General features: G+C 43.4%; 2 protein-coding genes across 2 annotated transcripts in view; both read left to right on the top strand.

The window, feature by feature from the left end:
* Nucleotides 1-40,339: 40,339 nt before the first annotated feature.
* Nucleotides 40,340-59,205, top strand: FERMT1 (FERM domain containing kindlin 1). Its single transcript, XM_083856498.1, has 15 exons — nucleotides 40,340-40,405; nucleotides 43,339-43,512; nucleotides 45,051-45,284; nucleotides 46,741-46,887; nucleotides 47,462-47,675; nucleotides 48,112-48,214; nucleotides 49,420-49,527; nucleotides 50,369-50,500; nucleotides 50,639-50,688; nucleotides 52,802-52,926; nucleotides 53,981-54,087; nucleotides 54,660-54,881; nucleotides 55,529-55,653; nucleotides 57,382-57,523; nucleotides 58,631-59,205. The coding sequence occupies exons 2-15, from the start codon at nucleotides 43,362-43,364 to the stop codon at nucleotides 58,802-58,804; spliced, it is 2,034 nt and encodes a 677-aa protein (XP_083712624.1). The 5' UTR covers nucleotides 40,340-40,405; nucleotides 43,339-43,361; the 3' UTR covers nucleotides 58,805-59,205.
* Nucleotides 59,206-64,573: 5,368 nt separating this feature from the next.
* The window catches only part of LRRN4 (leucine rich repeat neuronal 4), an 8,616-nt gene continuing 1,326 nt past the window's right edge, over nucleotides 64,574-71,863 (top strand). The window contains exons 1-5 of the mRNA XM_083858554.1: nucleotides 64,574-64,687; nucleotides 66,151-66,867; nucleotides 67,984-68,188; nucleotides 69,284-69,421; nucleotides 70,480-71,863. The exon at nucleotides 70,480-71,863 is cut by the window's right edge and continues 1,326 nt beyond it. Coding sequence (XP_083714680.1) covers nucleotides 66,189-66,867; nucleotides 67,984-68,188; nucleotides 69,284-69,421; nucleotides 70,480-71,863 — 2,406 coding nt within the window. The 5' untranslated portion in view covers nucleotides 64,574-64,687; nucleotides 66,151-66,188. The remainder of the gene's footprint in view (nucleotides 64,688-66,150; nucleotides 66,868-67,983; nucleotides 68,189-69,283; nucleotides 69,422-70,479) is intronic.

Genomic DNA, 71,863 nt, shown 5'->3' with positions numbered 1-71,863 from the left:
GTCTAAATTATCTTACTGAGATAATCTTAGATCATTGCCTGAGACAACAAAGCAGATGGAATAATTTGATTTTTATTACAGCCAATTGAAACCAGCCATGAGGATTTGTCAGATATAGAGGGAACAGGTATTTCTCAGTCTTGCTGTAACCAAGTAGGACATGCAGTGGCAAGACAGCATGGAAATGTAAGCCATGCTCATAGAAGTCAACTGAAGATGGAGAGAGTGTGACCAGGTACTGCCAAGCAGCCAGGCTGACCCTTCAGCAACCCTGGACAGATCTGTCCCCTCTCAGCATCCCCCACTAAACAGCACCACTGAGGTGCCCCAGGACATGCACAGCAGCATCCAGTGGATTCATGGCCCACTCTTCCTCAGGGTGACACCAGGGAAGTGGCAGCTGAAGAAATTCAGTAACAACAGCTCCACCAGACCCTGCTGCCAAGGAAAATTCAGCTGGACTTTTACCCCAACACCCTTTATGCAATTCTTATCTCTTTCTTTACAGGACCTCCTCATCAAAATCTCCTTGGCACAACCCAAGCTGGTCTTCCATCACCGGGGGCAGAAGGAGCTGAGTGTGGAGGCAATTTGTTTCTCAGAGCATGCATCATTCCTGCAGTCAAGGCCTGCATCTGGCCAGCCCTCCTTGGATTGCTTTACAGAGCAGTGGACGCTGTCCAGACACTCTGCTCAGTGTCCCCAACAAGATGGCCATCAAAGACTGGGTTAGGGGTCAGGCACCCAAAGCCATTAGCACTCCAGAGTGATTGATTATCACCATGTGTGGTCTCAATCAAGAGCCGGTAATGAGCCGCATTCATTAATCCCATTTATATGTTTGCATAGTCCAGTCTTGAATTTCAGGGAATAAAAAGGCTTCATACTGAGATCGGTGCATTGCAGTACCTGGCAAGGAGGAGGATGTCACAGAGGCCAGAAAGGATTTGCAGACAATTCTGCATTTTGGGAATTTCAGCCCAGGTATTTCTAAATGCCAAGCAGAGTGGCTCCACAGCATGGTCTGCACACCTCCCAGCAGCACCAAGCCACAAGCTGGTGTTCCCCACCTCTGTGCTAAAGTTTCATCTGTACTTACTGAATTTTGTCCTCACACTTCTAAAATAACTCTCCATGACCACAGCTCTATCCAGTGTTACACCCACTCCAAGTTTCTGTTCCTGTTTAGACCATTATGAGATCTCTGGCACTTGTGTTTGATAACCTCTTATTTTCTTCTTACCACCTCCACCAAAAACCTCATGTTCTGAATATGCCCCTGCCACCTTTGGCTGTTCTGTCTTCCTCAAGCCATGCCCCTGTGATAACCTTCAGCAGAGAGCCCCATCAGAAGTAACTTGACCCTGTGCCCTACCCTCACATCCCATTTTGAGCAGGCCAAGCTTCTACCCTGTGCTGAGCCCTACACATCAGCCCAAGTTCCTTTCAGTAGCATTAAAGCCATGTTCTCCTGCTTCCCAGAGATTCCCTAAAGGAATTATAAAACTAAAGGGTGAAATTCTGTCTCAGTTGAAGCCAATGGGAATTAAAATATTAAGTTGCCACTGGCTTTAACAAGGCTGAGACTGACCCCAGCACTCGAAGCTCCAGGGCAAGGCTCTGTGCTTCACACAGAATGATGAGGGAGTTTTCAGCTTCACCACTTCTGAAAATACTCCAGAACGTCAGTGAGGACAACTTCGATGTATTTAACTCTGTCAGATGATTTTCACATTGATAAACTCACTGACGAGAACAGCATAAACATGCCAGAACACAAATCCTTTGCAAAATACATTAAATTTGAACCAGCTTGCCCTTAAGTAGAAACCATTTATTTAAAAATATGTTGGAAACTGCACTTACCTTAGATAGCTCAAGGAATCAACTGATTGCATGCTTGGATGTCCAGAAGCTGTCACCACTTTTCCCAGCATAAATTCAGTACACAAAAATATTAAGTTCTTTCAAAAAGTTAAGAGGGGTTTGTTGGGTTTTTTTCAGAAGAGTATTACTTGGTTTAAAACAGATTTTAATAATAAGTTCCTCTAAGTGCTCCCAGGCCCCTTTTTTGTAGGAATGCTTTTAGCATTTCATGCGGAGAAAAAAATATGTACCAGTATAAAGTAATGATTTTTATTCACTCTAATGCAAAAGAACAGCAGGTATGTTAAAGGTAACCAGCACATAATAATGTGTGTAAGCAAGTCAAAAACTTTACAATTATGCACTGAAACCTAAAATAATCAAGGTAAAGATGACACTGACTGCACAGTAAACTTAAACACCTTTATTTTTCTTTTGCAAACCCCTAATGCCCTGTGCACAGGCTCACCTTCCATGTAATGCCACACACTGCCGGTGCTCTCTGCTGCAATGCCCTGCTGGAAATAATCTGGTGGGGTAGGTAAATTCCATGGCCAGCCCTTAACATCTTTCTATCACACCCATAATCCACAACAAAGAATTCTTTATTTCTTCAAAGGAAAGTGTTACCTCTGCTAACATTCCTTGACTCACAGCAGAAAGCCAGGAGATGCCTGGGTCATGTCCCAGGGATGCCAGGATGAAAAAGCACTCAGAGGGCCCTGCAAAACACTGTCCTGGTGGTAGAAGGAGCAAGAGGAGTCCTGGAAATGCTCCTTCCAATGATCTCTAGGAAGTCAGGATCAGGCAGAGAGGTATCATCCCCAAAGTCTCTCAAAGGACAGGAAAGAAATTGAAAGATGCAGAGCTGTGGAATAAAACTACTGATTGGAAATAAAATGAGAGAGCAGGAAAGAGTTTGTATTTGCTCCACAGGGAGACAATGACAAAGGACACAGAACTGGTCTCCTGAGGAAGTTTTTTCACTGGGATTCAGGAAGTCTCTCAGTACAAGGTTTTATAGACCAAGCTACCTACTTCTATGGATACACAGGGATAATTGATCATTCTTTAGGAAAAAACCCAACAGGAGACCAGCAGGTGTCAATGCTGACAAGCAGCTGTTGCCTCCAAACTCATCTTCTCAATGGAAGAGATAAAAACCAAGAGCTGAGCTCAGCCTTGGTTCTCATGAGAGGCCTGACAGGGTGAACACTGCAGTCCCATGTGTGCCATCCCTGGCTCTGTGACTTCAGGTAAGCTCTATTCTCTTCCCTCCTGCTTCTCCTGGGTTAAACTGCACAAACCAGCAGCAGGACTAGCCTTGCTCTCTGGCCACAGCCCTCAAAGCTCAGTTTTAGAGGGTAACTGGGAAAAGAGTGCTGGAGCTGTGTTGACTTTGCTGAGAGAGGGTTTTGCCTTTGTCTTCTCTGACATTTCAGTGTCATGCATGAGTTTAATAGGTACATGTGAGTGTACAAAACCCCAAGTGTTTCTAAACATAAATCCTTATTTCATTAACTCAGAGGGACTAAAGGGAACTGTGCCTTCCCTCTCAGCTCACACAGGAGCTGCTGATTACAATATATGTAGCACATCCCATGGCTCCAGAGCTGTTCACCTTCCCTCACTTGGGAAAGGATCTGCAAGGCCTCAGGATACATCTTTACACAGATTACAGTAAAATTTACTCTGGCTTTTAACAATTAAGAGCTGTAATGGCTTAGTACTTCATTTACTGGCAAGTGAGCAAACAAAGAAAAGGACAAAAATTCATAGACAACCTTCCTTCAGAAACAGGAAAAAGAAAATGTTCTAAAACCCCGTACAGCCAAAAGGTTTTAACAGCAGCACTACAGCAGTTTAATGGGTGAATCCAGGTAAGAACTCACACTCACTGGCTCATGTCTGGAAAAATATCTCTCACATGCACAGCCTAAGTACAATCCTGAAACACTCACATGGAGAGGCTGCACGAGCTCCCAAGTCACTCAGGAGAAGAGCACTTTTTCACTCTCTCAATGAGTTTGGGGTTCATAGAGCTGATTTGAGTTTTAAAAAATCTCAGCTGGCACTTAGAGCAAGGGAGAAGCTCAGTCATACAGCACTCAGGGGTCATAGGGAAGCTTCAGCAAAGGAACAAATTCAGAACAAATTCAGGAAGGTCCAGATCTCCTGTCTGGTTGTTTTCTGTTCCTCTCATCTGGCTCGGTTCCCCACAACTTGCACCTCAGCAATCAGTCAGTAGTTTTTGCAGTAGAAAGGCAGACCATCAGCTTCTAAATTCAAAGAAATTCAGCTGAGAACACCAGAAAAAAAATCAATTCTCAAGTTCTGTAGTTTGAATGTTTCCCTAAACCCACCAGTCTGCAGTTGAAGGGAACCTAATTAATTGCAGAGGTGACTGAAAGGAAGTTTCTTTGTTGTTTCCAACTAATTTGGGTTGGTGCATGCTAAAACTTGAATGCTAATCAGCAAATATCTTCCTGAAAGAAATCTCTCAGTCATCTTCCTTTGCTGTGCTTTGGTTCCCATCACAAAGCAGGCTCAGGGCACAGGATCTGAACTCTCTCCCATCAAACCAAGCTGGAAGATGTGCTCCAGCTGGGTCCACAGTGAAACCCTGTGTCCCAAGGCTGGGACAAGGGTGCTACAACTTAAACACAACACAATCAAAAGGGCAAGAGCCTCCTCCTGATGGAAATTTACTCAGTGATTTTTATAAGCCAAAGTCCTGAGATTCTGTTTGATGCCTCATCCCTGAAAGTGTTCAAGGCCAGGTTGGATGGAGCTCTGAGCAGCCTGGTCTAGTGGGAGGTGTCCATGTCCACAATAGGACCGGTGGAACTATGTGATCTTTAAAGTCCCTTCCAACCCAAACCACTCTGATTCCATGGTTTGGATTTTTCTTCCATAAAAGAGTCTTGTAGCGCAAATTTAAATTCTGCAAAGCTGAGGAGATGGAAATCTATAGATATCATTATTTTGATACACATTCATCTATCTCATCTTCTAAAAAAATAGCTAGGAATCTTCCATTTCTGAAAGCTCATTGACACAAGAAAATTAAACATAAATGAAGGTCCTGAGTTGCAGATCTTATAAAGACATTCCTACAGCTTTTATTGGTGTTCAGGGTTCAAAAAATTCCAGCTGGACACGGGCTAGAAATGAGTCTTATTTCATTACCAGAATTCACTGACTCTACAAAATTTATAATTCTGCAATTAAAAACTGGAAAGAAATTTTTTGGCTAATAATAAAATGATACAAAAGGGCCAGGCTCAGTAGTTAAACATTGATCTTCCAAGTCCTGACCAAAAGATGCTGGAAATTTGTGACATACAGAAATTCTAGATAGACACTGTCAATTGTGCAGAAATTTTCATTCCATAATGGAATTAATTTTTGTTTAAAATATTGCCAAAACAACATTTCCTATAAAAATTATATGTTTATTTAAAATATTTAGTGTCTTTAAAAACATGGAAGGATGTTACTTTTTTGTCCTTTCTTATCATTCAAAATTTTGTCTTATCACTGGTGCTGATTAGATCTTTTCCAGGTTTCTTTTTCAGCTTTTTCTTACTTTGGGGCTTTTTTTGTTGTTGTCCTTTTTTAAAGTTTTCTAGACTTTCTTTCATCCTTTGCAACTCTTTAACACCCTTGTTCTATTGCATCCAGGATAAATAAAGGATAAAGAGGTAAAACAAAAATGTCAAAAGTCCAAAAGATTAACATCTCTATTTTTAATGAAAAAGCAAGGAAAGTGATGTTTATGATCCAGTAAGAAAGTTGTCTTTCATCAGAAACATTTTCAGTGGGAGATGTGAACAAGATATACTGCCAATTTATCTAACTTTACTTAACTATTTTTTTCTAAATTTAGTCAACATAATGTTTGATATATGAGAAGAAAATAGTTTGTACAAGAATTACTGCTATCACTGGAATCAAATTAGAGATAATAATAGTAATAATAATAGTGTTTGTTTATAAAAGGTCCTTCTAGCCTTTTTTTACCAGTTAAGTATTTCACAGGCCTAAAAAATGTAGATTAAATTAAGCTCTTTTTACTCCTCGATGACACATATCCCTGAAGAAACATCTAAACTGAACTGCTAAGAATTTGGAGAAGAAACTTGTAGCAGGGGCATTGACCTCATATGAAAACAGAGAAGTAAAACATAAGGATCATGTTTACTCTGTATGAGTTTCCTGTCGACACTGTTTATTATTGAGCAATAAACACACTTGGACTGTAGAGATATATCTTTAGAAGAGGTATTAAGAATCAAACAGTTTCTGTAAATCTTCTGAGTGGTATTAACATTCAGATTTAAACAAGGTTCCACACATAACACGCATTTGATCATTTAACAGGTCCACTTCCAAAATATTTCTGGCCACAGATGTCCAGTTAGTATCTGATTCTTCCACTTTGCTTGGCCAAAATGCTGAGATTTAGTCTTATTTTAACTAAACACATCCTAAGTTATTTTTACATGTGCCTCCTGGGCCTCAATTTCACTGCAGCAAGTTTCTGCTGTGATGATGGGCTGTAAATGTTCCTTTCTTCCATTTCCCCTCGTTTATCCCAGTTTGTGGCATTATCTGATAAAAAGGCTGAGGACACACTCCCTCCCTCATGTAAAATACAAACAAATGGGACATGAAGAAAAGGCACCCCCGCATCACTGTCCCAGCACCAGCTGGAGTCCTGAGGTGATTTACAGCACCAGGCTGGTGACACTGAGCTAATTAGGATGACAGAAATTTGCATTTTCAGCATAAAGTAAAATCCTCTCCAAACCTCCTCCGTTAGCATCAGCACATATGCATGATGTCCCAGAGCCTGGAGCAGGGATGATCTAAAGAGTATTTCTCCAGGTTACTCATTCTAATTGCTTAGGGTCACTCAAAAACCAAAATGTTTCTGTTTGCTTGTCAAATAGTAAACACGGGATAAAATGCATTTCAGACTGAAAGAAATGTTTCATTACATTTACAAATGGCAAGTGGGTTTTTTTCCATTTGAGGGCACTTCTTTTTTGGTAAGTTTTATTGAACCTGATCATGGAACTCCATTTCAAAATAAAGCCTAAAACTTTAGTGCAAAATGCACTAAAGTTACAGCTCTCACTTCACTTGTTTTTTCCAGGGTGTGAAGGTTAGGCCAAAATGTTTTGCCAAGTTTGACTGCAAACAGTTTCTGTTGAACTGAGTCTGATTTTTCAGCAAATAAACCAGAGGAGTGACTATTTCTTCTACCTATCCATGAAAATAATATTGGTGATTCCACTGTTAACTTTTTTGTCAATGACAGATGCCGACATGAGGGACCAACCCTGCTTTGCCAAGGGCCTTGGCAGTGTGGGTGGGTATTAATGAGAGGCTCAAATGTTAATTAGGCCCTCCATGGTGGTGCGTTTGTGTTTGAACCCACAGCATGTGCCCCAGCCCAGGGCTGGGCAGCCCATCCTGCCCAGCTCTGATTTGTATCCACAGGGAGCCTGGCTCTGGGTCTCAGTGTTTGTGACAACTCTTGGTTACAGTGCCCCAATACCCCCAAAGTGGCCCTTCAAAGCAGCTACACATGTAAGAATAGTATCCAGCAAGTGTGTGAATACAGCCAACCTTCTCCCACTCCTCAGAAAGTCAATGTCCAGAGAAAACCCCTCCTCTGACTTGTCAACACGCGCTGCCTCACCGCTTGGCCTTTCGAGATTCCAGCCTGGATGGAAGGTGATGGGAATTGAACTTCGGCTCTCAAGAGCACCTGGCTTTGTTATCTCTAAGGGCCCAGGAAGATTTCAGGCCATGTCCCATGCCATGTCCTGACACTTGACTCACAAAGTGGCACTGGTGTTGGCTTACCTCCAGGCTGCAGATAGCGACTGTCAGCAGCGAGGCGAAAATGATTAGGAGTGGAACAGAAGCAGAGATCCTGCTGCTTCTTTTGGGAAAACACGGCATCCTACATTTCTGGGGAGTCCTGTCTCTTCTGATTCTCTATGAACATCAAGACCTTTGCTACAGAGAGTCCAGGAGGCTGAGTTCACACAGCCTTTTTTAGTGTATTATCTCCATCTCTGCCGTGGCCATAGGGCAACACTAAAAAACCTGATGGATATCAGACAAAGAATTTGTGGGGATCCAGAAACACAGCTATGACACAGATTCCAAGCATCACTGAAAGCAAGGAAGTTTCTCATTTTCCCTGTGCAATTTGCCTCTTCTTCCAGAAGATAAGTATATTATTATGTGCAGATATACTCTGTATTTCCTATTCAGAACAAAGACACTGAAAGCCCACAGCCCCAGACAACACACAAAGTCTTAACCCACAATTTGATTTGAATACACTTCAGCCAGAAGCTCAAGCGTGATGATAATAACCTGACATCTCTCTGAGAACAGATACCAGGTTGCAAAACTGATCTTCTCCCAGTGTTGAGCTATGCCTGTGTTACGTGCATAAGACAGATGAAGGAATGCCCTAGGAAGGAGGCAGATACTGCTTTCAATGAGAAACCAGATAGCGGTGAAGAAAGCAGCTGCTTTAGAGAAACTTGGGTGCTTCTAAAGCATTCAGAACTGCAGAGGCATTTAGTGTTTGCTCTTTTATCAGTGCAGCTGCAAGTGATAATTCAACCTCCAAGTGGTCCGTGCTTTTGTTCTGTTTGAATTGAAAAAATGCCCAAACAAAAATCCCTGCATTGTTTTGGGATTATATGCTTGAAAGGAACTGAACAAATTGCATTTAGAATGATCAAAATGATCCATTTTCCTTACCGTGTTGCTGGCAGACAAAGGTTGGTGTCTGAAAATCAAATTTTACCACTATCAATGTTACTGCCTGATGTGAGTGCAGTGATGTAGCTTTATCAGGCAAATTCCAAGACAGATTTACCCAAAAGACAGTTATCTTTATTATCCAAACAGCAGTTGCCAGTGTCACACACTGACACTTCACTAGACATCCTAAGCATCTTTATCATCTCAATATCCCAAAATAGAATGACTTCAGTATACTGGTGTCTCCACAAGAATACACTTGCAAATGCTGTTCCTCCTTGTATAAAAACACTATAAAATAATAATAATCACTCTTCCAAATTACTGCACTATGCATATTGCTTCTCTTACAGCCTCCCACATTTGAGAGAGAGAATAAGGCCAGCTTCTTGCATATTTAGAAACCTCATTCCCACTAAAAATCGAACCTTTATCCTGGTTTGAATTAAATCTCACCTTTTGTGAATGAGGTACCACTGTGTCTGCAGACAAGAGCTCTGCTGCTGCTGCAGGCATCTCCAGCACACCATGAGGTTGGTGCTGCACCCTGAGACACAGTGATCTGAGCCCACTGCCCATCCCAAGAAAACAACACTGCCAGTGTTAGGAACCTGTATTTAGACAGGTATCTGAATCCATGGAGAGACTCAGCAGGAAAAACATCCCAACAGATGCACCTACTGGATGCTCCCTGCTTCCCAAACAACAATTTCCCCCAACAGAAATGTTGATTTAAACCATTCATGCTAACATGAGTGCAGGATAAGGTTATGTGATTCTTGGAGCCACCACCCCAGGTCATGAATGATGTAGTAATGAAATGAAAATTCCATGCTCATTGCCCAGCAAATAAAGACAGGATTGTGAAACCTGCTGTGCTGAGCTCTGCTCGGTGTGGGTACAGATTTGCAAGAGAGCCCAGCACAGAGGATGGAGACTTTTGAACATCATCTCCCAGTCATTTCTCTAAAATTTCATAGAGTTGAGCACTGTGAAAAGTTGTTTATGAATGCATGCTCTGATATTTATACCCTAGTCCAAGATCCAGGCACACTACCTGTCCACAGAAACTGATGTCCCATTAAATTCTGCTGTGCCAACCATCCGTGTCCTGGGTCAGAAATTACCAAATCCCATTGGGAATTGCCCCAGAGTGTGATGAAATCCCTTCCCCACAGCCTGGTAAGCTTTAACTCTCCTAACCTCTATACAGAGATGAATGCAAAGAGGTTAAGAGAGAACTTCATCATAACCCCAGGATTTCCCTGCTGAGTTACTGTACTAAAATCTCTCCTGGGGAAGAAGCAGTGACCCCCGGGGAACAAACAAGACTTTCTGGGCCTCAGTTCCAGGGTGCTGCACATTCACAGTTTCCACTGACTTGCTTAGAACTAAAGGTGCTCAATGGTTCCAGAAATCATAATAAAGGGTCACCTCCTATGGAGAGTTCAGATTATTTAGATTCTGCAATTGCTCATATTACCATGTCAAGAGGGATTTTTTTCAGGACATCATTATCTCCAATTTCCTAGGCTTTCAATGTTTTTCCTAGGGATAATCTCCTACAATGTGGGGTTTTTTCAATACATGCACTGAACAAAGTTCACATACATGGAATGTAGAGGTTTTTATATAAACTTTCTGAAAAAAACCTAAAGCCTTCAGTTTCGATTTGGTCTTTAAAGAGGTGCAAAAGCTTTGGTGTATTTTTAAAAGCAAAGCATTAGAAAGGATTTTTTTTCCAGCTTAACTGACCCCAGAGTTCAACCTTAGCCAAGCTGATAGCTGAGAAAGTAAACTAATTACCACGTTATGTCCAGAGCCTGCCCTGCCCCAGCATCACTGACCCAATATTGTCACACTGCACCTTCTTTTCCACACTTCTCAAAATTCATTTCAATGAATCAGAGATGCTCCTGGATCATCTACTACTCTGGCATAGCAACCACCAGAAAAAGGCAGCTGTGCAGTGGTTTTAGAGCATCCACTGCCTCTGCTAAACAAGCATTTTCATGATAAAAGTCAAGAAATAAATAACAATTTCAATAAGTTTCTCAAACCTCTATTTAATGTGCCTTAAGTTGTAAGTTCAAGGAAGGCGATGCCTTTGTGACAGCACAGCTGTCGATTAAAAAGAATCCCAGGGCCTCCTGGTTAGTCTGACTCTTCGTCTTTAGAATTATACGAATATAGGCTTAAGACCACCCAAATTCTTTTTTCTTTTTTTTTTCTTTTTTTTTTTTTTTTTCTCTTTTTGAAGGAGGGAGAGAAAGAGAACATGCACTCAAGCAAGTGAAAGAGACCATTGCCCTGGTGTTGGCCAAGTGTAGTATTACAGTACCAAAGATGTGACAGGCAGCAGTGACCTGTGAGAGAAGCTGTATTTACACAAGAGCCTAATAGGGAAAGCACACTGGAGGGGATGGTACATACACTGCAGGATGCACTGGCCTTTGGCGAGCTGCTTTAACCTACATATGCACAATCCAGCTGCAGGAATTTAACTCCCTGCCAAAGCACCACCGGGGGTAGCTGACTTTTGTCTCTTGCTTAGTGAGTATGTGGCTGATTTTGCACCTAAATCTCACCTCTCTACCGGGAAGCATTCCCACAACAGTGGGGCATGTTCTTCCAGACACAGTCCTGATTATCTCCTATTTTATTAGCATCACCAGGATGAAGGAAACAGGATGACAGCAAACAAGCTAAGCAGCCTCTAGTCTTCAGGACAGGTAGAAAATAGCAGAAAATAAGAGGTTAAAATCTCTAATTCATTAAAAAAAAAAGAACTGAAAAAAATTTAAAGTATCTGTTCTCAGCAGAGAGGAAGGAGGTAGAAATATTTCAACTAGCACAGTTTAGCACCTTATTGAAGCTGATCTCCCTAGGCTCCCTGGCAGTCATGGAGAGAAGAGGGGAGCTCCTCCAAGGATGAGGCAGAGCTGGAGTCCCTAGCTGTCCACTGATGATACAGAGGGGCAGGGACCCAAGACAAGCCCCTGAGAGGCACGGGCTGTGCCCCTTGTAGATCTGGGCTCAAAACAATCCATTTGTCCTGGGTTTCTTCAAACTGAAATTCATTACACAGCCTTTGGACAACATTTCTTTGTTTTCTAATTGATTCAGGTTTTCTTAGGTTTCTTAGGCTGATCTCCCAAGACAGAGTTTAAACAAAGAGAAATAGAATCAAATACTTGCTTTTTTAGCAGGGAAAACTTTTTTTTTTTTTTTTTTTTTTTTTAAGTTTCTCTGTCTTGGGCTGTAGTTTTCCTATGCTGATTTTTATTGTGCTTCCTTCATACCATGAGTTCTTGGATAGCAACGAAAACAGACCATGTCTTCAAGACCAAAGGCTGGAAGGAAAATCAAATTTAAAATGGCAATCACATTTGCAGCAGTACAGGCAGCTAAAATGATCACCTTTGTTATTTATACCACTTCAGGTATCAAGTAGTTCAGAACTCTGTTTTGCCTGCTCCATGTGCATGGAAAGGAAACAGCCATCACCAACACATGGGAAGCATAACTGGCCAGTATCTTCAGGTGCTGAAGTTTAAACATGTTCACATGTCCCATTAATTCCTTTATTACCAGCTGCTTTTAATCCCCTGCCAAAAGCAGGTGCTTTTGTACTTCCCCGAATAACAGATGGAATATGGAGCTTGTGAATCAGAGTGCAAGAGTCAAGACATGAGGGGCAGATGGGACGATTGGTGGGGAAGGGAGCAAGGAAGAGAGGACAAAGTTCAAAGCTGTAGGAAGATTTAGCATAAACTTGTCATGTGAGAGGCCCCAGCAGACAGATCTCAGTAGCAGGAAATCCAAACCACGACATGTTTGGACATAAGTTTTCAGCACGGGAAGTATTCCAATCTGCAGGACCTGAGCAAAGCCACTGGTGCAGGCAGAGCAAGAACAAGCAGTGACTTTGGTTCAAGTTTGTTCTCTGCCACAATGAGGATGTGGCTCAGTCCCTGAGCCTGTGACTGCTTCAGCCCCAGAGGAGTGAGAACATGCTGACACCGAGCTCCTGCCCACAGGTTTGAATCAGTGAGGGCAGCATGGACACGCAGGAGGTGCTCAGGGCACCTGAGATGTAACCAGTTATCCTCACAACTCTGGGAAATGGACAATTACTCCAAAACGTTGCTAAGACCTCTTCATCAACTTGTGAGCCTTTTATTGCTTCTACCTGAGGCACTTTGGGACAGGCCTGCATCAAGCTCTCAAGTGTAGTACAAAGAATGATATAGAACTATAGATTGGTTTGGGTTGGAAGGGATTTTAAAGATCACCTCATTCCAACCCCCTGCCATGGGCAGGGACACCTCCCACTAGGCCAGGTTGCTCCAAGATCCATCCAGCCTGGCCTATCCTGCTTCATCTTCTTCATCATTCATCCTGAAGAACCCATGGAAGTGTTTTCACTCATTCACTTGTCCTAGCTCAGGTACTTATTGTATAACCAAACCTTGCACTTCTGGTAAAATAAAACAGAAATGCATGCCAAGGTGGCAGTGATGGCAAATGGGCTCAAGAGCCCAATCCTGATTTCACACACAGAATTAGCAAATTCCACCAATTCACAACAGCCACTCCTCCCACCTACTCTTTCCTCATTTCTGAGGGGCTGTAAGGGAGGAAGACAACCAAGGACCCTCGGGACAACAGGAGCAGCCTTCCAGCAAGCTTCTCCTCGCCTTCACCTGGACAGACAGTGCCCACAGGCTGTAACCCCAGGAAGGGCTTAGAGAGGAGAGCAGGGAAACTACTGCAGCTCAGCCACTGACATAGGTAGGCCCACCACCCCTGCAGCCAGAAAGAACCTTTCAGGGACTCCTTTCCACAATATTGGGAATTCCTGCAAAACTCCCATTTCTGACATGCTGTTCTTATGTGAAATATCTGCAGTGTTCGCAAAGAAGTGATTATGAATGACTAACCAGCCGTGCATATATTTCAAGAAAACTTGGTAACAACCTTGTTTTTTTTGGAAACGTGGACACTTGTTCAGGGCGAGCTGGCAAACAGGAGTTACTGTGGAAAGTTCCCTAAAGAACAGAGAGTCTGTAGTGCCACCTACTGCTTTACTCCGGATTGTAACTTCAGATTGCAAAAAACCTCGGAGAGAAAAAGGCCCAAGCTCGCCCAGACCTGGCGATGACCCTCACCAGATTCCTCATCGGAAGGTGCAAGAATACTGCCACAGAGAGATGCAAGAGCCAATCCTGCCTGGGAACTTTGCCACAAAGCATGGTGGACCTTCAAAGAGCACTAAATTTTGATTACAATCATCCTTAGTATTCTTTTTATGCACACAAGAAGCAAAGCTGATACAAACTCAATGCCTCCTCAACTTCACCACAGACCAGCAACAGTAAGTTCCAAAGATACTCCAAATATATTGCAAAGATATATTGTATACAATTGTGGGTCAATAATTTTTTTAATATTTGAATTTATTCCATCATTTAACCTTTTAATGTAATTATAAGTCTTTCTGCTCCACAAGACAGAGCACAATTTCCCAGTCTTCAGTCTACTGATCAGTCAGTATTGTATAAACCTGCACTAGGCACACCAAATTTATTTAAAAAAATAAGAAGAAATCCAGTCCATCACTGCATGCTTCTGTTCAACTGCCCAGTCAAATATATATGATTGTTCCCTGAGTATATCTCAATTTTCCTAACCACAAATTCACAAAACATAGATGATTCCACAAAGAAAAAACAAATACTGCTTTTGGATTATGAGTTATAAACCAGAAAACAAAACATGCAAAAATTCAAGGGAAAGGTTTTCTTTTCTCCTGCAGCTACAGAGTATCAAAGAGCAGTAATTAGAATTTGCTACTCAGTACAACATATTATCAAAATCACCAAAGAGAACATATCCATTTATTCATAAATGTGGTCTCGATTATACAGGCTGTGTAGATGCTTGGTTGGATGTGTGTCTGGTCTGGTTTGTGTTTGGTTTGGAATCCATTCATTTAGTCCTTAATTTGCCATTAAGGAACTGATACAGCAAGTGTGCACATTAAACATTTAAATACGGGTGCCTGGAGGCACAGAGAGCTAAACAACTGCAAGTGGTTATAGCTGAAAGTTTAAACAAGTGATTTTCCTTTCTCCACAAAGATGAGGTTAAAGGTTGGACCAGACGACCTCCAGAGATCTCCTCCAATCTAAACTCTTCTATCATTCCAGCACACGCCAGCGCAGGAAGAGACAACCAAGAAGGAAGGGCAACACTGACTGTGATGCTCAGGAACATCACTTCCCATGTACAGCAGGACAAAGTTCCTACATCCAGCTCTTGGGACACTTCTCTCCACACCTCCAGAAGGATTTAGGTGAGACACTGTCGTGACATCAGCAGGACTTGAGCTCCTTCGTACCCAGGGGTCTTGCATAAGTTTTCAAGCTACAGACTTTTGAGAAAGCTCAGAGACACTGAGTTCCCCACAGTCTCAGTGACATGAATTTAAGGGTTCTCAATCTGGAACACAAACCAGTACAAATGACATAGTCCTGATATGTCTCAAAAGCCTGTGGCCATCACAGTACACTGGCCACCAAAGAAGGGCTAAAGCCACCAGAGAGGATTTTAACAGCTGCTTAACAAAAATTCACCAGTTATGTTTGAATAAATTGTATGTCTTTATAGAAAAAATCTGACCTGAATCCCTCTAGCACCAAAGTCCTTCTACACAGAATAAAGAGATTTCATCCAAGGTCTAATAACTACTTATACGTTTATTTTAGCTAAAAACAAAATCCTCACAGATTTTAATAAACATTGAGTACTGCTACAATACTTTGAGTTTTTGGTAAAATACAGCAATAAAAAAAAAATCACATTTCATCGTATGTTCTTCCAAAATCTCTTATAATTTGGCCTGTATAATAAGATTTTTTTTTTTTTTTTTAGGAAAAAAAGAAAGAGAAAAGCCTGCTTCAGCACTGCAGAGCTTTTGATGATGTCCCAATGTGATGCAGCTTACAATGGCAAGTGAAGAGTGAGGGGTCTGTACAAGAAAAGACTTGGGACAAAATACATTCAATGTAATGGAAGGAACACAGTATGAAAGAACCATCAGGAACACTTCCCCCCAGTTTGGGGCTCCCCAGCACACAAAAACCCTGTGGATTTACTGCTGTGAGTCCAACGGAGTGTCACAAGGATGATTAAGGGGCTGGAGCCTCTCTCTCATGGGGAGAGACAAAGAGAACTGGGACTGTTCAGCCTAGAAAAGAGTTCAGGGAGATCCTATCACCTGGAATAAATACCTGTTGGGAGGGCAGGAAGGAGAGGGAGCCAGAGTCTCCTCACTGGAGCCCAGTGAGCACAAAAGGGAACAGGCACAAACTGAAACACAGGAAACTTCATCTGACCATAGAAAAGATGTTTATTATTTTGTGGTTTTTATTGTGAGAGTGGTCAAACTCTGGGATAGGTTGTCCAAAGAAGTTGTAGACTCTCCATTCTCAGAAGTAGAAATCCCAAACTCCTCAGAATTCCTCAGCTTACCTTACTTCTTTTTAAAAATGCTGATAGAGATCAATTTCTACTCCACTAGGTCATGACAGAACCATTAATTTGCAATAAAAATCAACAAAAATGCAGAACTGCAGACCAGATGTAATATGCACTGAAGTAGCAAGACTCTTTCTTCTTCTTAAATTTTTCTTTTCTTGATCCCTTAGTACATGTAGGAAAGAATTTAAGAGGGGGTTCCGACTGACTTATTCCCAACTAAAATGTTGTTGCATTAACTGGACTGCACCTCCTTTAATATCAGATACCCACACAAATGGATGGACCAAAAAATATTGGGTTTACCACAGAAGGAATAAGACAACTCTTTTTTGCTTCTGGCTAGTATTGAATTGTAAGGGTTACAATCACGTCTGAACAAACACAGATATAAAGAATCTGAAAATACTGACATGAACTCCTCGGTTGAATTCTGTTTGCATCACTCTTTTGTGCAAAATGTCTGAATTTCAGAGCAAAGCTTCCAGAAGAGAAGATAAAATAAAAATCAAACTGTCTTCTTCCTACACAGGAACAAGATCTGCATCTATTTAAGGAACTGGCAGGACACATTAATTATGTCCCCAAGAACAAGGTTTGGCCAACTATCTTTAGTGGCTCTGTATAACCAAGCTTTAAATAAGTGCACGGAATGGAGGCAACAGTGTGCAGAGGCAGCAAGTGGCACTTAAAAAGCACAGCACAGCCTCACTGAGCAAACAGCCATGGTTTCTGTGGTGGTTGTAAGGAATTTGCTTTGAATCTGCATTAAATAGCCAAATTTTCTACATCCTGTTTGATGCATTTAGAAAACATCTGTTTTGATTAACTTGAAATCAGTGCGGAACGTTAGCATCTCAGAGGAAATTAGGTTCATTTAATTTGGATTTTAAGGCTGTGATCCCCTTGCTCTGGTGATATTGGGAAGGGCTTTGTATGTGGAGGCTGTGCTGCTGCCATGGCCAGTGATGGTGGAAGCCAAGGACTCTGAGCATGGAGTAGGATACCTGGAGCCCAGGTGTGCTCTGATTGACCTCCCTGGGCAGTGGGCATTAATTCAGGGGAGGGCTTGGCCAGATCAGAATTAAATCCTATGGGATCCAAATTCCAGATGGAATTCTAAGAAGTGTGTTTCCCCTTGTCTGATTTCCCCTACAAAGACAGAAAACAGCAGGAGCTATTTTCACAAGCTTGTCTTGGTTTCAAGCACTGAAGGCAAGGGGTGGCACCAGACAATTCTGAGAGAAATTGAAACCAATTGAAGCAATGTCCCACCATTCTTGTGGGTAAGAATCATTTCCAGAGTAAAACACCTTTCCACATGCATCTGTTGAGGTACAGCAAGCTGAAAGATGGGCTTTCTCCACAGGAAAAGCAGATGGGCTTTCTTTATCTCCTCTGGATAAAGAAAAAAAGCCAAAGGCAGTAGTACACCCATTTGGAAAAGCCACTCCAGTATTACAGGTGTTGTAATTCAGTTGCCTCACGTTCCACTGCTCCTGTATCTGCAGTCATCTCTGGTTTGATGAAAGCTCTCAACTGGAAAAGAAAAAAGGAAAAGAACAGCACAAGCATCTTGGGAATTTTCAAGTGTCATTCAGTATGGACATCTGGTCAGGCAAACCTGCCCAACAGGGACACAGGGACACTGAAACAGTAAAATCAAAATAATACAGAAGTACAAGAATTAGAATGTATGGAAAACCTTCAGAAGGCAGTCACTGAAATACTTTAAATTACAGCATTAGGACTACTGCAGGCACAGCTTGTAAGGGAGAATCCAAAGAAAATGCCTCAGATCTGTTTGTAGATAAAGTCCATTTTAATCCCAAATTTTCTCAACCACTCTCATTTTTAGATATCAGATGTTATCAGCTTCCCACAGCTAAGATTTTCAAAGCACATTAAAGATACAAGTGATTTTCAATAAATTTTGAGTAACAAAACTCTTGAAAAATCTCTTCCATGCCCATTCAGCCTTCCAAGACAGGGACTGTTCCAACTGTGTATTTCTTCACAAAGGATCTGGCTCAAGACTGGGAGGTTGCACATGTAGCTGCAGGAATAATGGCTGCTCCAAGTTCTCTGATGAGACTTGGCAGTTGGGGAGGTTTCCAGGCTTTGAGCTTCTTTCTGTGGCAATCAAAGTAAGGCAGTTTTGCAGACGTTAGTGTCATATTTCCCTGCGCCTTTCAAAAAAACATCTAGTTTTCAACACAGCTCTAATGATAACTTCACAAAATTCTGTGGTTTTGCTTTGTAGATCGTTTAAGTATTTTTTCTCATGTTGCTCCATAGCTCTACTGTGTCAGCTCCAAATGAATCAAAGAAATCTCAGCGCAAAAGCTGCTCAAAACTGGTAATGTTCTTCTGGATTCTCAGAGGAACCACCAATTTTGCCTGATGAGGTTCACTCAAAAGACTTCATTGACTTAAACAAATCTTTCAACATGCATGGCAAGAGTTTAAAGTTTCTAATGAACCATGAAACCAGGCAAGTTTCTAGGGCTTTTTGAGAATGCTTTCCTTAATTCTAGCTCCACATCACAACTTTGCCACCAATCTCACAATGCACAAGACCCATGGGAGCATTGTACAAGCTGCTGAGGAAAGCTGTGACAACCAGATTAGAGCACCCAGCAGGCCCAGAAGTTATTCACCAACTTGTAGGCCAGAGCTCCAAGGATCAGTCAGAGGGCAAGGTGAGGGCTGTCCAGAGCAACCTTGATCTCCTGTAAGAAAAAGAGGCTAGCTTGGTTTTCTCTTTTTAAACAGGGTTTCATTGTAAAATGCTTCATTAATACTGACAACAATGTACTTGGATCCAGGATAAAACTTCTGGATGCAGGGTCTCCACTGCCAAGTATCTTCTGAAATGCTCCTGAGGCAGCTTTTAAGGTCACTGTTTAAAGAAAGATTAAAAGCTTCAGAAAACACTTGAGCTGCTGAAATCCGGGATCAGTCTTTCACTCTGTCACAGTGTCCCTACACAAGTTAGAGCACAGAGAAACTATCTCCCCATTTTCCAAGCAACTGAGACTTCCTACCTCATGGAAGTCATGGAAAGACAGAAGCTTTAAAGACTTCCCAGTGCTTAGTTGTAGCAAGGATGGGAAACACAAATACTTCATGTACTTTATAAAATTCACAATTGTTCTCACCAGTGCTGTCCAAACACACAATTGGCCACTGGCCAATGCAGTCTCTTGGAGTGAAAGTGGAGGATTGACCACTCTAAAGCCAGCTTTGGGTCACAGCTCTGCTCCATCCTAGAGGGTTGCTAAGCATAAGCACAGTTCACTTTGAAATCCAGAGAATGCACCAGCATTTGGCTCTCTTTGAGCAATGAAAACAATAGATTTTATTCCTAATTGCACTGAAGAATTCCACAGCAGAGCCTGGAGAGGCCCGTTTAGAAGCAGGCCTCCTAAAGGTCTGATATTCAGAGTGCAGATACAAATTCCCCGAAGCTCCAGTAATTGCATTTATCTTCTTGGTTACAGAAGCAGCAGAATCACCGAATTCAGTTCCTCTTAACTAGTCAGCACTGGACTGACCTTACACTCCTTTACTTCAGTTCAAACATTGTAATTTGCATTTCGTTGTTTCTTAAAATCCTTCCATATCTGTATAAGAAAAGATACATGAAAGGGAGAAGCCTTGTGTACTTTTTAGGATGTTAAGTTCAAGGACAAAGATTAGAAACCTCTCGGTGACACAGGCTGGAGTTAATTAGACAAAATATTCCATGTGCATACTCTCCTCAAGGCAGCATCTGCAGCTCATGTGTAATGCAAACCATGCTAAATAGCTCTGTCCAGCCTGATTTCTGTCCAGCTTCCAAGGATTCTGACTGAATTTCACCAGACAGAAATGTGCAATTTTTCTGTCATTAGAGAGCACCCAGGGAAGTAGAACAACAAAATGCTTCCTGCTGCTGTTAAAGGCAGGAGGCTGTGATTTCAGCTCAGTCATCTGCTCTCACATTGAGTAATCCACAAATATTTGAGCTTTCTGGCAGCATAACCCCCTCAACACCACAGTAGCAGAATTGTTTCCTCTAAATGTTCCAAGACATTTCCATGTTTGCCTTCTCAGGCTATTGATAGTAATCTGCTTAATAGGAGAGGGCATCTGTGATGCTTTTCCTGATTATTGATAACATCTAGAAGGCTTAAACATGGCCTTTCCTGCTTCAGATTTTAAAGGAGGTTAATTGAGATCAGATACTTAAAGCTGAACTTAATAGCAACAGAGTAAGTGCACAGTCCAGACTATGGAAAGAAAACATGTTAAAAAATATTTGGAATAGTTAAATATATCCAGATCAGCCACACATGAGCACTCTTCAGAGCACTTACAAAGAGAATGAAGGACACTGAGCCATTCCTGGCTACCTGTAGAGTGCTCACTAGAAACACAGATGGAACTCCAGGAGACCAGAAAGCTGATTTTTAAGAGATAGGGAAGCGTTTGGGAACATTTAGTTCAGACTGTAGACCTGAGTATAACCTCTATGATACAAAAGAGAGAGCAAGAAATGGATACATGCAACAGAACAAACAAAAATTGCACCTTTACAAGATAACTGGCTTTAAAAAAATCAGAAGATCTAGAGAGTAAAGACAGGGAAAAGGAGATGCTGCAGGATAGCAAACTAAGGGTCAGAGAGAAGTCAATAATTTGTTCTCTTCCTCCCCCAAGGACAGGACAGAAGTGAAGGACTACATTATAAAAACAAAAAAAATCAGCTGAGAGGTCAAAAAGATGGTTAAAAGTTGAGTAATAGCTACTTGTAAAGATTGTGAAATCACCTGTCACAGATTTCTAGACCCTGTCAGAGTGGTTCTGGCTAATTATTTACTTGATTACAGTTTCATCGTCCAGCCCCCAGCACCTCCTCTTGCTCTTCTTGCCTCTGACATCCCATTTCATTCCTCTTTGCCTCACAACCGCACCACTTCTTCACCCAGTGATGGGGGAAGACTTTAAAGAATTCTGTTTAAGAATTCTGCCTCAAATGGGGGATGAATTAAGATAGAATTAGTGTCCTTAATAAGAACATTTTTCAGCCTTTATTAGACCAGTGGCTATGGTGACTTCTTGTGCTACAGTTATAGAGTTCCTCCACTGCAGTACAGTCATGAACAACTTAAAAACACATCTTGAGATTTTCTGGGCATGAGGTAGAATTCCTAAGGACATCAATAGCTCCTGCATAGTGCAGCTTCCAAATTTTTTCCAGTTTGGAAAACACATTGTGTCAGCGGAGAAATAAGCTGTGGTCCTCTAGTTAAAGCCTGTATGACAATAATGCATGTGCAGAAGGCAGCAGAATTACAGTGAACCACTGGTCTGGCATTTCTTTCCTCTGAGAGCTTCATAACTTCAACATCGTATTACCATCAGCTCTTTCCCTGGGATCTATTTTACAAGGAACTTACAAATGGCATGTGTAACAAATGCTATCTATTGCATTTTATTATTCATCTTTTTCCACATATTGACATTTGAGATGTAACCAGGGACTCTGCACAGAACATGTCTGGCAGGAGTGGTGTGCACTGATTAATGTCCCCTCGGTGCTGATATGAAACACATGGGTTCTATTAGCAAAGCGATGGATGAAATGATCCATTGGAAATTACTTACCTATTCCATGAACATGACTTCCCAAAGCCAGGAATGTTCTAGAGATTAACTCTTACGAATGCATGGGAATTGAACCACTGCTTTCTGGGAAAAGGGGGAGCATTTGCAACCACCCATAGGCTGCAAGGGATCAGCCCTAAAATCTTTGGAAGATCTCTGAGAGTACGGGAGCAAAGTAATATATTCAGACAATGAGTTAATGAAAAAAAGGGTTGTTATTATCCCTGTTCACTTTGACAATTTGAAGTTATTTCTCCTTCAAGTTCAGGCTACAACTGAAAAAAGAATCCCTATAGAAGTTCTTAGACACATGCTTAATTCTATTAAAATCAACATCCCACCAAAATTGTTGAAGTTAAGCATGTGCTTAAATATTTTTCTGAATCTGACTAGTGGGTACTTACTTGCCAGGGTTTTATTTTCTTTATTGATACAACATTAACTCAAAAATGCTGTGGACACATAAATATTAGCCAAAACTATTAACTTTTTCTGGATTCCTTGGCCTGTAAAAAAAATCTGGTCCAGCTAGAATGCTGCTGCTTATCATTAAGCCAACATATTAAATTTCTCTGACAGTAAAATCTATATATAGACATACAGTAACAATAAATTAACCTCAATCTGACATGAATGAAAACAGTTTCTAAGTGGTTATAGCTCCTAAAACAGAATCTATACACAATAAATATAATTATTTCACTGAAATTGTTAGCACATGCTTTTCTTTTGCACAGACATGTTCGCTGTATCATCTTTGTTGTATTGATATGTTCTTTAGTAGCCCCTTCTGTGCCTTCATCCTTGATTTAAATTTATCGTGACACATTTTTAAACAATAGCAGGAAACCTCACTTATGACTTTAATTATAAAATGGTGTTATAAAATTATATCCACATTTTACTTTTGGCAGTTGGCAATCCTCATTTAACATAAATAACCCTTCTTGGCCTCAGCAGTTCTCTTTGGTTGATTTCAATGCTTACTGTATGTAATTGATATAAAAACACAAGGTTTAGAAGCAGTTATTGGAACTTGTTAAAAGAAGTAGTCAAGTTCATAAATGCATTCATTTTGCTATGCTACATGCCAAGAGAATTAATAATAGACGTTTGGGAATTGGGGAGAAACTCTGGCTTTTTAAAGAAAGACTGATGTAACTACACTATTCCACTCCTATGTTAATTGTTTGGCTCACAGACCCACGGCTTTGTTTCTCTTCCACCCACAGCTGCTTCCAATAATTTTCTAAAGTCTGACACATCCACACACACACATCCACGTTAGACACAGACATAATGTTTGAACTCCACATATGCACCAATACCCAAACTATTCTGCTATTCTACCTTAAAGGACAAGAGCAAATACAATAACCTGGTGGCAAAAATAAAAGGAAAAAACAGTCATATCAGAAGAGTCTCTTCCAGAAACCTGGAATTCAGCAAGACTAAAAATGAAGCTACTTTGAGTCACTTCCCAAAGAAGTTCACATGAAGGGGCTGATTTTCATCTGAAGATCCCTGGATTTGCACAAAGTCATTTTTGTCTGTCTTACCTTTGTACACTGACAGTACAGGAACATGCAGAGTTACCTGTCTGCATGAGCAGTTAACTCCAGCACTGAATCCTCCAGTGCTCAATGCCACACAAGAGCAGGGAATGTCACCTGTACTTAATGCAGGGATGGACCATCATCTGAAGAAAAACTGAAGCAACACCTTCTTAACTTCCACCTGCCCATCACACAGCATCACTGAGAGGATTAAAGTTAAACATGGCCTTGGAGGCATTGGATGAACCGAGAACGAAACCCAGCTCAGTTCTTAAGAGTGCTGGTCCATAGCCTTCGCTGAGCTGATGGTGCTACTAATTGTCCTTCCCTTCTCAGAACAAATTACTTGGGTTAGTGCCCACCCAAAGTTTTTCCTTTGCTATTTTAAGGACCTAACTTCAAAAATTCTCTCTTATTAAAGGTAATTTATGAGAAAGAATTCAAAAACACTGAGAATGTTATTCTCAAACTTCCCTTTGGCTGGTTTATCTTGTACCTCAAATAAAAATCAAGCTAAGAACAAGAAGGAGACTTTGTTCTTTCTGCATCAGGATCCACCACCTCAGATCTTGAGGGAGGTGTCTTATAAGCCAAGTGACACAAGAGGAAAAAGCCATAGCACAGGTCTGCATTTGTGGATGGCTAGAGAGCTGTGATGCCATAAATTGCCACTAACAAATGCCAGATGTGGATGTTGGGAGCAGGGGCAGCTGGGGAATTCAGAGGAAAGCTGAGATGCTTAAAATGTACATGTTGTCTGTAGGGAGATGGGAGGGCAGGACAGAGGGGCCAGATGTGTGAGTCTCACACAGACAGAGACTAGGCAGACCTGCAAGACAAAGCTAAATAAAACTATTAAGTAAATGAATGTTCAAATGAGGAGTCAGTACCTTGGGATAAAGCTTTAGGACCATGGAAGTGGCAGGTACATTTCCTGCCTCCTCTGCCATAGCCACTCCAGCTGGTTATATATCCAAAAGCTGATGTGGTTGGTATGTGCTCAGTCAAGGGTGCAAGTGCTCATCAGTCATATATAAGCCTGTCTCTTAAGCACAACCAGGTACCAATGTGTCTCCTGTCCTTTCCCAGGGAACAGGCAGAAGACACCAATTCCATCACAAAGAAAGATCTCATCTGTAACTTGCCTTTTCCAATTGGTGCTGGAAGCAAGAGCCATTCTGTGCCTTTTGGCCACTCATTAAGCCACTCAGCCAGGAAAACTCAAGGGCACTGGGATTTCAAAAACTTCTTGCATTCTACCCTCTTCACCATGCAATGACCCAGTCTCTGCGACATAATAAAGTTCATTAAGTAAATCAGTCTTACGGGTTTTAATTCTTCTCAATCACTTATCTATAACATCCATTTCAAAGTCTCAAATCCCATCCCTATCAGCTGAGACCTACTGACTTTAATTGTGGCTCTACCCAAGACAGAGGTGCCAGACCAGCCCTGCTACCTGCCCCAACGAAGTCCCAAAGCAAGTGTCTCCCTCCCTAAAACCAGCATGGCAGCTGTCAACTCATTGGTTTCAGCAGTCCTGACTGCCTTTTTCTTCCTTGGCCATTGCCAGGTCTGTGCAAGTGTTAAATCAAACCAAGAAAACAGCGGTGGGGAAGACGTCGCTTTTTCCCTGAGGTTCAGTGGAGGAGGCCACACATACGAGCCTGCCTTTCTCCCTCCCACAGATGGTAGAGTGCTGCTGAATAAATAGGAACCTCACTACCCAGAAGTGGAAGAAATTACTTCAGAGGACGCTGAGACTCTTGGGACTTTCACATTTCCTAATATAAATTTGGAGTTTGCTATTTTTATTGAAAAGGGGTGGTTCAGCCAAGGGGGGTAGTACTTCCTCCTCACACTTCCTACTACTGTATGCAATATTAATCCTTTAACCTTATAATTAAGGACAGTCATATTTTGTGGAACCTGAGGTTTTGCAGTCCTCTTGAACTTCTGCAAGTAAAAAGTGGGAAAAGGAAGCTGGAAAGATGAAGCTCACCACATCTTTCCTGGTAAGCCTGTGATTTTCTTTTCACCTGTGAAAGGAGATTCATATTTTTTCTTTTTAGCCATCATATTTTTCTGTTTAAAGACCCATCTCCACCACTCAGATTCCTTGTAAACAAATGAAAAAAAAAAAAAAAACCACAGTGGAGAAACTTGGGTTTCCTGACTCAACCAACAACTGCAATCAGAACCCAAAGCCATATCCTCAGCTAATATAAATATGGTGTAGCTGAAGCTGATAGAGCAAGGCCTGTCAAACACATCCCTGTCCTGCTATAATCCTTTCAAACAGAGCTGAGGCAGAATATCTTCCCTAACACAGGAAGGAAGGAAACAGCATTGCTCTGTTTGCATGCCTGGGATAGGAGCCCACAGTGAAGGGTTTGCAGTGGCATCAGGGCATTTTCATTCAAGTGCTCATCAGAAGCAGAGCCATGGCTGAAGGCAGGCATCAGAAGCACTGAAGGAGAAGCAGGACAAAAAGGTTGTGCACTGGCTTGCTACCAAAGTGATGAATTCTCCCTGTTGGGAGAATTCAACAGTCTCAGGAGCCAGAAAACATTTCAGCTGAAGTCAGTTTAAAACCCTCCCTCCCACCTTAATTTTAAAACTTACCAGTGAGTTAAAGGATTTTCTGCTACAGTGAAGATTAGAAGCATTTATAAAGCAGCAAGTATAAGCTTGCACATATTTTTTATTCTGCAAATTATATTGCAAAATTAGGTAAAATTTCAGATGAAATAAGAAATTGTCAAAACCTCTATTATTACCCTTATAGGGGGGGAGATGGGAGGATTTTTTGGATTGGGTTAGTTGGTTTTGGGAAACAAGATATTCGTGCCCTTCAAGAGTGGGACTGACCTTCTAGAGAAGACACTTGACCAGATGTAAGCTCCCAGCTCTGAGTACAGCTATGGCACATAAGCAAGGACTCCTTTTCAGGTTCAGCAACACCTTGGAGATTCTCCTCTCTTCTGCACATGGCTTAAGGCTGCCCTGTGTCTGTGGGAACTCCCATTTCTCTTGTTGATTCCCCAGCTCCCACCTCCACACTTGATATCAGGAAATGGCTGAACAAACCCAATTTTTTCCACTAAACTTTCTGCAGCAGCAGCATCAGCCTCCTTAATTTCAAATTCTGCATGATGCTTTCTTATACATCATGTGCAGGTAAAACTTTCACTAATAACAGATTGATAATGTATTCCTAGATTTTAATTTCTCCTGCTGATCATTTATCCAAAACACATAATCTGTGTGGTGCTGGTGCCAGTCAGCAGCACTTCCCTGAGCAGTGCATTCCTGGCTGAAAACTGGCATGACAAAAACGTTCTCTCCCTCCAGGACCCGGGTGATAGTCAAGTCGCAATTTGTGTCCCAAAGTCTCAAAAGTTTTCAGTCCTCAACCAAAATAAGCTTTGTAAGTGTAACAAATTGTCCAAGTACATCAAAAACCCTATAAAACATCAGACTAAAGAGCCACAGCAAATCCCAGAAGAGGTCTTGGAGAAATTTATTGAACAACAATGTCCTCTGCTGGCAGGAACCAGACTCAGCTTGTAATGCTGAGCTGCAGCACCTTCCTGGGGATTCTGGGACATCATCACCAGCAGGCATTGAACAGTCTGAACCTGAATCAAGAACAGACCAAAATCAAGACTGAGGCAAGATGGCTTTTGGATGGTCTTGTCTGGTTTACCTCCAACAAGGACAGAAATCAGGGAATATTTGATGCAAAATCCTCTGACTACAAGAAATAAATTTGAATATGAATCAGGACTGACCTATGTGACCCCAAACCCAAGTGAACAGTGCAGCAGCTTGGAAAAGGGATCCAGATTGTCCTCCCAACCTTACTGCTTCTCCTCAGGCTGCCTCCATATGAATCAGGTCTCTTCCATTTGTTTGGATTTTGAAAGCATCCAAACAGGGAAGGCATCATTTTCCCAACTAGACCTCACCCTAAAAAAGGAGCTGAGATGATTTCAAGAGCACACAAATGACACAGTAGTCTGGGATTTATTTCCAAGTGTTGCTCATATACTGAAGAGTAGATTTTCAGAGTATTCCTGTTCCAGGAGACTTGGGCATCTCAGGAACTCTGGTAACAGCATAATTCCTGCTAATCCTCCTTAAACACAGTGGAGCTGAGTTCCTGTATGTCCCAAAGCGCTGATTCTGAAGAGTTTATGTTACAGTGACACTTCCCTGAATACTTGCTCTAATTCTTAAAAGAAAAATCAGTAGTTGAAAACCAAGTTTGTTTGCTGCCTGGCCTTGAACACTTCCTGGGATGGGGAATCCAGTGCCTTGCCACTCTCACAGAAAGCCTTGTTAAAATATCCAACCTAAACCTACTCTCAGTTTGAAGCCATTTCCTCTTTGTCCTGTCACTAAATGTCCTTGCAACTGGTCTCTCTCCACAATTCTTGTTGACTCCCTTCAGGTATTGGAAGGCCACAGTTAGGTCACCCTGAAGCTTCTCTTTTCCGGGCTGAACAATCCCAATTATTTAAGTGCTTCCAGTAGTTAACATCCTTTAAGAACTGCAGCTACATCATCAGTACAACAAGAGTTCTTCCAGCTTTCTTTGGGAGTCAACAGAAGCCATCAGTGGATGAAACCTCCAACACCTGCAAAACAACTGCATTGTTGCTTATGGAAGCAGGAGCTAGGCTCAGGAGATGAGGATTGGGAATCAGTGCAATGGCTCAGAACTGGCAGAGTTTGAGTGTCGTGATGATGACACTCAAATATTTTGACAAGGGATGGAGAAGAATGCACTGTAAGGTTGAATAGGATAAGGTGACTCAAATAAGTGAGCAAATTTCATGATGGGTAAACAGTGGAACTATTTCTAATGATTCTTTAGCTTAGTCACCAATTCTATTTATATGTTTCAAGGGACTGTAAATATTTTTATCAGCACTCAGGACACCAAGAGAGCTTTCCAGTTTCTATATAGAGAAGTCATTTTGGGCAGATCAAAACAATAAAGGCACAGGACTCCTGGATGACAGATGCCAGGATGTCAATAACCATAAATGGTTTTCAAATATGGCCCCATCACCATCCCCCACAGTAGCCCTTTCAAGTGGGAATTACAAATTGCTTACTTGGAGAGGAAATTTCAAACAGGCCACTTATCAAAAAGTGCCAAATAAACCTGTCATTGGGATAGAAGTTACAAACCATTCCTAAACTCTGCAGACATTTCCTGAGCCTGTGAACTCTGATCTTGGCTTCTAATAAACATGACATCAGCTCCCCAGTACTGCAGACACAAGACACATGACCCACCACTATGTTATCACTTCCTCTGCAGTTTCTTCAGAATCTGCTCTCAAGCACAACATCAATAGAAGACTTTCTGCTCATTTCAAAATTGGTTTTGGATCAGGTCCTTGAAGGGAGGGCAGAACAAGTGCAGCATGGAATCAGAGTGTGAGCTGCAAATATTATTGCAGGTATCCACTTTAAAGGAATCCCAAATCCAAGACTTTGAGGAGTTTTCCATGTACCGAGTTAGTGTGTGACTTAAGACAAGACTCTTGTTTCTATCAGACTTATTAACTACTCACCTCTCCTCCAAGAAATATAACAGAGCCTTTAAAAGCTTTGATAAAGCAGGTATGTACTGGATGACCTCTGAGTAACATCTCAAAACAGACTACAAATGACAATAGACCAGAAGATTTCAAACACTGGAATGACAGTCACCCTAATTTCCAGAGAAATTCTAGGACATGATCTATGATTTACATTTTCTATGTAGGCACTTACTTTGCACCTAAGTTTTCACTTCAGAAATTTAACTTGGAAAAATATATTTAAAAGTTCCCATTTATCTCTGTGCTGGAAACCTGACTGAGACCCTTATCTGCCACACCAGAAAAAATAGGCCCTCCACTCAATGGGCCAAAATTCCAATAAACACAGAAGTGCAGCTCTTGGGGAAAAACTTTTTAAACATATTATCAAAATGCAATCTTTACAAATAAAGTATTTGTAAAGATTATGCGATATTCACCTAGAAATGGAGTGTCTCCTCTACTCATATCTAAAAGACATGTATTTCCTTCATGTTTGGGTATTTCCAAAAAATTTGCAGCTCAAACATAAGTCAGAGCTGGCAGGGGTATAATATGCAACATAAAAGCAATTTTTGTTTACAAGTCTTCATGATTAACACATGAAACTTGCTAGAAAAGACATCTCCAAAAGCCACCAAGAATCCACACATATGGTAAATTACAGTAGATGCAGATCTCAAAAAGATATCCAGGGCTCAAAGAGAACAACTGTCCATTTTTCCTTTCTGTATTTTCCCTCTTTCATGCTCATCAGTTCAGAACCTGCCATTCCTAAAACTATGGAAGTCCTGCAGGTCTGTAGCGGTCAGAAAGGAGAGGTCCCTGCTCCAGGGTGTGACCTGACCATCAACACCTGTAGTCAAATTCAGAGCTATTGCCCATAAAGAACATTCTAGCACAGAGCTTCTACAATGTCCTCAAGTCATAATGGCCTTGGCATGTGGCTCATCTGCCAGGTACAATGCAAACATTTCACTCCTGTCATAGCAGGGACATGAGGAGGAGCTCGCTCCAGGTAATGGATGAACAAGGAGGCAATTCTGTGGCTATCACAGTACATCAGGTTTTTGGGAACCAGCAAAGCTCAAAGCTCCTCTGGATCCTGCTGCAGGTAAGGGGAAACTCCTTCCAGCTCCTGAAATGGACATGAAATATTTGAGTTTCGGGTTGGTGGATTTCACTCTGAGGACTTATCTTGGGAAGGAGATAAAAAAAATTAATAGATGGCACAAGACCCCTGCGTGCACTGGCAATCAAAGGAAATTATCCAGTTTATATTGTCTGATTATCTCATGGAATCACAGGATGGTTTGAATTGGAAGGGACTGTAACGATGATCTATTTCCAGTTCCTTGCGTGGGCAGGGACAACCCCCACTGGATAAGGTTGCATTTGCCCTTCTGGTTTCAGAGGTGTTGAAGTGCTTGGATCTCCCCAGCACTAAGGAGGACCAGATACTCTGTACCAACATCACGGACCTGCAGCACTCTAGCAGGAAAGCAAAGAGCACATGATGATGAGCCCCAACTGCCGGGGAGGGAGGAAGTTGCAGTTGGGTTAGTCAGAAGGCAAGAGCCGTGCTCTGGCCAAGGGAGCCAAGTGATGTTTAATGACCAGGAAAAATTCAGTGCTTTGGGTTTAATGACTCATAGAGCACACGGCACCTCCTACCAACTGCTGTGGCATTCATACCCAGGAGGAAGTGTGTCAGCTACTGAGTCACGCAGCTCCACGGCATCAGTGGCCGCCAACCCAAATACGAACGATGCCCAGCCCTGTTCAGTCCTGACGTTACTGTAGCCCAGGGTTAAGCTTATCTCCCAAGAGCTTTCTGAAATAAAAACCTTTCTGGTTATAAACAAAACACGATTTCCAAACCCAGGCTACCAGGACTATGCTTGGAAGCCCAGAATTTCGCTGCACACACGTTCAGCCTTCCAACATCAAAGTGCCTGCAATCCAACCTGCTGAAGTTAACCTGATTTCCCACTTGGGAGCAAACTTTAATATAGGAGTGAGACTTGTGTTTTCACACTACTGACCTACATTTGCAAATCCCGAGAGGTAATTTTGTCCAGTCCACAAAAAGGAGGGGCTACAAAGCCAGCTATATTGAGTTGCTATGCAGTAGAGAGCACAGCTGCACCAAACAAAACCAGCCTGTGACACGAGAAGCAAACAAAAGCCATGAAGTTCCACATAGGAAAAATTAATACATTTCAGCCAACAAAAGAAGTTACTTTTAATTAACTTGTTCTCATTGAGTGCAGAGATAATTAAGTTACAGAAACAACTACATTAGTGTAATCAGTTTAGAAGAACACACATGCAGAGACAAAAGATTTTTCAAGATCCATCTATTAAAAATAAAAAGCTTCATTTAAACTGTTACTCTTCTCTTGTTAAACAGACTCATGTGCTTTCTTCTGGAGGAAAAAGATCCTTATTCCCATCCAGTTTAATCAAATCCTTGAAAGACTACCATAATTCTTGATCCCATTTGCTAGACATTTTATATTTTATTTCTTCCTTCTAGTCACACAGTCATTCATTAATATTACCATCCACTTCATCAAGGTGTATCTCCCTTCCTTTCAGTCGCACAGTAAAGACTGACAACGCAACTTGAGTGCATCAAAGGGCCTAAATTTCAAATAAAAGCCCAAAGCGGCAAATAAAATAATGAAACTGGACAGAAGAAGTTTGCTAAAATATTGGGATGAAATATAATTTTTAGAGAGGTGCAGCTCATGACCTGAGATCTTCAAGGCTTGTTAAGGGGGACTGACCATTTCAAAAGGGAGTTTATTTGTATGGATGAGAGGGTATCTGTTTCAAATTATTAGGGATCTGCCCTTCTTGAACTACAGTATTGTATAGCCAAAACAACAAACCATCTTTCCAGTGTCAGCCAAGGTAAAAGTCCCTCACATTTGATCCAGGAAGGTCCGGCAAAATCACACCAGGACAAGCACAAAGGAACACCTTAAACACGACCATTGATATCCAGAAGTGCTTTTCCAAAGTGATCCAGAATACACAGTGTTACCCTTAGGAACAAGGGCTCATGTTAAGAGGACTTCCGGCTAGGAATGGAGAACTCACTGTGGGGTGCCCCTTGAGGGCTACCTGAACAGGTACAGGTGCTCAGAGCAGGGCTCCTCCCACCAGAAGTGGTGCAGCGGGCTCCTCCTGCACTCACCTGCCTGACAGAGATGGTGAGATGTCACAGGAAGGAGGCATTTTCCATGCGCAGGAAACTGGCAGGAATAGCTCCAGCAGATTTGTAAAAGCCCAAAGAGAGATTGATATCACTGCTAACTTATTTTGCCATTGACAAATTCCACACAAAAGCTCAAATGACATAGACCTGACACCACCACATCCTCAAACCCTCCTGACATCTGTACAGCACAGCTGTACCAGTTCTAATCCCAGAATGTTCTCCCAGAAATTTAAGGCCTCTGATGAGGATAGGGTTTTATATAAGTAACAAGAAATACCTTTTAAATAGATAATGCTCCAGGTAGACTTCAGTCAGGAGGGTTAAAAATATTTTTTAATCTGCCTAAAAATTAGAACTACAGAAGAAACTGCATGGCTGCTGCTATTTGCTTTTCCTGGGGGGGGGGGGGGGGGGGAGGAAAATAAAAAAAAAAACCACCTGAAAAACACCCTCATACATATATAAAAATATATTGTGACCTTTTTTTTTTATTAATTAATATTTCAGTGGAAGTGCTGCCCGTTCCCGAGAGAAAACACAAACCAACAGAGTGTCAGTTTATGCGGTGCTTTGTTCAAGGGCCCTGGGGACCTGAGGACTAGTGTCTCAAAGTCAGCATCCCAAGTTGGTTACAAAAGTTGCTTATCTTTTATACCTTTGTTACAAGTCTTACTTCATCAGCCTACGTGCAGTCTCCTACGTACTTTACTTTAAACATTCACATTCATCTTCTAGGTAACCTTTCTAAAGGCTATAAATTTTGCACGCTTGCTCTAGCTAAAATAAAGGTTAATTCTCTAAGCTTAACTCCCACCATAGAAAACATTTTATTGGTAACCATGTAATCATATTTCACAAGTAATTTGTATGCCTATATGTACTACATGCTCTACTAAGTCCTTTAAACATTGTTTCTTGTATCTGCAGATTCTCAGGCCTCATTTCTCAGGTTTGGTTCCCATGGGCCTGCACAGGAACCAACTCCTTAGCCTAACTACTGCTAACGGAGGCCTTATGGCAACAGAAGATCTTTCCTCACAGATATCATCTTTATACTAAAGAAAGAAGATTGCTCAAACTATTTTGTGAACATGCAATAGCCAGTGTCTGTGAAATCCTGAATATGATGCCAAGCAAACTGCTAGTGACAGAAACCTCCAGCACTTGCTGAGCCTAAAATAGTAATCCGGGAGGAAATATTAATTGCACACCTTCGTGCAGGAGCAGAAACATCACGATGGATCTCACTTTATCATAAGGCAAGGGCAAGCAGGAAAATCAGACAGGAAGAACAACCATTTCAGAGAGTCCTACATAGGAAGAGCGTCCCCTGCCCTAAGAGTTAATCATTCAGATGTGTCTGTAAGGGGATTTTACCCCAAGCGTGCCCTTTGCACTCCCCATATCAGGAGGCATAGCACAAGCTCTCATCAGCTGAAAGGACCGAGAAGGCCACGAAGTGTCCCCTGTGCCGCAGCAGTCTCAGTTCCCGGGGCTGCAGTGGCACCTGCTGGTCACAAACAGGCGGGATTGTTACCGGCCTCGAGTGTCTCAGGTGATACAGCAGCTTCTCATGCTTCCTGCGCAACTGTTTCCTCTCCGCTGCCGTTCCCGCTTGTTGCCATTTATTGTTGTTGTTGTTGCGTTGCTTTGGAGATGTTACAGCAACAGAAGTTCCAGCTGCCTGTCCCCCGGGGAGATGTGCAAACCTCAGAATGTGGAAGTGTCGCTCCAGCCAACCTGTGATCAGTCTGTGTCCTACCAGCAGCACCAGTCCATGCCTTTGGATGCCTGCCATAGCTGGGCTTCTGGGAAAGCCCACGGGGTCAATTCTTCCCAGCCCCTGACCTGGGACATTCGGACCTCCCTTGGTATGTCAGACGACCACATCTTGCAATGTTTGATTTCTTCAGTCCTCAGATGGATTTTGCATGAGTGAGCAACAGGATGTGATTCAGTCACAGGTAGAGAGTTCCCACCTGAACTCGATGAGATTTGTGTGCGGTATGTCAGGACAAGGGAGAAGTTTGCCTTTAGGGAGTTTCTCTTTTATCTGTGCTCAGCTCTAACTGCAAAGCAACAATAAACATGGCCCAACTTTAAAGGAAAGCAGTCAAAGGATCATATTCAAGTATCCAACTCTTCCTCGGTCTTACAAGGAAATCAGTTTTCTTCTATCACAGCAAATAAATAATGACTGGTCCTCCAGCAAACACAGGCAAGAAACCCCACATTGGGTCAGGGCCAGAAAATAAGAGATTAAATAACACCACTATCATAACAACTGCTGTTTTAGGCATCTTCAGAGACTGCTCCTTTTAAAAAAAATATTTAAAGCAGTACTTCAAGGATTGAAAACAACACCAGTTTTTAAGGATCTGCACCCCTAACAAGACTATTTTATTCCTTAAATTAGTTTTAAAATAATCAATAAAATATTTGCTAATGGGTTTGGAACACACCTGAATCCATATTGTGAGATTTTTCTCACTGTTCTCAAAGTCCAGCCTGGCTTTAGAGAGAAAGATCTAAGAAACATGAATTTACACCAGGGTAACAATAAAAGTGTAAGAGTTGGTAATCCAGCCAGAGACTGGGAGGGGTGGGGGAGAGAAAAAGAAAAAACCCTACCCCCCGAGGCACATGAATCTGCAACATGACTTTTCAGAGTGTTAATTACACTACAGCTTTCACAAGTCTCATGCCTTAGGGGAACTCCAGGTGCTGCTCAGCCTCTGGAAAATGCTGACTTAGGTGCAGGAATAGACACAGGTAAGTCTTATTTAAAGCTTCTATATTTAAAAGGCTGGGTCTAGCATAAAAAAAAAAAAAATTAGAAAGTACACTTGCACATTTGAATGTGAACCCAAATTTAGCAACACAGCACTGCTTTCATCAGGCATTATTCATTCAGGAAAGTTGCAAAACCCCCTTTCACAGCAGCAGCCCAAGTTTGCTAATACATTGCATAACTCAGACTGTGCTGCCTTCTCCTCCTCAGCGAGTTAGTTGTAGGGAGAAGGGAAGAGCCCTTCCCTCAAAACCTAATCCAGCCCCAGGTGTCTAATCCAGCCCCCAGGGCACCCTTGTGTGGCCCAGCAGAGGGAGGAGTGTGGCAGCAACAGCTCTGCTGTGGCCCAAAGGTCAGGAGATGGCAGGAGCAGCCCACAGTGCAGAGCTCCTTGGAAGCCAGTACAGATCCCACCTGCACCAGAGCCCTGGTGATACTCAGGGCTGTATTCCCAAACTCTGCCCTGAGGGAGCAGCACTTGGCTCCCACCAGCCTGATCCAGGGCTGACGGCTGGAGTAGGGGACACCTGCACAACTCTGTCTCTGTCACCTGTGACTCAGAAATACCTGATTTACAATAGAGCCACTCTGCAATCTCCAGCCATTCTGCTTTTTCTGGGAATGGATTGAGGCCATTTTTACATTCCACCGTGCCCCCACTTCAGTTTCAGCCTCTTGGGGACAAAATGTTATCTGCAGTTGATCTGCACAGATACTTTCAGTTTCGTTTAGATCATGTAAGTGCAGCTGTTACATTTAAAGCACCTAAAAAGGATGAAGAATGACTTGGGGTGCTATTAATATGAGCAATTTTAAACTGAAGAGGTCAAACAAAGGTGAGTCTATTTATCTTAAAAGCTCACATCCAAATAGCCTCAATCCAACATCAGATAAAATCTCAGAGTGTCACTCCAACTGAGAAGCAGTATCCCAAAGAAAATAGTTATAATAACAGCATGTAATCAAACAATTATTTTGAAGCCAACCTTTCTCGTTCCTGTTTTGGAACGGATAGTACCAAATCCTATGTTTGCCTTTGGGACTCTTTCTTCACTTGGTCCTACAGCCAAGATTACAATTGCCAGACATTCCCATCAGCCATGACACAGAATCCACAAGAAACACCTCACAATAGGAATGCAGACTCAACCCACTGGCCACCATTTGATGTAATACTGTCCCTTGTAGCCTTTAACTTTTATGTACACAGGCACAACAGCTTTCGAACTCATAACTTTTACAACCTCACAGCAGGTGTTTGGGCTGCAAGGGTGGGGAAGGAAAATGTTATTTCCTTTAATTACCCATGCAGATACATATTTAAGAGGAAAATTTTCAGTATTAGCTTGGTACCATCTCCCTGTAGCCCTGACTCACGGGATCACAGAAAAGGTAACACCAAGAATTTCTGAAAGTCTTAGACCATGTAACAAATTTGACAAACGAGCTGCACAGACAGTCTAGACCATTTTTTTTTTTCCACTCTGTTTTGCAATGGCCAGACTGAAGGAAGGTAAAAGGGCTGAACAGTAGGATGATTTCATCCTTGGTCATGAAAAAATAGTGCTGCTTGCAACTATAACTTTGCAAAACTTCATTGTTTCAGCTGAAAGCAGCATGAGAAAGCTCTGTGTCACCAGTCAGCTGTCTGGGGAACATGTTCACTGTTATGGTCCATTTTGGGCAATTCCCTTCTGGGTGTGCTCTGGCCCCTCCCTCTCACCCTTCTCAGTTCCTCCTAGGGAAGGGGGTTTTGGTAGCAATGTTAAGTGACTCACCCTCTGCACCAGGCAGGGAAATGTTTCACTATGAGGTGCTTTTCAAGCATGAGGCAGCCAGAGACAGAAAGCAAACTTTAAAAACCCCCAGAAGTCCAACACCCAGAGGGTGGGAACAGAGACACCCTTTGACTCATTATGGGTCAGTGCCATTTGTTCTGTACCAAGGGGCACCTTAAAGCATCAGCCTCAGACCCCAGTTCAGGTCTGCAACAGCAGCTTCAACTCTCCTAAACCAAGAGACTGAGAGGTTTTTATTGTTCCTCTTAATCCAAGTACCACCTACAGAACTTGGATTTTTCTCTTACAAGAACTGGATTTTTCCAAAGCTTCACATATTTAGACCATGGCTGTTGGTGTCACCAACCAGCAGTACAGCCAAGGGATTCCACAAGATAAAGTATTGCCACCTCTCACCTGTGGACATTTATCAGAGAGCAGATTTTCAACATGAAGACACTCAGCTTTTCTCAACAGCTTTGTCAGTAGTGCCTGGTTCTCATGCAAGGGTTTGGATTGATTAATTTCTTTGTCAGTAATGGAGGGCACACACAGATACACACTTTATTCTTTATCTACAGCAAGTGGAAAAAACTTCCATTTAGCACAACAAAAATCATCTGCCTGCCCCGCATAGATTTCAGAAATCACATCACAAAATAACAAATTCTCCATGGGGAGAGAGGGCACCACTATTTTACATCTCCTCTCTTTGGTTTTGATGCCATTACATGAAGAAATATCTCCACTGACCAGCTATAGGATATGAGAACACAACACTGACATTCTCTCCTCAGCTTTAGTCTTCACCTGCAATCTAAGCCCAGACACTCCGTACAACAACAGTAGCTTCTTCAGGGTTATAGTAAATTTACAAGTGCCAGGTACTTGCAGGGGCATTTAAATATTTTATAAACTTCTTTATGTAACTTTTCCTACACTGAGAACTCACCAACTGCCCTCCAAACCTCTGGCAGTCCCACAAGCAACTCCTTGGAAAAGCTGAAGTTAATGAGTGTCTAAAAAGAATTGGGGGAAATGCAGCACTTGCAACAAGTTGCTGCTGTTCCCCATCCCCTTGTGGTTCTGCTTTAGATCTGCTTTTGACACACAGCCTGGCAAACCCCAAGTGGAAAATGCTGCTTTGGGAGAATGAGGAAGTATTACAGCTATTGCCTGGAGAATGCAGAGAATCTAAGTAAAGCAAGTTGGAGAAGAATGGGAATTTTGAAAATAGATGCATCTACAAACTGGGGTGAGCCCAACAGCACCCAAAATTAAATACTGAGTAATTTTTTTTTCCTACAGTTAAGGAAAAATCATAACAGAAATGCTGAGGACTATGAAAAAAGAGAAGACATTTCTCCAGGCCTCATGTTTATTAACAAGAGCATTGACACAACAACAGAGCCAGTCTTACATGATTAAATTATCACTTGGTGATAATTCATAACACTGGCCTAAGAAAAGTACAGAGAAGCTATTAAAAGTATATTGAAAGAAGAAATACACATTTTACCAAAATTTCAGTATTTATTATTCTTAGTCATGTTACCTCCTCATGCTCTCAAAAACACACATTTGTCTACTAAGAGACTGTCAGCTATAGGTGTGTAGAAGACCCTTTGGAAAAGGAATCAAACTCTAAACAGATCACATTCATCCTTAGCTGAGTAACCCCAACCTGTATTCAGTAAGCCTCATTCCTGACTAAAGGAGGCTTTTAGCATATCAACTCTTAAGCTGCAAATAGAGGTTTCATTTCCTGTCCTTTTCAATGGGAATTTCAGAAGAGAAAAGTTGTTACTCCTTTACAGTTTGAGTGTAACCGTACAGGTGAGTTTTCCCCACTCACCTCTCAAAGGATGAGAGAATTACAGGTCTCCAAATTTGGTTTCCTCAGCCTCTTGAGAGATGACTGAAAATCAGCATGCCTCCAAAACATTCCCTAATTTGCAAGTCCTCACATGTAAACCATCCCTGCCTCAGATGCTGGTGGTACGACCAGTGTTGACTGAAACCCCACTTAATTGCCTGCAACACTATGCTAGATTCACAAAAAACTTACCCCAAACTCGTTGCCTTCTGGCTTTTTTTCCAGATCGTTTTTTCTTCCTCCAGCAAGTGCATTTCCCTCTCCAAGGGATCTGACAGATGGGTGACAGATTTTTGCAGCAGTCCCAGGTAGAACATGAGTTCCAGCCCTCCTGGCACAGCAGGACTAGGCTGACATCAAACTCAACAGTCTCTTCTCTCAAGTTGGTTATTCACAGGCAACTGTGGGGGGAATAGTGCTTACACTTATAAGATGTCAGGATTTGGATCAGCCTAGAGATATTGATTATCCCCCAAGCACCATTTTTCTCAATTTGATCAAGAGCTTGTGATTTTGCTCTATTTGTTTAGAGAATAAAACCCAAGGATGTGCTTCTGACCTGAGCAGCAGCAGCAGGCTTGGCTGTTTACAATTTTCCCTGGACCTCTGCATTGTATCTCTACTTGAGCTGAAAGGAGCACCAGGAAAACCTTCTTAGATTGACCTCCTAGCCCCACAAGTAAGGATGCAAAAGTACCCAGTAAAGTAAAAACTCATGTATCCATGAAGCACACACCTAAATACTCTGGCCTAAGAACTTTTCAAATTTTTACAACTGCTTTTTCAACTGTATAAAGTAATTCATATCTGAACTTTATATTACCCCATGGTCCACACGAAGTTACTTGCTCATCTGCACAGGCACCTTTATTTAAATAATAATAGATAGGTAGTTTGCCAAAGTGTCCTACAAAGATCTAAAAAGGCACCAAGACCTTGCCACCATGCCAAGGAGCAGCAAAAGTAGAGATACTCCCCACAGCCTCAGGCAAGGGCAGATCAGAGCAGCAGGGAGCCAGCCTAGGGGAGCAAATATCCTGTGATATTATCTGTGGTTTGACAGCTTCACAGCTGCTTTGTTCTCATGAGACCAACTATTTGTTGCCCATGGTGTGTCAAAGATTAATTTTTTATATCTCTGCAGTCTTTTTCCAGGATATGAGTTTAATCTGAAAGATTTTTTTCCTTTATTCTCTCTGTTTCTCTTTTCTGTCATTGGTTTGGTTTTTCCACTGTGCTTTACCATGTCACTATTCCACCGTGAAAGTCAAAAGTTTAAGGCCAGAAAGACTTTCTGCGGAAATCTGGCTCATGGAAAAGCTTCTGCCCCTTTCCTATCAGTTCAATCCACTTTCATGTTCTGCCTCTTCTAACACATCCTCACCTCACAAACACACCTCTCTGCTGTTTGCCATTGCACCCTCGGAACTGATTATCCCCGGGTAGTCTCAAACCTCTAAAAGTAACACCTGAGGTTGCTCGATGGCCTGGGGTCACCGACGAGGCGGTGTCTCCGGGCAGCACTAGAGCGGGTGCCGCTGAGCTCCCCCCAGGGCGGGCAGCGCCCCTCGCCGCCTTCTCCCACCGCGGGCGGGCGGAGGGAAGGGGAAGGGCCGCCTCCGCCGTGGGTACCGCTCCTCCCCCTCGCAGTCTCTCAGAAGTCAGGTGGTGGCGAAGGGCGCGGGAGGAGCGGGAGCGCTGCCGGCGGGGACGGCAGGTGAGGAGCGCGGGGCGCCCGTCGGGAGCGCGGGGCGATGTCGGAGCGACCCCGGCACGAGGGAACCGAGGGCGGCTCCGCGCTGCCCCGCGGCACCTGCGGCGGGGAGGGCGCGTCCGACCGCCCGGGCTCGCTTCTTGTACAGCCCTTTTCGCTACCCCCGCGGCCGCCCGCCACTTCCTCTAAGTCGAAGCGGAGCTGCCGTGGGCGCTGCGGGCCGGGCCCCCAGCACCCTCCGAGCTGCGCCGGGCACCGTCAGCCCGAGAGATACTTCGGGAAACATCGCTTCAGCCCTCCTTGGCCTTAAGCCCCCGTCGTTAGCACGTTGCTCCAGCATGATTAACATCTTTCTCCATTCCCGCTCAGCGTTTGAAATTTGGGACTGTAAGGGCTAAAATCTGCGGAGAGCTCGATGTGTGGAGCCATTGCTGCTTTTCGATAGCTGCGTTGGCCAAAATGCGCTGCAGAAATCACGAGAGGAGTCAGCAGTAGCCTGAGGACACGTTTCTGGCCTGTTTGCTCCACCCGTGCCAGGCCTTGCAGCTCCCACGTGGAGCCCAGGAGCTGGGGCGCGTTCCCGAGCAGATCCAGGCTTGACCTGAAGGCTGTATGGTGTGCAGCCCTGACAGTTCGGGTCTGGTCGGGGTTTAACACTGAGGGGTTCGTTGTGCTCGCTCCGTTTTTGAGACCAGGCTTTGTTTGTACTGTGTACTCCAGTAGATTTACAAGCGTTTGTGTTGCCTTATCTCCAAACTGAAACCTCTTTTGAAGAGGAAATGGGGAAGTGCATGGTTTTAGGGAATGATGGAGTGCCAGGATTAGTGCACTGAGGCCATGGTTTTCCAAGCCGCTGAAAGAAAGTTTCACCCACCCCTTGGGCTGCTCATTTTTATCCATGTCAGCACAGGCATTTGTGTGCAGAATTAGATTGGGAAGCAAAACCAAATTTTAAAAGATGCCCAAAAAAATCCAGATGAGTTCCTAAATGTTTTCGTTGGCCCAAGAGGGTAGATGAGACTGCTGCTTTTCTGTAACAATAATGGTTTATAGTGGAACAAGGTGGGCAAAGGTAGAGTTCATCTGCTGGACTGCATCCCTATGCTCCTGAAATAAAACCCTATAGCTCTCATCCTTTGGCCATGGATTACTTTTGAAGTTGTTTATTGATGCTTAGGAGCATCACTAGGGGCATTTTGACTTTTCTAAAGTCAGGATTTTTGTTTTGCTATGAATACATTGCAATGACAGCTGTGTGCACCCTGTACTGCACTTGTGCTGAAAGCCTCAACTGCCTAGGAGGCATCTCGGGAGATGGGTCTTGGGTGCTTCAAGAGAGCCACAGCCCTTCCCCTCCACAAGTACCCCTAGTCTAGTGCCTACATAAGCTCATAAATCCATGTGACACACAACAGCACAAATTCAAAATCCTTTATCCCAGAGGTAGGAAAGCCAGTGATCCCAGAGTCCAATACAATGCCTTTATTTACCAAGGCAAGCCAAACAAACTTCTTGGATAAGTATCAACCCTTGTTGATTTAGTAACTGTTTGGTGTAAAGGTGTAGGCTGGCACATGTAAGAACCCAATTAATAACAGTGCTTGTTCCATAGTGTGAATTGGCCTCTTGGAGTTATGGAGCAGCAGTTTTCTGATTTAGGGCTATGTGTAATTTTGGAACTTCAGGGCAGACTCTCAGCCCCATCCCAGTGAAACTTGCTGGTAAGGTAATTTCTCTCTAAAAGGATGGCTTTGAGCAGGTCAGATTATTCATTTATAATGTCATTTGTTTAAGGGGAAATCCATCTAATCTTTAAGATATACACTTTCATTGCCTTTATGTTTGGAATCGGACTTTGTCATTACCACCTCATCTCTACTATCTCTTTGATGACAAATGTTATCAGTGGCGTTGACATCAGGTTTTAAATTACTAAATACTTGTTTTTAAGGAGATCTACAACAGCCTGTAACATTGTTACATCCCTGCTGGCTTAGTTATTTTCCTGTTTTAAAAGCAGTCTGTGTAGGGCCCCTTCAGCCAAAGTCTGTGACCTGGGTTCTGGTGTGTAGCTGAAAGTTTGCAATAAATGGAATTCATCCATTTTAGTGCCTCCACCTCAACTGCAAAGACTTGTTTCAGGACAGAGAGCTGATGTGGTACTTTCTCTCACTAGTTAAATATTACAAATCCTGCCTGCACCTTATACATACAAATTCTTCAGCAGAATCCAGCTGATGATAAACCAAAACTTCTACTTGGAGTGTCTTCTCTAGTTTGTCTTGGCATGAGTAATGTTCACCTGTCCTGGCAGGAGCCTGGTGGGATGTCAGACAGTTCACCCTGCTGAGAAGGACACGTGCCTACATCCCTGTGCAAGTCAGCAGGAACTGCAGATCTGTGCCTGGATAATGCTGGCAGAGAGCCACTAAGGTTGTCTCCCCTTGTATGTACCCAAATAGGTGAAACTACTCTCTGGATTTGGTCCCATGGGAGCAAACTGGCAGGACTGCAAGTGTAAACTTTGATTTGCAGTGAAAATTACAGCCCTAAGTGTACAAGTCAACAAAATGCCTTTGTTCACTGGGCAGATTGCCAAAGCAGATCCCACCCACAACTGCAGGTTTTATAGTGTCCAGGCTGGCAGGTCAGCACTGGATGGTGGGCAAACCCAGCTAAAACTGAGCTTTCTCCCCAAATGGAGGCATCTGGGTTGGGGGTGTGGCAAAATCAGAATAAAACCAAAAAAACTCACATTCCTATCTTGCAAGAGCAAAGTCTAGTTCAGAGGCAACAAGATAACACTTCTGAAGTTCCATCCAAGGCTGCTGTGAAGTCCTGGCAGCATGGAATGATGTTGAGACTATGGAGAAATGCATATGTTTCAGAGAGTGGAGGAAAAACATCCTATTTGTTTGGTTGGTTTGCTTTTGCAGAGCTTACACAGACCTTTCCCAAGATGGTTTCCTCTACTGAATATGGGTCACATACCTGGGATCTCTTGCTGACAGTTGATCATCAATATGAAGATGTAGATAAGGAATTTGAAGTGACAGTCACAGGGGACCTTCATGTTGGAGGACTGATGCTGAAATTAGTAGAAGAAATCAGTAAGTAAAGACCTGTTTCATTTACACGGTGTTACTAAGTAATACGTGCAGCTTTCCCTTTATGAAGAAAGGCTTCTGTGTGTTTTGAAATGATACTGCCTGACTTCTGCATCATGGCATCGAGTGTGGAGGTTCTCAGAACCACGGGTTTTTGTGGCCAGAACCCCTCCCTGTGTTCAATCCTCTGTGGCTAAAGCCCCTGTGTTACCATAGTGCCAACAAAACTTTGGGTTTGTCTTTCATTTAGATGAAAATAACTAAACCAGGCTAACAGTTCAACTCCCTTTCCAGAAGGATGTTACAGGTGTGTGGTTTGGGGGCAGGGGAGGCAGGGATACCCTGTTTAAATACCCGTGGCCGTCAGAGAAGATGAAGAGTTGTTAAAAGGCACTTCAGAAGTTCCTGTTTCCTTTGCTATTGTGGCATTCTAGCCTAAGTCTGAGCCGTGTTATCCACTGCATAGATACAATAGGGAAGACCTGGGAAAAGCCAAGACTGGCCCAGTCAAAGTTGGGAAACAAAAAGTAAAATCCCCTTTTTTAAAGTAAAGTAAAGTAAAATCCTACTTTTTTAAGTAAAAGGGAGCACAGGAGAAGAATCTGAGATGGGTTCTGTCCCCTCTGCACACTTAGACATACAGTTTAGCCGGAAACTGATGTTAGCCAGCGTTTCCACTGAGTCAGAAGAATAATTTCTCACAGTATTTTTAAAAAATACTCAACTGGTGCGAAAAGCTTTTTATATTAATAATTAAAGCAAATCTGTAACTGACTTATGTCAGCAGCTCTCTTGAGAGACAGCTTGTACCAGGGGACTCCAAAATAGGACAGGGTTCTGGTGTGTTATGGACGTGCTGAGGAGTAGCCTCTGCCTCATGGAGCTGATGAGGAACAAGGATTGATGCAAAGACTGAAACAGCTTGACCAAGATCACACAGAAGCTTTTCCTGCTACTACACATTGACACCTGGGAAGTTGTCTAATCATGGAATTCCCATGGAACTGAGAGCAGTAATACTTTATCTCTTTCCTTCTGCATGCGCTGCTACTTAGTTGTGTGTAACCAAGATTTCCATGGACTCGAAGCTGGTTCTTAAAACTCTCAAGATGAGCTGCTCAGTGCTGCTGCCAGGAGACTGTGGAAGAGCTTGTGCCCATCCGCGTGCACAGGAGGTTTTGTAGGAGGATTTTCAGCACTGACAAGTTCTGAATTGGAACTCTTTGTTGTTAGTCCTTATCCCAGCACAATCCCAACAGCATTGCACCACATGTAGCACCAGATCCAGGAGATGTTCTTTCCCTGTGGATGTCCACAAGACTAAGGCAGTGGCACAGTCAGCACCTAGGTTAGGTCTTCAGGGGAAACAAAGTTGGTTCCCAGCAACTGCCACAAGAATTCAGCAAACAGGGTCTAGGTTGGGACCTATAGTTGCTGCTTTAATCTAGATAAATATTCATGTTTGCAGAGACCTGTTTCCAAACCAAGTGTTTTGTGTATTTGCTCCATAGTTTGTTAGTAACCATTTTGTATTTCCCTAGAAAAAGCACAAGATTGGTCAGATTATGCTTTTTGGTGGGAGCAAAAAAAATGTTGGCTTCTGAAAACCCACTGGACCCTGGATAAATGCGGAGTGCAAGCAGATGCTAAGCTGATCTTTACTACTCAGCACAAAATGCTGCGGCTTCGCTTGCCAAACATGAAGACTGTGAGACTGAAAGTCAGCTTCTCTTCCACGGTGTTCAGAGCTGTCAGTGACATCTGCAAAATGCTCAGTAAGTAAAGATAAATCTCCTCTGGCAACTAAGCTGGAGCATTTTATTGGCTGACTTTGTTTTGATGTGAAGTCCTTCCTCACAAAACTGTTTAGCTCAAAGAGAAGTTTGAAACAGATTTTTGGGGGGTTCAGTATGCAGTGCATGTCAGTGGTTCTTAGTCTCTGTGATAACTGATGCAAGCACTGTCAGGAATGTGTCCCACAAGCTGCAGGAGTACTGGATAGTCAAAGCTGGCAGTTTTCTAGGAATTCTTGTCATTCTGGAGCAGGACTTGATCCTGATTATTCTGTGCCATTGACTAAGAGCTTGACATTATCAATGTCCTACACCAGCCTTCACCAGAGGCAATTTTACTGGTGTCAACTAATTTATCACCTATTTTCACTAACATTAATGATATCCAACTCTGCCTGTTATATGTGTTCACTTCAGATGTAGCATGTTTTAAATGTTCAAAACTTCTGTATGCCCAGATCTCTTCAGGTCAGGGCATATCTAACAACCCCAGCCCAGCCCATGAATGTCTCATGGCACTGAGTCCCCCAATCTCTACTCTTTCCAATCATGGGGCATTTCCAAGTAGAGGGTTTGGAGCATGCCAGATGTGTGCCTGTGATCAATGGGAATCAGTTGAGTCTACAAGCAGTCTTCAAAATCTCTTTGTTTTAGGGTAAAATAGGGATTAAATTCTTCATCTTAATTTAGATTTTCAAAGATTAGTCCATCAACACACTAATCTTCAGAAGGAATTTACTGCCTCATATTGATCCACTTTCAATTTCATCTCCTAGGAGTGGATTGTGAAAGGTGTAGTGTCTTTATGATACCTAACAGCTCTGATAGAGATGCTATAATTGTCCAACTGGCATTTGGCCAAATTAAATATTCCTACATTTTCCCTCCAGATTGAGTCAGTACAAAAACACTGTAACTTTGAATGAGTGAATACTGTCAAAAATGTCTTTGCTTACCCCAGGGTAAAAGTGTTTTTCAGACAGGAAGTGCCAGGTTTGTGACTGGCAATACCTATCTGAATTAGCAGTGCATTAGAGAACAGTGAAAACCAAGACAGAATCTTGTATGAGAAATACATTGAATAATAAAAGGCATGAACCTCAATTGCAGTGGTTCTTGCCTATTCATAATTTAGATATTTCACAGAGGTTATTATGCTCGTAGGGGACTGTAGAGCTGTTCTGGGAAAAGAACTTTTTCCTGGCATTCTAAAATGCAGTTGCACTTCCTACAAAAGTAGATTTAAATCCTGTCAAACCTCACGGCCCCAAGTCCTTGGCCTTGTTATAGAATTAGTGGATTTTCCACAGCTACTACTTTCAACCTGCTAAAAATAAAGCCCAGATTGCAACATGAAGCTTCCTGAAACGCTATTACCAACCATGGGTGCTCTTTTGGATGTAATCATCTTGCTTCACTTCCCAAACTGCCTTTGTAGATATCAGGCGGTCAGAAGAACTCTCTTTGTTGAAGCAATCAGAAGGCACACTAAAAAAGAAAAAGAAAAAAGACAAGAACAACAAAGAACCAGCTACAGAAGATATCATAAACCTGTGCAACTCTCCAATGAGTTCTGGATCACCAGGTAATGAAAAATCAATGTGATTTTATTGTTCTGACCGGTAGTCAAAAAGAGGAAGAAATTCTTTGTTGCACAAAGGAGGCAAGTTTCATGTAGGATGGTCTTGGAGACACAGTGGGCCTGAAATCGGTGGCTTCAAGAAATGTCCCATATGTTGGTCTTTCCCTATTGTCTCTAGAAATGTTTTCCTTTTCCATTGATATGAGAAAGACTAGAAAACACACACTAGAAAACACCACACTAGAAAACAGGTTGTGACCCTGCACACAGGATGTGCTGTTGCCCTTTGGAAAAGGGGGATAACACTTAAAATATTAATGAAATTTGGCAACCTGGAAGGAAAACGAGGAATAAAGGTTTGAAAGCATGCTTTTCCCATGTCCAACAGAAGTGAGATCTCACAAAGCAAGAAAGAGCAATTCTGTCCCTGAGGTCATCTCACCTGTAAAAGGATAAGGCCAGCTGGAAACAGCAGAGATAGGGGACTGTCTTGAAAGAAAATGGTTCAGTTTTTATGATGGAAAGTAGTGGACAGGAGTATTTTCCATGGGAATAACATTGTGCTCTTAACTTGCAGCCAATTCAGGTTTATACAGTAAAACCATGACACCCATTTATGATCCTGTCAGTGGGTCACCAGCTTCTTCCACAATTACTTGGTTCAGTGATGGTTCCTTGAATGAGCAGAACTGCAGCATCCTGGCCCTCAGTCATCCCACTTGTTCTCCAGAAATGCTGGCAGAGATGTACCAGCCACGGACTTTGGCTGACAAAGCCAAGCTCAATGCAGGGTAAGGTGCCTCTTCTGGGATCCTTTGGGTTTAAAATGAAGAATGATGTTATTGTGCAGGCTCTGGCTGAAGTCTGTTGTTAGATGAAGGCAAGTTCATTTGAGCACAGTGGGCACAGCTAAAGGTCAATTTGGTGGCAAACTCCAAAGGCTTTAAGTAGACAGCGAAAAGAGACATGTGGATAAGTTCAGTAATTTTGCTTTAAAAATAGGTGACTGAGTGCTGCATAAGTAAACATTACTTAATGCATATACACAGAAAATGAAAGTTGGAAGTCTATATGTATGCTCCACCTTCTTGAGTTACATGAATTTTGCCTAGATTTAGAGGAATTAGAGCCTTTTGTTCCCACTTTTGTTTCACAATTGCACTAGAGCTCTACAGGTGTGATGTTTTTTTCTGTACAGATGAATCTGTGCGTTGTTTTCTTCCACAGCTGGCTGGATTCATCTCGATCACTTATGGAACAAGGTGTTGTGGAGGAAGACCAACTTGTTCTACGCTTTAAATATTACACTTTCTTTGATCTGAATCCAAAAGTAAGAGCCTTGTTTTTTATTGCTATTTGTTGTTTGCCTACTTTCATGTCAAGGAGCCATACAGTAATGCAGAATATATAGAGCTCTATGTAGAATTTTAGCTAGGATTTGTAACAAGCCCTTCAGAGAAATCTAATTCAGCTCATCCCCTCAGCTACACTTTTACCCTCTGGACACTAAATCACTGTTCCTCATGTGAAATGAGCTCTTGAATTTAAAGATAGGATCTGAAGAGCACCAGAAGCAGTATCCCGATTTCCAGAGGGGCTGGTTTACCTTCTGTGTTTCTTTTAACAGGAAAAATTAAGGGGAAAACTAGACTAGCAGTATCCTAAACTGTGTAAAGAGTCCTGTTTTTGAAATTTGGCTTAAAAATGACATTTATATTGCACTGCCCTCATTGAATTTCACAGCTTTTCTGGGCTGAAGCCCTCAGAAGAAATCAGGGTACTTTCCAGTTTATCTGGCATATTTTTGGGTGAAATGGCACCCCACTAAAATTCAAGTACGTCTCAACTTCAGCAGCCCAAACATTTCCCTTCTCTGCCCCAGCTCTGCCAGCCCTGGAGCCATAGGATGAAACAACCCAAAAGAGCTTCAGGCAACCTAATATCTCACCTCTTCTGAGAGAGGTCACGCTCCAAGGTTTACCCTCCCATCACCTACATTTCACTAGCTCTGGGGTTTGAACACTTCTGTGGGTCATTTCAGCTTATTAATCAAGTTAGATAATAAGGAATAATCACTATCGAAAACCAGGTGGTGAATTAAAGCAGATCTGGCAAATCTCAAGGCAGTGCAAAGGCAGAACCAGAAAGGAAAAAGCTGAGAGGAAGAAAGGAAGTGAGGAACAAGAGAGTTCTGCAGGTCACATTAGAGTCAGCCATGTCATGTGCTTTTCTCCCCGTGTGGTTTCACATCTTGGTCACACCAGTCCAAGGCTTCCTGCCTCAAAAGGGGATGTTGAGCCTCACCTTCTTCCTCAGCCAGGGGCTCCTGGTTGGTTTTCTGTTGGCTCAGCAAGGCCTGGGACCGTGCACACAATGACACAAACTGGTACAAGGCAAGGAGGGGAGCACAGCAGGGGTGGGAGGAGGAAGGAAACAACCCCTGCGGCTCAGGGCAGCATTAGATCAGCTGCAGCTGATGGTGAGTGTGTGCCTTGGAGGTCCCTAACAAGCGGTGTGTGTTTGCTCTCCCCACAGTACGACGCGGTGCGAATCAACCAAATCTACGAGCAGGCGCGCTGGGCCATCCTGCTGGAGGAGATCGACTGCACGGAGGAGGAAATGCTCATCTTCGCCGCACTGCAGGCACGTACCTCAGCCAGGATACAAAACCTGTTCCTTCAAAAGGCGGGCACAGGTTAGGACAGAGCCCAGGCCAGGAGCTCCGCTTGGACTGGGGGTCTGCTCTTAGGGTGAGAAACGATCAGCACCCATCAGCTAAAGCAACTAAACTTAGAAGTAGCACTAACACCATTATTCACACAATTATGGAAATGTTTACCAACACTATCTGCACCCAGAATGTAACTTTGATATCAGATTTAGTATGAAGCATTGCTGCCCATACCAGCTACCTTCCCTTCACATCTTCTTCCTGAAAATTCCTGCAAAACACCATGTGTACACCCTGTAAACATTTCCTAACAGACAGGAAAAAAGCCACAGAACAATATGAAGATAGAGACACTACAGAGTACTTGGAAATTTAACATAACTGAACATGGCTTAGTCCCTGACCAGTGCACAAACCTTCATTAATAATAAATTCCTTCCTTTTAAATGTAAACAGAGCTGCCAAGAATTCACAGCTTGTCCCTGCAGAATACCAGAGAACCTTGCTTCCAAGCTTCCACCTTGTATGGGTGGCAGGACTAGGGATCCAAATGTAGCACCAGGTCAGCCTCCCAGAACAAGGGCAATTATTCAGCAAAGGGATACAAATACTGATAATTAAAATAGGAAACCATTATCAGCCATTGCACAGGAATCACAGTTGGCATGGCTGTTTCCTTGGGAAAACCCCAGTTCCTGCAGAATTTCACACAGTTTTCCAAGACCCAGGAGACCAAATGATCTGTTTTCAAACACTCTGATTGTCTGTTGATAATTGATGTATTGACTATTGTATACTGATGTTTTATTTTAGTACCATGTAAGCAAGTTATCATTATCATCAGAGACACAAGATTCCACCTGTGAATCGGAAGTAGATGAAGTAGAAGCCGCCCTTTCCAATCTGGAAGTGACACTGGAAGGTGGAAGTAAAAGTAACATTTTGGTATGTCCTTTGGAATGCCAGAATTCCTTTTGATGTGCCAAATCTGTTGATTCTCATGAGCCTTCCTGGTTCTTGATTTTTTTAACAGTTGATTATGGAGTGCATGGTACTAAAATTATTCCTAATTATTCCTGATAGGAGGACATCACAGACATCCCAAAACTTGCTGATAATCTCAAGCTTGTTAGGTGAGTTGTTAAAATAATTAATAAAACATACAAAACCAGAAGCTTAATCTTACAAGAGATCTCCTGAGTTTCTCATTCTAATCTAACAGTACATCTGACAGTTACAAATTGACAAATATCCCAGCTAGGTCTAACCAGCCTCATATTCTCTTCCAGTCTTTCTCTTCCTGTTTCTGACAATGTTCCTTGGCAAATCTCTCCCATTCCTGGGCTGCTGGGTAGCTGTATTTGTAATTATTAGAAGACCCTGCTATCCGTATTTCCTAGTGCTCATTAGTCATCATCTCTAAACAAAAGACAAAAGAGCCTAAGTTTTACTGTCAATCACATTTACTTTTTTTTTTTTTTTTTTTTTTTTTTTTTTTTTTTTCTTTTTTTTTTCTTCCAGTAAAAAAACAGAAGAAACTTGCAGTTCTCCCTGAGAAGAATTTCTAAAAGTAACCCCAGGGAATGTATTTTTTAAACAAAAGAAGCATCCAAATTACCCCTTTCTTACTGAACACAGAGTCTGTTTTTTCTAATACCAAAATGAGTTTCTGTGATCCCATTACAATATCTTGATTTATGGGTGATTTAAATGACTGCAGAGACCTCAAGTCTGTAACGCCTTTTATCACAAAACAGTCTTTGTGCTTTAGAAAGATAAAGTGTTCTGTTGTACAAATATTTATCAGATTCATCCGTTGACAGATGGTATTTTTAATCTGGGAACTGAAAACTGCACCTGAAAAATTTTAACTGTTGATAACTGCTAACAATTGTTAATTATTAATTTCTAATTTGGAATTTTATTTGACATTCTTATTATGAAGGTGGGTTAAGATGAAAGGGAATTAAGGCTTTTAACAATGAGTTATTTGTTTTTTCCCCAGCAGTAGAGCAGTTTGCTTTTATAAGCATTCAGCTGTTATTTTTCATCATGAAAAAGTTCCTGTGTAAGTGATAAATCACTTACCAAACCTAATGCGTTGTAGCATCCAGGTAGGATGTAAAACTTTTCTTTAAGCAACACTTTGTGTCTACAATTATTTGATTAATTGTAAACCTCCATGCAAAGCTGTGCATGTTCTATTGCTTATTGTTCCTATGGTGAGCTTTTTTTCCTATTTATTCACAGTATGCACCACAGTAAATGCTGCTTTCACATGGGGACAATATGGTGAAGAATTGCATCTTTTTTTTTCAAAAGCAAAAAGTTTTCTAAAAAGTTTTCAGCAACTTTTTCAGGGATGGAAAAATAATTTTGTCTGTCTAAAAAGAAATTATAGTCTCTTATTTTTGAAGCATGTTACTGTATTGGAAAACGAAAAGCCAAATTATTTGGTAGTTTTGAAAATCTGAGGTTTTTTAATTTAAACATAAAATGCCATTTTCTAGAAAGGATTCTAAACTAGGATTTTTAGAAAGGGTCTGGAGGTATACATAATAAGAGTATATGTGGTACACCACTGTTTTTCAGCTAGTTCTATCCTCTTTGTACCTTTCTCTTAGATTTAAAGGGAAATACTAGAATTTTTTTTCTTCTTCTTTTTCACTTTATTGATGACCTTTTGTCACTCACTGTGAAGTATTTCTCTATTCAGATAGTGCTAATACCTCTGGTTTTCTCTCCTGGAGAGCTACAAAATTTCTATAAACTTAATGAAGGAATAGAATTTTATTGTGTTATATATTATTCAGATTAAGCCAAAAAAGCCGATCTCTGCTTCCTTACATCAAACATAAGTTGGTTTTATGGCTGCAGATATTCAAGATAAGGAGTGATGAAAAACTGATGCCAATCCTGTTAATAAAACAGAGATTACATTTGTGTTACTGAGTTCATGGGAAAAATTAACCTGTGAGAAGGGAATGGCTTTGATTAGTAATGGAAGAACTAAATGAGAAAAATCATAGATGGGATTCAGCTAAAATCTGGAGTAAAACCCACATCCATACCTGGGGTAACCTGGTTTGGATCCAGGCATTTCCTGCCTCATTGACACAGGTGTGTCATACCCAACCAAAGCCATGTCTCTGGCCTTGAATTTCAGAGGTTCTGTAGTATTAGTGAGGGACTTCGCAATTTGTATGTGTTGATATAAACAAATGGGATTTCTTCTTTTCTTGGTAGGCCCAAAAAGCTGACACTCAAAGCTATCAAGACATATTGGTTTATCTTCAGAGACACTTCAATATCGTATTTTAAAAATAAGGAATCTGCACTGGGAGAACCTATTGAGAAACTTAACCTAAAAGGTAGGAATTCTCCTTTCTTTGTTTTTTCTGTTGCTTCTGTGAACTGAATAAAACAAGTAATCCCTGCTAGACTCAGCAAGGCAAGCACAGTGGCATTTAGTCTGGGAGCCTTTTCAATTCCTAAAACTCCTAAGCAGGCAGATTGCACCTGCAGAAGAGGCTTAAACAGAAAGGATTCAAGAATTTAACCCAGGCTGGGATTATCAGAGCCTGATTTGTAAAATGCCCTGTACTGCTGAATTCTTCAAGATGAGTCAGGTATGGATAGTGACTTGTGGGATGCTTTATTTCCAAATACTCTCACTCTGCATTAAATGGGAGTGTTCTCCCACGTCCTTGGCAGACTGGCAGCACAGGATCAGGGATGAAGCCAGGGGCAGGAATGCCAGAGGCTGTCCCTGCATTCTGCTGTGCAGGGACAGCTCCAGGACCTTCTCTGGGCCTTGTTTGTGTTGTGCATGGGGATTCCCATGGCCACAACCAGCTGCTGGAGGAGGAGCCCCGGGTGTGCACAGAGACACCAGCACCCTGTATAGCCTCCATCTACATCTGCTCCTGCAGGGACATCCTTTGTTCAGCATCAGGGAACCAGTGATGCCCAGGACTCATCCTAGAAGAAATCTTTGAAATAGAAGATTGACCCCTGTGAACAAATGGCTCTGCATCCCAATCTGCATATCCTCAGTAGGTCAGAGAATGGATGGGAAAAGCAGCCAGGGTGGCTGGAACCTCACCAAGTAGCCTGTCCCACCAGTTCCTCTCCATTCTGAGTGCTGAGCGTTTCCTTAGATCAGGCTGAGGTTTTGGGAGCACTCACATCCTTTCACTTCCACATTGACTGACGTGCTCCCTGAGCTCATCACCCTGGCAAGCCACATCAGGCAGTGAACTGGAACAAAACCCTTTCATTAGGGCCTAAGCTTCAAAAGTCTTGGCCCTTAGTCTCAAAGGAAAAAAAACCACAAAGTACTGTTCCTTAGTATTAGAGCAATAATTAAAGTTACTGATACAGTAATGAAACAAATTAATTTCCTTCTGATTCCCTGTGATCTAGGATGTGAAGTTGTACCAGATGTAAATGTTGCAGCAAAGAAATTTGGAATCAAGTTACTAATTCCTGTTGCGGATGGCATGAATGAAGTATATTTAAGATGTGATAATGTGAGTAATAAGATGAGAAAATTTGGATTCAAGATTTATGGCAGATTGTCCTGTTTTAGAATTTGTATAGGAAAATGAGGATGCTGCAGAGAGTTTATTATGGAAATCTTTAGAAAATTTAAGAATGATGTGGTGGCCTAACAAATACATAATTGTTCTGGGAACATAAGGACAGTAAGTAAGCTTGTGTTTATCATCAGTTGCCATGTAAAGCTAGTAGGAAAAATAGCAGAAAAAACGACAAAAAAATTTAAAAGAAGTTACAGTATTTTGTTCCAATGTTGTCAGGGAATTGAGGTTTGGATTTTGTTTTCTTTCTTCTTAATTAGAAATCTCCCCATTCAGATGAGGAGAATGTGATAAGGATCTTACATTAGTTTTCAGTTTATTGAAATGTATCAGATCAAATTGTGTAAAAAGTGTTCAGTAGGTGAAAACCAGTCATGCAACAAAATTTCCAAGAGAATCTATTTCAAGGTACTGGATTTTTTAGAAAATGTAAAACCTGGGTGTAGTTGGAACTAGCCCAGCCAGGAAGGAAGAACAGTAACAAACAGTTGGCTTTGTTTCAGGAGGATCAGTACGCTCGGTGGATGGCTGCTTGTGTTTTAGCCTCCAAGGGCAGGACGATGGCTGACAGCTCCTACCAGCCTGAGGTCCAGAAGATCCTTTCATTCCTCCAGATGAAGAACTGGACCATGTGTTCCCAGGCTTCCTCTGAGCCTGAGAATGTAGATATGAAACCAGAGTGCTTCGTCTCACCACGCTACACCAAAAAATTCAAGTCCAAGCAGGTATCCTGAGTCTGGCTCGATGGCTGGGCGTGGGCGATCCCAGTGGTTGCTTAGGGATGAGGCTGGATGGAAGCAGCATTTGGAAGCCATGCAATACAACACCCTGCAGTAGTCATTTGTCCCTTTGCAAGAGACCTTTTCTTCAAACTGAGCACAGGGACAAGTGTTTTGGCACCTCTTCCATATAATCTCCTACATCCACATCCTGGCTTAAGTCACCCATGATGTGCTGCTCCTGATAACACTGTTCCTGAAAGTCTCTTCAGAGTAACAAAGGAAGGATTTTAGGGACTGCAAGCTACTGTTTGCATCTGAATCAAGAGGGTCTTGGGGTCCTCTTGCCCTTCAAGTCTTTCTTTCCTCTCCACCTAATTCCTTAACTTGCTTTTGCTGTGCAAGAGCTCAGCCTGCCCACCCAGAGCAGTGTACAGAGCCAGGGCAGTGCTGCACAAACCCAGACCTGAGACCTGGCTGTCCATTGTGCCCTTTGCACTTGGGATGTGTCCCCAAGTGCCCTCTGTGCTGCATCCACACAAACAGTGACAACAAAGTGTCTAAACACACCTCATGATTTCTGATTTAGTGAAAGCAAAAGGATTTTTGTGCTCCAGTTAGCTGAAAATTTTCTCTCTTCCTGTGTTTCCCAGCTGATTGCTCGTATTCTGGAAGCCCACCAAAATGTGTCCCAGATGTCCCTGGTGGAGGCCAAGCTGCGTTTTATCCAAGCCTGGCAGTCCCTCCCTGAGTTTGGTTTGTCCTACTACATTGTAAGGTAATTGCACTCTCACTTCTTTCAAGCTGCCATAATGTGTTCATGCTCAGTGATTTGAAGGAAGTTCTTTGACACTCTGTTCCAAGAACATTTTCTATTTTTCCCCCCACAGACTTTTTTTAATTTGAGTGATTTCCATGCTGCTGTTTTTTTCTATAGGAGTAGCACCCAGTAGCTCCATTCCTGGCGTGAGACTCTGCATTACATCTGCCTTGGTACAGACTCCTTGGATTTAGCCTGAAGTAATCTCTCACTAGCATTAAGCCCTTACTGGCATAAACTCTCCAAAATGTAAAAAATGCATGTCTAATTGGTGTGCTCAGAGTTGCAGTATGTGTTCACTCTGACCCTTGTTCATTGCAATATGATAAAATGCTGATTTCTTTTGTATTTTATTAAGAAAACAGCGAATTACTCCTTTTTAAGGTTAATCTGGAAGAGCAGTGAGCACAAGTCCCATTTGTTCACAGCAGTGGTCTGGCCTGCAGCCTTTTCTCTTGACAAAACACCAAAAAGTGAAAAGTACTGACACAACCACACTTGGAGGCACCTTCCTTAATTTGTGCTTAACATGCTTTCCAGGGCCAGCTAGGAAACATCTCTGGTATAAATTGAAGCAGCTGGGAACCACGCGCTGGCACAGAGGCCAGCTGGTATAGAACAGCCCACATCTGCACTATTACACTCTGACTTCCCAAAATCCAGTAGCCTCATGTGAATTGTGAGATCATGCTGGTCCTTGGATGTTCCAGGTTCCAAACTGTACCTGGGAGTCACTTGAGAGAGCACTGCGTGGTTGGAGCCAGAATTCTCCCTGAAATCCAGGCCCAAAAATGCTCCCTAATCCCATTGAATTTACTGACACAGGTACAGACTTTTTGCCCCATCTGTCACCATTGATCCTGTTAAAAACACAAACAAACCCAACACCTAAACTGCATTTTGTAGAGGTGAATTCCTACAAACTGCTGGGCAGTATCTCAGTGGCATTAAAGAAAAGCAAAAATTGTGTCCAGGTCACACTTTTTCCCTAAGGCCCAGCTGCATCTGAAGAGAGAAGGTTCACAAACAGGATCAGAAATACTGAAAATACTCACAGTAGGCAGATGAGATTTCTTCTAGCCTTCAGCATGAATGTAGAGAAAGTTGTTTCTTTACCAGAGCACACTTTTCCTTGTTATTCCCAACTCAAAAATTTCTGTCCCCCTAAGATTCTGATGCTTTTGTATTTATTTTTCATCTCTAATCAGAAGAAAGTTGAAATTTTTAAATGCCTCAGTAATTTTACAATGTGATTTATACTCAAAAACATGTATATATCAGTTGTTTTCCTTATATAATTTAGGTTAATATAACTAGAGGAACATGTTTCAACATTAGAGAAATGAAGCAACAAAAATTATTGTTGGCATTTTTCCAGTAAAAATATCATCAAGTTCATGCATTTGGGAAGAACAGTATTTTTTTAGCAGGAAACAATGAATTGGAAAGATTTCAGCCAGATCTACCTTCCTGATTATTTTCCATATTACACCATGGCTCACCAGCCTACAACTTTTGCCTTATAACAAATCCTGTTTTAAAGATGGATCCAAGCTCTCCTCAGTCCCAGGCTGTTGTGACCTTTCCCACGTTTCTTGCACTTCCTGAGGAGAGCACCTGAAATGTTTCTCTAGCCAGAAATCATTGCAAAGCAGACCTGCTCAAAGGTTTTGGGGTTTTTTTCAGGTTTAAGGGAAGCAAAAAGGATGATGTGCTTGGGGTGTCCTACAACAGGTTAATACGGATAGATATGGCCACAGGAGATCCTATCACAACATGGAGGTTCTCCAACATGAAGCAGTGGAATGTGAACTGGGAAATCCGCCAGGTGAGCCTGGAACAGCTCTGCCTTCAGTCCTTGCATTTCACACACTCAAAGATGCTTTCAGAAAATATTTTCAAAGCTCACTGAAAAGATTTTGAACGTGTTGTGACATGTTATTAAATAAGCTGCCTGCAGTTTTTCTTAGTAGAGTCTGTAGTCAAAGATCAGAAGTGAAAATATCACCAGTTTTAAAGGTTCCTACCTTATTCTTTACAAGTGGCCCTTGATTTTGATGGGATGAAATAGAGACTCCAAGGTGAATTTCAACATGATGTGTTTACTGCTCTGTCAGTAAAAATCTTATTTTAACTCTCATGCATCATCCTCTACATGGTGGTGGTTCAATCTCTACAGACTAAGTATATAGGAACCCAGTTTGTCTTTCAAATCCCAAACTGAGATTGCAAGGCCTGCAGCTCTGTGTCAATGTGGTCCCTGCTTTGGGGTTTCAAAGCTTGAAGCCAGCTCTACAAATAGTAGGTTTCTGGGGTGGAACTAGTATGACTTGATGTAAATGGAAGCAACCTGGGAATTGTTCTTGCTTATGGAGTTTTCCACATCCATCTGCCAGATCCAGGAGAGATCAAATACACTCCCTACTGCTTTCCTGCAGTACTCCCTGCACCAGAGCCTGTAATCATGGGTCAGGTTCCTGGTTTTACATTCAATCCCTCTCAAAAAAGGCAGAATCCACAAAGCTCAGTTTTGCTGCATTTTAGAACTATCAGTAGCTGGAAACCAAAACCGGGACCCCAAAAGCAGATTTAAGGTCAGTAATGATGGAGAGATTAAACATTATTCATTAGACAAAGAGGCAGAAGTGCCATTCCTGCTCTTCCCAGTGTTCATTTTATATGTCATAGGAAAAAAGCCAAAAGATTTTGTTGCCTGTTTGAACAAGCAAAAAGATTTCACCACAAGAGGGCCCTGATGTAGCAGCAAATCCAAAACCAAGCAGCCAAACACCCTGAGCATCCAGCAGACCCAGAACTCTTGGTTAGCAGGGGCGGGTAGTGCTTTATCACAGTATTTGTGACCCAGCTGTGCTCTCACACTTCTCTTTCTTCCCAGCTAACGTCTGTCTGATTTTGCCACATCTGTTCTCCTCAGGTTGCCATCGAGTTTGACCAGAATGTGTCCATCGCTTTCACGTGCCTGAGTGCAGACTGCAAAATCATCCATGAGTATATTGGGGGCTACATCTTCCTGTCAACACGTTCCAAGGACCACAGTGAAACACTGGATGAAGAACTCTTCCACAAATTAACTGGAGGTCAGGAATGAGATGAAGTAAACTCTCTTTGCACTGTCTGCTTCTGCTAAGACTGTCAGAAATTGACCAAAACCATCTTTGATTTTAATTGCTGGCTACTAATAGTTGTATGTGTTAGTCTTGTACTATGACTGGGGCAGTTGACAGTGTTTTTGTTAAATACTGAAGCTAAGGTCACTGGATTCAGTGTGGCAACTCCTTCATTGACACATTGAGAAAATTTAATTGTTTTCATTTTGTACAGCTCAGGGTTTTAAAATAAACTTTCTACTTTTAACTAACTACTGAACATTTTTTTTAATCTAGCATTTTTAATTGCAGCAATCTGTTTAAGCATCCAGGGCGTGTAACTTAAGGATCTGGTACAGTGAATTTTCTTCTCTGTTACAGCCAGGCAATGTCCATTGTTAAAGAGTCCAACATTTATCAGAACCAAAGCTGAATAAATACATATTTTAAAGCTCCATGCCTTGTCTAACAGTTGCCCCAAGAACACAGAACATTCCAAAGTCCTAAGCAGACTAAGCTATCGAAACTCCTGTAGTGATTACTCAGTTGTTCAAAAATGTACAACCCATGCCCGCCTTCATCCACTGGAGTAGAATCTGAAAGCTGGAGAAGCTGCAGAGCATTTGTCTTGGCAAGACTGTATCCAAAAGGTTCATCTTTTGAGGAACATTGTTACTTACATGGCTGAAAAACCTACTTAAGGAACTTTCTGAAATTGTTAGAGGCCTCTGAGTGCGAGTTTCTATTTTCTGTCCCTGTTAATCTGTTTCACTGTGACATCTCACTGAACTCAATGAACTTCATGTGAGGACATGAAGAGTCTGTGGAAATGATTTTACATTTGTGCTGCAAAATGCCAAGAGTGATGCTCAGAAGGCTAGAGCCCCTCTGCTCTGGAGACAGGCTGAGAGAGATGGGCGTGTTCAGCCTGGAGAAGAGGAGACTCTGGGGAGACCTCAGAGCCCCTGGGAGGACTAAGAGCTGGAGAGGGACTTTTGCCAAGGGCGCATAGGGATGAGACAAGGGGGAATGGCTTCCCACTGACAGAGGGCAGGGCTGGATCAGATATTGGGGAGAAATTCTTCCCTGTGGGGATGGTAAGGCCTTGGCACAGGTTGTCCAGAGGAGCTGTGAGTGTCTCTGAGGAACCAGATCTGAAGCCAGCAGCTCTGCCTGCTGGAAGGAGACACACATGTCCACTGAAAGGAATGAACTTTGATTCTACCCTGTAAAGCAAGGACAGAGTGAAGCTGGGAGAATTCATGAAATTACTGGACAAACCAAAACTGGTTTCATACATCTAAAGAAATACAAGGGACATATGTTGTCATATGATAAAGGGATGTTGCACAAATCACTGCATAAATTCATAAATATAATGGGAAACAGACACCCCTGATTTTCGTGCCATGTGCTCTGCTTTTCTCCAGCCCCTGTCAATGGGCTTCTGGAGAATCACTCCCAGTTTGTGCACTCTAAACTACAGCTTTGCATTTTGCAAAAAGAAAAAAAAATATATACAGCCTGCTTCCCAGCCCTCTGTTCTTCCCTCTCCTCAGCACTTTTTGCACAGGCTGAGGCACCATCCAGTTTTCCTTCAGTAGAGAACTTACCCACTTGTCACCTGCTTGACACAAGCCAAGATTTTTTCCTCATGTTGTAAGATCCACTCAAGTCCAAACACTGGCCATATTTAAAGCTTAAGGCTGCCATGGGAGAGCTAAATACTCATATCAGTGCCAGCACCTCTTCCACAGATAGCTGCCTTCCAGATCAGTTTCTGCTCAGGCTTTGCAGTGAGGATCCTGACCATGCCTGCGTGGAACCCCTCGTTTGGCAATGAGCAATGCCAGACTCCTGTGGTTTGCTCCCTGGGCAGCACAGTCCATGCTTGCCACTCTCAGAGCAGAGCTTGTCCCAGAGTGCTGCACGGAGGCCCGGCAGCTGCCACTTGCCTACGTGACCTGAGCACAGGAATGCAGAGATGGGAATTCTGAGCATAGCTCTCAGCAGAGTGTGTGGCTCATTTCGTTGCTAAACAAGCACGTTCACTCGCAGTTCAAGCTGTCTCTACTGGGATTTCAGAGAAATTCACAAATATTTCCATTTTCTTTCCTGCCCCTCCTTCAATCTTACTCCATGTGTCACTCCCTTTCTACTAAATCCTTCGCTGCTGCTTTGCAAGGAGGGGTTCTGCCAGCTCATCCCGCTTGGCTGAAAGCCCTATCCTTCACCATTTTAGGTTTAAGAGAGTGATCCCCTGCTGATGTCCTCTCTCCGTATTTCCACAGGTCATTCGGCTGCCTCTTCTCCTTGCCCCACTCACTTTGCAAGGCTTTTTCACAATAGGTAAGGAATAGGTAGGAAAGTTTCTATCCGGCCACTTTGAGTGCTGCATGTGACTGTAGCTCCTCTTCCTACAAGCAGGAGAGGTTTCAGTGGGCAGGCTCCTTCCTGGAAAGGTTGGAGTGTGAAGGCATGGCCCAGGGCATTCCTGCACTTCCATAATTCCAGGCTGGATATGGCGGGCAACACGTGAGAGGAGGCCTGCCCCAGCCTGCTCTGCCTGACACCTGCAGCAGCCACAGCTTGGAGTCGTCTTTCCTCCCACTCCGTGTTACCGAGCACGTCCCAGCCGGGCTCCGGACATTTCCTTAACGCACGTGGGGCTCCACACCCTCCCTTATTTGTGCAATAACGCGATCACACTTGGCTCCCGTGGGCTCCCCACACCTATTTATACACAGGGTTAAAGACCCTGTACGGGCTCAGTGGGCTGTGGAAACCACATTATTAATGTGCCAGATGTAGGAGAGGTTTCCCAGAATGAGTGAAAGCAGGACAGGGGCGTCTGCCCTGAAGTTTTGCAATACAGAGATGAAATCCTGGACAGGAATGTTATTAGATGAAAACAAACCTTTAGGAAACTTATACCTCAGCTCAGCTGCAACCCTATTCTGTACACGGTGCTTAATTAAACCCAAGCCGAGTCAGGGTAAAGCACTGCTGCTGCTCTTACATCAAATTCCGTAGGGGACTTTACCACTGTCTTCAGCCTTCCTTAGGAGACACACACCCCATAGTTTTCTGAAACCTCAGGCTAAATAATCCTGTTCTTCCATTTTCTCCCCTTTCTCTGTGGGAAAATGTCTTGCTCGTGCTTGTTCTGTGGGCAGACCTGTGAAACGGTTCTTTTGTTGGCTTTAAAAGCCATTCTCCAGATATTTTTTTCAGGATATTTTTGTTCTTAACCATCACTTGGATCGCGGCCAGTAAAGAAACATTCACCTCTTAAACTTTACAGCCTGGTACCATCCTCACCTTCTCCTGCTCGCCCCAGCTCTGCTTATCTTGATGTCACTGAGGAATGCAGGGCTCAGCCGGAGAATTCCTGCGGGCAGAGGGGCTTTGTGCAGCCCTGAATCGCCCCCGGGGAGGGGGAGTCTGCTTCAGCTCTCTTTGCATGGCCCGTGTGAAAAGGCTGACAGGAACGCCTGCTTTGCTAACGCTTACTCAGGTTGTCACCGAAAGTCTCAGAAAAGCGGAAAAAAGAATAAAAGGCGACATGAGAACAAGGCAAAGTGACTCACAAAGGGGAAATCTCTGCCCGCTGTTAGCAGACATTTCAAAGAAACTTGTGAATGTGGGCTACTGCCTGCCCTGGGAAACCTGCCAGTACCTGGGCAGCTACCTGAGATGTAGCACCATAGCAGAAATATTTCAGGTGATGAGAGTTTGCAGCTAAGCAAAGAGCTGGGAACATACAATACCTGCCACAAAAACCGGCCATGCAAAAAAAACAGAAACAAAGATGGAAAATAAAAATAACAAAAGCTCATTTTTCAAGGATGCTCTGCCTCTTCCAACAGGTTCTCTGTATCATTCAGAAATCAAGGGCCTCTGGGCAAACAAAACCTCCACCTCCCTTCAACCTTCACCAAAACGAGCAGCTGCTTTCCCAGTCTGACGGTCTGCTAGACTCAGTCTCCAGAATGAAGTCAGTAAGGATGAACTCATTAAAATTAAGGCAGCTTTTGGCTCACCGAGTTTTCTGGAGTATTTTTGTAAGATATTAAAATCAGTAAGATAACCAATAACCAACCCTAAAATAAGCAATGAAAAGTCACTGTCTGTAAATGCCGTAGTAAATACTGCAGTGCTTACTGTATTGCAATATTACTGTAGTAATTACTGTCTGTAAATACTGAGCTAAGGGCAGCAAACACAAATATTTAATAGCCCAGGGCAAAGCTAGGCCACCTCCCTGCTCCTCGGCTTCTCAAAGAGGACCACCGCAGCCCGCAGCTCTGCGAAGCCAGAGGGAAGGCAGGGTTTCCATCGGCCTGTCTGGAGCTGGACTTTTCTCCTCTTAAACCAAATTCTTCAGATTTTTGTAACCTGCTCCGCTTTGCCCTTTGAACCGCCGGGAGTGCAGCGCTCCGGAGGTACCTGCGGGTGCGCACGTGCGGTCACGGCCGCCCCTCCAGGTCAATGACGGGATTAGCCCCTCATTTAGGGAACCATTCGTCTTGCCCAGGAGCCATTCCACAGGGGAACGGCGTGTGCACTTCGCCCAGCCTGCAAGGCAACCGCAAAGGCTCCGGGGAGTACTGCTGGAAGGCCCTATCTCTGTTCTGTGGACGTTCTGGTGTTTTTCAAGGCTCCCTCCCCACCACATAATGACCCACGCTGTCAATAGATAAGGTCTGCGTAATGTGTACTTGCAGACTCAAGGTTTTTGGGCAAGCAAGACCTTTATTTGCACTTTAGCACCGAAGTTTACAGGTCGTTGCTACCCTCATGTCAGGGATTTGTTTTGTTGCCCCGATAAAGGAAAAGCGCTGACTACTGTTCTCCTTGGAAATTTTAACATTTAGCTGTCCTACAGCAGCAACAGAACAACCACCCTCTTGCTTTTACTTTGGAATAATCTCCATCAACTCATCCCTTTTTGGGATCATTTCCCTGACTTAATTCTCTGCTCTCGACCTAATTATTGTTTGAATTGCGGGAATGCTGAAAAACCCAGCTCAGGGCAGGTCCTCAGCGGGAAATGGTTTGTGTTGTCAGTTTTACTTATCCAGCAAAGGATGAGAGAAGTAGCAGGAAGGGAATTCTCCCGAGCCATGTGGTGCACAGATGCAGAACGGAGAACACAACCCACGCACAGCGGGACCAGGAGAGGCCTTCCAAGGCTGTCACACGGGGAGTGAGATGCCCCACGCCCTCTCCATCGGCAGAGAGAATTCCTCTCTGCGGGAGGAGCAGGTGAAAGTTTTACTTTTGGCATATCCTAAAGGCCTCCTTAGAAAAGTAATTTGCCCTGTGTGAACTTTTGCAGGATTTACTCTCCAAGAGCAAGAGCCTTAGAGAGAAATTTAAACACTTGAAACCCCTCATTGGCACCTAAAGAGAGACCAAAGCTCATATCAGCAGGCAGAGCCTCGGCTTTACATCATCCTGACCTGCCGACAAAGGAACACAACAATTCCTCTCCCTCCGCCCCCCACTCTCAGTGGAAGACGTGAGAGTTGGGACTATTGACACTGATCTTTTTCCCTTTACCCCTCTCTGCTTAGACAAAGACAGACAGGAGCAGCCCTGCCTGAGTGTTGGGAAATAAGAGCCCTCCCACCCACCTCCTGCTAGGGCCAAGGGAGCGGGGAAAGCTGCCCGGCGCCGCCTCCTCTCAAAGCTGGATGCGGGGGAGCAAGCCTGGAACAAACCTCGCCTGAACTTGTGGGCAGAGCCGGGAGCGGGGAAAGCTGGGAACAGAAAAGAGGCATTTCACGCTGTCAGCTGAGTCACCCCGAGCGTATAAAATCAAGGCCAGGCAGTCGGAGCCACTCCGAGCGGAGGCACGAGGCATCAGGACTTTTGGACAGGTACGTGCAAGCGGATGCGGTTTAGAGGCAAGGATTAAGATTAAATCTAAGACTGGAACACAGCAGCCCAATTCCTCCCATCCTATCCCTGCCAATGTGCTGCAGAGCAGGGGATCCGGCGGCTCCGGTGACCGGGAAGCCCTGAGGCCGCTTGGCTCTTGCGCGGCTCCCTCCGACGAAAAGGACACAGGCAAACACAACACATTGTTTTGGTGGTCCCGTGTGTACTATTTTTCCTGGTCCCCACTTCAAATCTGGGATGGCAGCAAAGGATAACGGTCTGAGCAAGAGCTGGCATCATTCAGGGAACAGCAAGGAGCAATTAAACTTTGGAATAAGTCTGAGATATTTCATAATACGTAGGGTTTCAGTTACCACCCTACACTGTAATACATTTCTGGACGAGGAACGATCATTTTGATGCCAGGAAGCACAAAAGACAGCTCAATAAGAAAAGCAAGAGTTTGGGGCTGGGGTCAGTTCCTTCCTCTGACACAGATCGCCTGTGGGGACCTCGCACGAGTCATTAAGGACTTCTCGGTTTTTTACAAAGACCAAAGCAGGGCTGGGGGAAGGAGGGAGCACAGAGGGAGCTGTAACACTAAATAACATGTTTCTTGGCGCTCAGGCCTTTGGGGTCCTGATCCAGGAGCGTGCTCAGTTTCTGACCACTTCCACTGAAATGTGGTTCTGGAGCTGCATTTCCAGTGCAGCCTTTCCCAGCAGCTGGGCTGTGCAGCCCATCTGTGGCTCTCATCTACAGCAGGCCCAGCCCTGCTGCTGCCTGGCCCACAGGCTGTGGGGCACGGCCAGCTGCTCGGTATCCCCAAAACCTGTGACTGTCCTCAGAATGAGGGGCACCTGCCCTGGCAGAGCCCACACAAGTCCCTGGTTTTGCTGTTCCAGCTTCTGCTAAGGAAAGAAAAGGCCTTCCTAACACAGGGAAGGCATTTTTACGTGCCCACTCGAACACAACTCAGCCCAGTTTGGGGTCCTGTGCTTTAAAGTTTGCCGACTCTTCTCTGTCCTCACATTCATCCTCACAGAATGAATTTTCAGAACCTCACAGAAAAAAAGTCCCTTTCCACAGGCACTTGACCCTGTTGTTTGGGCATCACCCCACTGTAAAACTCTTCCCACTAGGCTGGCCAAACTGGACACTGCAGCACAACCTGCTGGCACTGAGGGTCCTGGTGTGGGATACAACTTGGTTCATGCTTCCTGCATGAGCGACTGTAGGCACACTTAGACTAAGACTGCATGATACCTCTGTCCCCAAGGATTCGTGTTTACTTAAGCTTAATTACAGAACAGCTATTAATTATCACTTATAGCTGTCTGGATATAATAAGGAAAGGGCTTATAAACTCTTTTTCTTTAAAATACTTCATAGATGCTTAGAGGAATTTTAATTTAGCTCTAAGTGTTGATGTTTTGTTTTCCTCTCCCTGAAACAAAAAAAGGAAACAGACCTTGCAAACTGCAAGCACCTGGGAGAAGGATGTTGTCACCCTTGCTCATCCTCCCTCTGCTGCTGGAGACCACAGCACATGGCCTGGTGAGCAGAGCAGCGTCCAGGGATGTCACCACCTTTTTCCAGCTGGCTCAGGAAGACACTTGGGAGAATGTTAATCTCACCAGCATGTCCTGTGAGGATCGGAAAAACAGGACCTGGATCACCCTGCAGCTGACCAACAGCAGCCTGACAACTTTCCCTGTCTGCCTTCCAGAGACCCTGGAGATCTTGGATCTCAGCAATAACATCTTGGAGGAGGTGAATGGCACAGAGATAGCAAACCTCCCACTGCTGCGTGTCCTCTTACTGAGGCACAACCACCTCTGGTCAGTGAAGTGGGGATCTGAAGCCCTCAGCAGTCTCCTCAAGCTGGACTTGAGTTTTAATAAGCTGTCATCTGTGCCATCCTGCCTCGGCTCTGCCCTGCCTAACCTGAGGTGGTTGTCCTTGGCTGGAAATCCACTGATTGAAATCCAGCCACTGGCTTTTTCCTGCTACCCTCAGCTGCAGGTCTTGAACCTCTCTTTGACACTGCTCAGGCAGGATGACAGCAAAGGAATTAGAGACTCTGCTTTTGCCATCAGCACAGACCCCAGCGAGGTCATAAACAGACCTGGAAACTCCATCAATGTGCTTGATCTGAGTGGGACCTTTATTGAGAAATGTAAGTTTCTGGGTTTCCCACTGTAAACACGGGGCTTGGTCAGGCCAGAGGAGCAGAAGCCTTGCTGAGACAGTAGTTCCATCCTGACTGAGCCTGGAGTGCAGGAGGAACACCTCACACTGAAAGCTGCAAACAGCTGGTCCAAGCGTGCAAGGCACTCTCCTGCAAACCAGGGCAGAGACAGGACAGTTTGTCCTAGTGTAGTCACCCACCGCCATCCTAATCCCACTGTCTGCTACTGACAGTCATCCCCCTGTCAGCCCCGGGATTAGTTTTGGGAAGCACAGGAGGAAATTAGTTTCTCTTCCCAGACGGGCTGTTGAAATCTTTCTTTGTCCCCACAGTCCCACTCAGCTTTTAGGGCCGCATTGAAGTAGCACAGAGAGGCTTTTTGTGCCATCCGCAGCCGGGCCGAATACTTCCTTCCGCTGAGAGGGGAAACAATCCCTGCCCCGAGCAATCCACAGGAGGCTTTTTCCCTTTTGCCGGCCTCCCCTGCCAGCCTCAGTTTGTGCCTGAGATGCTGAGGCACACGGATGTGAGATGCCTTGCCCAGCTGCTCTCAGCCTGGGGCAGGGGCAGGGCCTTAGGGGCTCCTCAAGCCAGAGATTTCACTTCAACTCACCTTAAACAGCTGCACCACCAAATTTCCTCCACGAATTTGCCCAATCCCCTGTGTGGTAGTGAGTTACCCTACTGAGTCATGAGATGGAAAGGCCCTTTGTACAAGGCCTATTCTTTCTGTTTCATACATCTTGGCTCTTTTTCCTGTGCTAGGAGAAATAATGATTTGCATTTCTTGCACCAATCAGGACCTTGTAGACCACTTTTCTGAGCAGAGAAATCCTTGTTCATTTAATCTCACCCGGCAAGAAATCTATTCCATATCTCTTATCAGCTTTGTTTCCTCCCCTCTTTTCCTCTGCCCTATGACAGCCTGACCTGCAGGGACTATTAGAAAAATGCAGCTGTATGGGTATTTATACAGTGTTCCTTTCCCAAAAAGAGTAGTTGCAGAAGGTGACAGATACTTTATGAATTCAAAGCCTTTTTCTGGGCAGAAATCCACAGGAATGCCCTGTTTAGGCAACAGGTGTAAATATTTTTCTCTTTCAGTTCAACCAGAGTGGGCCAGAGGCTTGGCCAACCTCAGATCACTTCACCTGACAAATATGCCACGGTTAAGAAGCCTCGACAGCAACTTCTTCAAGGCTCTGCCTGGTCTCCGAGAGCTGCACTGTCAAGATTCCCCTTCCCTGGGTTTCGTGCAGACAGAGATGTTTGACAGTGCTCCTCACCTGGGCCATTTCTCATTTGAGAAGTGAGTTGGGTTTTTTTGTCCTTCTTCACATAAAGCACTCACATAACACTGTTTTTGCCTCACAGCTTGTGGTGCCTGGGAGCTGACTTGAACAGTTTGTTATCAGATTGAGGAAGGAGGTGTGGGTTTGCAGTCTTTGCAAAACTTGTGATCTGGCCTGACAGAGCTGGTACAGCCCAAAGAGGCAGCATGGGACTCATAGCACAATTAATTATTTGCTTGAGGTTGTGTCCACTGTGTTCCCACTCCTCTGCCTCATCTCCCTGTCCAATGGATGAATTCACCCAGTGCTGTTTAGATCAGCATAGATCCACTTGAATCCCACTTGTGACACAGGCCAGGCTTCCAACACCTACAGTGGCAATATCCCATCAGAGGAGAAGCAGGTCACACTGAGGGTTCCCTGCTCTGCAAGGATGAATGCTGACAGTTCCCTAAAACCTGCATCTAAGAAGCAGACAAGAGTCCTGTCCCTCCCACCTCTAGTGTGAGAGTTTAACACAGTTCCTTGTTCAGCATTAGTAAAAGCTATGTTTCGGTCCTCATTCTAGGGGCAGCACCTCTTGGTATGTCACATACCTGAAATACTAAGAGGAACAAAGTCTGAAATAAGAGCAGGTGAAGTGCTCACAGAGCAGTCAGCATAAAGGAAAACATCTGGAGAGCACTTTGAAACATTTTTATAATAGAGACCCAGATATAAGCATATCAGAAAGCAAACACTAGAGCACTGGCTGTGCCTAGAAACCAGTTTCAGGGAAATAAACCCATACCAAGCAAAATCCCTATGGATTCCATCCCCCCTTGATTGCCTCACTGAATTTACACAGCACTTTCCAACACTTGCAGGAATACCAGTTCAAAGTGCTAAAAATCATGCCCAAAATTAAAGGAATTGCAGTTAAAGTCCTAGAAAAAAGAGAGCACCTTCTGAGCGTGCAGAGTGAAGGATGGTGGCTCTAATAACTGGTTACTACCAAGGGAACTGGGAATACTGCTTTGCGTCTTACACACACCAAGGATAAGGGATACTAAGCACGCTCCAGTCGTTGGAAGGCAGCTCAGAGGTTTTTAATTATTGCATTTGTCTTGTAGCTGTAACCTGAGTTCCTTTAATCCTTGGAACACCAATTCATCGGATGGCATCACCATCAACTTGCAAGGGAATCCTCTGCTGTGCAACTGCCAGCTCTCCTGGCTGCTGGCCAAGCCCGAGAAAGTTGTTCTGCAAAAGTAAGTGAGCTGTGCAAGCTGTTTGGGGGCCAGACATTCACCACCATTCACTAAGTTATTCAAATTCTTTGTGTGTTCTTCCCTTCCACAAGAAGTAGAACTGCAAAATAATGTCTCTTTCAGGGACAAAGCATAAAGTTTTATTATTAGCTGTAGATTCTACTTTAAGGTGATCGTATTTTCTTTCTGTTTTGGACCATATTTCACTATTAGCCGGAGATAGAAAATGAGGTGTCCTGATGTGCCAGCCCTGGGAGCAGAAACTGGAAAACTTTAGAAGATCTTTAAAGAACTATTTTCTCCTAACCCTGCTATTTGCAAAGCTTGCATCACCACCAGCAGTCAACAAAACCCCTTGCAAAGAGCACCATTTCTCACCTATTGTTTTCATGCTCTCCTACGGGTTTACAGACTAATTAAAATAAGCTGCAGTTAAAAGAAATATTTGCATATAAATGGTCTCTTTTCCTTTTGAAAGGCCACCAAGAAGATTTGTCATCAAATCTCTCAGAGAGCAGGGAAGTAGATTGTTGAAATTAGATAGTTTTTCATCGGGATGGGTTTAGCAGTTACATTCTTTACCAAAACTTCAGTGTCTGAGTAAGTAAAGAATTCGATCTTAGTCATTTAAAAGTCCCGTGTCAGCTCACCTCCAGCTGCCTAAACCAGATGGATTAAGAATTCTGGGAATCCTGTTACATCTCTCTGCATGTGTTCCCCTGTTACTATGGCATTAAAGTCTCTTTAAGACAAGTTGCCTTGAATCCTGATGCCCTTTGCCAAAGTTCACAGCCATTGTTGTACCGAAGGACGCTTCCCATGGGGCAAAAGATCCCTGCACCTTACAAAACCAAAAAGCCAGTTCCAGATAAATTCCACAGTCAGTGCTGTGGAAGAGCTGCCTGGACTACTGTTAAAATAATCTATCTTTGGTCTAGGCTTCACATTCTCAGTAATGTAAAGACTGTTTGACAGCAGGTAACCTATTACAGTACAAGCAGCCTACAGAAACCTGTGATGTTCTTCTGGATCTTGACTATTCTGGTTTCTCTCTGCAGGGCTTGGAACACTTTTTGCACATCCCAGGAAGACTCAGACAGACCTCCAAAATCTTTGTCACTGCTGGAGCTCTACCATAAATGCCAGTCAGAGAGCAACATTACACTGCCTGTCTCAAACACAGCCCTTCCTGATCGTGATGCTTTCAACTTTACCAGTGATGATGCCTCTGCTGTAATAACAACTGACTCAGCTCTGCCGACCAAAGATTTGACTCACATCAGCTCCTTAATCCAGACGGACATGATGAGCACGGCAGCATCCAGCCCAATGCTCACCAAAGACACCTATACCAGCTCCGTGATCCAGAGGGATGCAAGGAGTACAGCAACATCCAACCCAATGCTAACCAAAGACACTTACACCAGCTCCCTGATCCAGAGCGGTGTGGTGAGCATGGCAGCATCCAACCCAACCAAGCTGATCTTAACAGAGGCTGGCAGTTCCTCCCACGAGGAGGAGGCAGTTTCTAAACCCACAAGCAATCCCCCTTCCTTGGCATCTGTAACCTCCTTCCCGGTTTTTCTCCAAGAGCTCTTTGCTCAGCCCTCAGATCACAGCTCCACAAGTCCAGCTGGAACAGAAGAGCTGCAGAGAGGGCTCAGAACAACCGAAATGACATTCCCCCAGGAAGGGCCATTCAAGCAGACCACTGGTGACTACTCTGCTGGAGGAACAGGAGTCCCCCACACCACCAACCATCACGACCTCTCCTTTGCCACCCACGGCAGGGAAGGTGCTCCCCAGACGAGCCCCCCCCAGCCCAGCTCCCCCAGGAGCAGTGCCCCCCCGGAGCCTGCCCCCACCATGCCACCACCACATTACACAGATGACTACGACTATGAGGAGCCAGCAAAGGAGACCCCGGTGCAGACGGCCCACGTCGCCTGTGACTACAACCCCTGCAGGCACCTGCAGAAGCCGTGCAGGGAACTCCAGAATGTATCCAAGTGTCTGTGTCCTGGCACATCGAGGGAAGATGAGATCCCAGCCCCACCCAGGCTCAGAGAGGTGACTGAAATCACTGACAGCTCGGCACAGATACGCTGGTGTGCCCCGTACTCGGTTGTTCACAGCTATGAGCTGACGCTGCATGCCCAAGACAGTGAGGAGAGGCATTTTGTCATGGACAACATCTGCCCCACAGCCAGGCAGTACACCCTGTATGACCTGCTGCCATTCACCACTTACCACATCTGTGTCACTGCCTCCAACAAAGTAGGGTCAAGCCTGACAACAGGCCAGGAAAGTCCAGGTAATTCCTGCACCAGCTTTAAGACAAAGCCCAGCTACAAGTGTGTTTTTGCTGGTCTGTCTGCAGCAAGTGGACTCTTTCTCATTACCACAATTATTTTGTCTGTATGCCTGTGTAAGGCATGCAAA

This window comes from Zosterops lateralis (genome assembly GCF_965231275.1).
Source record: "Zosterops lateralis genome assembly, chromosome: 3".
Classification (NCBI taxonomy): domain Eukaryota; kingdom Metazoa; phylum Chordata; class Aves; order Passeriformes; family Zosteropidae; genus Zosterops; species Zosterops lateralis.
The sequence above is the reverse complement of the archived record's forward strand: the minus strand, read 5'-3'. Positions and strand labels throughout refer to the sequence as shown.

What these genes read in the sequence shown, in the direction of transcription:
- FERMT1 (XM_083856498.1), top strand. Translation starts at nt 43,362, where the DNA reads ATGGTTTCCTCTACTGAATATGGGTCACATACCTGGGATCTCTTGCTG. An exon ending in GAAGTAAAAGTAACATTTTG is followed by an intron (nt 50,501 to 50,638) that starts GTATGTCCTTTG and finishes TATTCCTGATAG; the next exon opens with GAGGACATCACAGACATCCC. An exon ending in TGAGAAACTTAACCTAAAAG is followed by an intron (nt 52,927 to 53,980) that starts GTAGGAATTCTC and finishes CCTGTGATCTAG; the next exon opens with GATGTGAAGTTGTACCAGAT.